General features: G+C 31.9%; 6 protein-coding genes across 8 annotated transcripts in view; 2 read left to right on the top strand and 4 right to left on the bottom strand.

The window, feature by feature from the left end:
• Window positions 1-7,208: 7,208 nt before the first annotated feature.
• LOC123201260 (CBL-interacting serine/threonine-protein kinase 14-like) lies at window positions 7,209-8,874 on the bottom strand. The gene has a single exon (XM_044616675.1). The coding sequence runs from the start codon at window positions 8,632-8,634 to the stop codon at window positions 7,342-7,344; it is 1,293 nt and encodes a 430-aa protein (XP_044472610.1). The 5' UTR covers window positions 8,635-8,874; the 3' UTR covers window positions 7,209-7,341.
• A 10,662-nt stretch (window positions 8,875-19,536) lies between these two features.
• LOC123202309 (U-box domain-containing protein 16-like) lies at window positions 19,537-22,077 on the top strand. The gene has a single exon (XM_044618169.1). It carries the CDS (start codon window positions 19,890-19,892, stop codon window positions 21,936-21,938), a length of 2,049 nt encoding a protein of 682 aa, XP_044474104.1. The 5' UTR covers window positions 19,537-19,889; the 3' UTR covers window positions 21,939-22,077.
• Window positions 22,078-27,272: 5,195 nt separating this feature from the next.
• LOC123202271 (transcription repressor OFP1-like) lies at window positions 27,273-28,792 on the top strand. The gene has a single exon (XM_044618096.1). It carries the CDS (start codon window positions 27,456-27,458, stop codon window positions 28,629-28,631), a length of 1,176 nt encoding a protein of 391 aa, XP_044474031.1. The 5' UTR covers window positions 27,273-27,455; the 3' UTR covers window positions 28,632-28,792.
• An 8,467-nt stretch (window positions 28,793-37,259) lies between these two features.
• On the bottom strand, window positions 37,260-39,679 carry LOC123201493. 2 transcript variants are annotated; one of them, XM_044617027.1, is made up of 4 exons: window positions 39,084-39,679; window positions 38,013-38,334; window positions 37,677-37,890; window positions 37,260-37,543 (listed from the first exon to the last, which is right to left on the bottom strand). In XM_044617027.1, the coding sequence occupies exons 1-3, from the start codon at window positions 39,581-39,583 to the stop codon at window positions 37,687-37,689; spliced, it is 1,026 nt and encodes a 341-aa protein (XP_044472962.1). In that variant the 5' UTR covers window positions 39,584-39,679; the 3' UTR covers window positions 37,260-37,543; window positions 37,677-37,686. The 2 variants fall into 2 exon arrangements, with proteins under 2 accessions (XP_044472962.1, XP_044472961.1); XM_044617026.1 differs by having other exon boundaries at window positions 37,260-37,890.
• Window positions 39,680-42,691: 3,012 nt separating this feature from the next.
• On the bottom strand, window positions 42,692-47,505 carry LOC123201492 (probable serine/threonine-protein kinase WNK5). Its single transcript, XM_044617025.1, has 5 exons — window positions 46,820-47,505; window positions 44,596-44,861; window positions 44,127-44,508; window positions 43,778-44,042; window positions 42,692-43,704 (listed from the first exon to the last, which is right to left on the bottom strand). The coding sequence occupies exons 1-5, from the start codon at window positions 46,907-46,909 to the stop codon at window positions 42,953-42,955; spliced, it is 1,755 nt and encodes a 584-aa protein (XP_044472960.1). The 5' UTR covers window positions 46,910-47,505; the 3' UTR covers window positions 42,692-42,952.
• A 6,494-nt stretch (window positions 47,506-53,999) lies between these two features.
• LOC123201491 overlaps window positions 54,000-60,948 on the bottom strand; it is a 7,549-nt gene continuing 600 nt past the window's right edge. The window contains exons 1-9 of one of the 2 annotated variants that reach the window (XM_044617023.1): window positions 60,867-60,948; window positions 59,073-59,255; window positions 57,744-57,836; window positions 57,273-57,455; window positions 57,090-57,192; window positions 56,810-56,992; window positions 55,112-56,271; window positions 54,551-54,951; window positions 54,000-54,465 (exon numbers count right to left, since the gene is read on the bottom strand). The exon at window positions 60,867-60,948 is cut by the window's right edge and continues 600 nt beyond it. In XM_044617023.1, the coding sequence (XP_044472958.1) occupies window positions 54,408-54,465; window positions 54,551-54,951; window positions 55,112-56,271; window positions 56,810-56,992; window positions 57,090-57,192; window positions 57,273-57,455; window positions 57,744-57,836; window positions 59,073-59,255; window positions 60,867-60,948 (2,446 nt within the window). In that variant the 3' untranslated portion in view covers window positions 54,000-54,407. The remainder of the gene's footprint in view (window positions 54,466-54,550; window positions 54,952-55,111; window positions 56,272-56,809; window positions 56,993-57,089; window positions 57,193-57,272; window positions 57,456-57,743; window positions 57,837-59,072; window positions 59,256-60,866) is intronic. The other variant, XM_044617024.1, reaches the window with a different exon arrangement.

Genomic DNA, 60,948 nt, shown 5'->3' with positions numbered 1-60,948 from the left:
CGAATTGAGATGAGAGACCTAATATCCACCCAAGTTGGTAGGGGGAAAAGGAAGAATCCACAAATGTGTTCATGAAGATGTTGTCCATTGCTCAGCCTCGGCAAAACTTTACGTAACTTCAAGAATTTTGAGGTGGGCCCAAATTTGATAATATGAACGTTTCAAGCCCAATTATTAAGGCCTAGTCTGATCATACCCGATCGGGTTGAGTTTAAAAGATCAGTCTCCGTTTCTATGTTACGCCTAGGCCCAAAATTAAACCAAGACCAGCCCGTCTACCATTATAACTTTAGGGATTTGAATCTAAAACAATTAATTTGAGATTGAATTTGGTTAACTCAATTGGTGATTAATTCATCAAAGAAACTGTCAAAAAGCCATTTGAGAAAATAAAAAGGCTGTTAAAGATGAAAAAAAAAAGATTTGTCAAAAACCGAAGAAAATGAATCTATCGTCAAATTTTGGGTGACTCAATTGAGTCGAGCTAAGGCTGCCTTTGCTTAAAATCAAATCGTTCAAGTTGAACATTAATCCCATTTCCGATCAAATCCCCTTTAACCTGACTTTCCACATCTTTACCTCAGATTTTGCCATGGACCAAGGTGGAAAAAAGGACACATAAAAGTCTACCGTGGAAAAGTATAAGCCACAATAAATTTCTTCTTAAGTTTCAATAAAGTTCCTATGGAAAATAACTTGAAGTTGATTTGAAAACTAGTCAAAGAGAAATTTTGAAATGATATCGGAACATTATATATTTAAAATTTTTCAAATGAAGTCGACAATATTATCGAATTTAAAATACTATAAGTTTAGTCTCATTTATAAAAAATAAAATTAAAAATTTAATTAATTTAATAAAAAAATATGAGTGTTTAGTCTTTTTTTATTAGTTATCAGTATTTTATAATACATGATATATATCTCACAACATAATATGATATAAATATAAGACGATATATACTATAAGATGTATCAAATTAATATAATACAATAAATATATTGGATGATATGATTTCTATTATTGATATAAATTAATAAATTTTTTAGAAAAAATGATGATGTAATAGAATATATATAAAAAAATTTAAAATTTTTAAAGGTATTTGCGATATTTTTCAAAATGATGATTTGTGAATTACATTATTTTATTTTTTAAAAGTCGTATCGTATAATACACTATGATATGTAATACACGATATGAAAAATTAGATTTTTGATAAACAATATGACACATTATTCAACTATCATGTCTTTAATCATAGAAAAAAAATTGTTTCTTTTAATTAAAAAAATAATAATTTGATATCTTCAATTCTTGTTAACCCTTTTAAAAAGGTCAAAAGATTATTCCCACCTAAGGTTTAGTGCAAACCCAAACTCTCATTTGTTAATTTTCAATAATCTAAATATTCATTCGTCTATTAAATTTTGTTGTTACTGTCATGGGAAAAATTGTCATTTATCAAAAAATTTAACAAACTAATATTTTATCTCATTTTTACCCGTTAATTTTAAAAAATAATAATCTCCCCTAATACCTAAGTTTTGAAAAATTACCATTTCCCCCTTGAAACCCTAAACTCAAAAACTAACCTATTTTCCAATGACAAAATCCACTTTAGCTAAGTGCTAGTTAACCTATGTCACTCCCTACAGTAGAAGAATCGGTGAAGTTGATCGAATCTCAACAAATCCATAAATCAGCTCCATATTCTCCTCTGTAAATTTGCTCCAGATTTCATTGATCGTCAGCTTCTCCTCTTTGAATCTACTCTAGATTTCAAAGGCTCCAGATTTCGTCTTCTATCAGCTTCTCTCGACGCCAATCTTCAACTAGCTAGAGACGAAGACACGTCTTCATCTTCAACGAACATGTCGGCTGGGAGACAAATGGGTTGACATCGAAGGGGATAGGAGGCACAATCTCGAGTAAAGGAGTCGACTACAAAAGGTCATTGGAATGTGTAAAAAGTTGCAAATGAAACGGTGCTAAAACTAAGATTTTTCATAAGGTTAGGGGGTACCTGTGAATGGGAAAAATATGAAGGTTGCAAACCCTAGGCTTAGGGAAAAAATGTTAGTTTTTAAATCTAGAAAATATGTAATTAAGAGAGAATTGTGAATTTTTTAAACTAAGGTTAAAACAAAGAGATAATTTTTTTTAAATAAACTCTCTAAATAATAATTTTATTTTTAATAATAATAATAAAATTTAACAAATAAATAAGTATTTAAAATTTCAAAAATTAATAGATGAGAATTGAATTCACACTAAACGTTGGGTGGGAATATCAGTCAGCCCTTTTAAAAATTAAAATCAATTATAGTCATTTTTAGATCCTCGAGCGCCAATCAAGAGTCTACCAATATTTAGGCCCAAGCCAACTAGTTTAGAGCACCCAACATTTGTTCAGCACCATAGGAACAGGTTCAACTTGAATTTTTTGAGATTTTTTTTCCCCAAAATTATATAATATTAGACAAGAAGTTGAATTTGAATCAGTCACAGTTTATCGGCCATCAAGAGGGTGGATTTGATCTAGCTCGAGCTGATTTTTAAATCGATTTAAATTTATTTGAGTTAATATATAATATTATCAGAATATTTGTTTTTATACAATATCATGAAAATATTTTGAAATCATGGCTTGATCGAGTAAAAAAAATTGATCTAGAATTGGATTTTAAATTCGATTCGAGCTTGTGAATTGGAACCACCGTTAATGGTCGCATCTAAGGGCATGTATTATTCATTTTAAACGGTAAACCCATACCAAATTATTAAAAAATTATAGTTTAATTTAGTTTGAAAATTTTTTAAATTATTATTTTTAGTTTAAGTGGTTTTCAAACCAAATCAAACCATAAATTATATTTTTGAATACATATATAATTATATTTGATAAAATTTTCTAATAAGTAATTAGATTTACAACTTATTTTGTCATCTTCTTTTTATGTATATTATATATATATATATTTCATATTTTTATTTTACATATTTATATTATATTATAAAAATTTATAATTTAATTAATTTTATTAACTAATATATATTTATAAATAAATAATTTTAATAAAATTAAAATTATAATTTAAATCAGATTAAATTATATTTTTTTGGTTTAATTTAAAATTTTTTTTTTAATTATATCAAATCGGACTGTGTACAGTTCTAACGCTTCCATACTTATAGGCATATTTGTCACTGTAGAATTTAGCCACCTGTAAATTTTACCGTGAAAGCAGCAGTTAGAAAGCGTGACACTTTGCTTCAATTCCAAAGCAAAACGTGCACGAATCATTCATGAGAAAGGCAGTCATATGCCTTTCACGCCACGTTTATGGCCTTATCCATATTTCTAAATCACATCACATTACACGTTTGAGAATTTCTTCTCTTTAATCATATGCCTCCTTCTGGGTTTCACGCCAACCCCACAATCCAAAGGCAAAAAGATGAGGTATTGATTGAGTTAATTATTGGCTCATTGACACTCATTTCATTCATGTCACTCGTTTTAGCAATAATGTCACCTTTTACACTTTATCTTATTTTATAGGCCAAATGACTATTTTCCACCTAAACTATATTGAACTCTCAAAGTTTTTTTATTAATTATAAAAATACCGTTTACCTACTTATGGTTGGTTAAATTTAACGAAACCCTAACCCCTAAAAATTTAATCTCATTTTCCTCCTAAAAGTTTAAAAACTAACATTTTTTTCCTAAGCTAAGTTTGAAAAGATCGCATTCCCCCCCTAGGGTTTAGTTTCAAAACCCTTTCACATTCTCTTGTGCCATCACCTGTTGTCTCTCCCTCCCAAAGGTTTCTCTTTCATCGATGACTCTCCTCAACTCCACCCTAACCCATCCGACGTCGAGAGATATCATCTGGGAAGAGAAATCTTCTTCCCAGATGAAGATAACTTATCTGCCCAGAGGACAACGAGTCGTCTCGTCTTCGTCTGAGAAGACTATTTCTCTCTCCAGATGACGTCTCTCAGCGTCGGATGGGTTGGGGTGGAGTTGAGGCGAGCCGTCGGTGAAAGAGAAATCTTCGGGAGGGAGAAACAGCTGGCGATGGCGTCGGAGAAAGTGAAGGGGTTTGGAAATTAAACCCTAGGGGGGAAAATGTGATATTTTCAAACTTGGCTTAGGGGAGAAAAGTTAGTTTTTTAAATTTAGGGGGGGAAATGAAATCATATTTAAGTTTATTTTTAATATTAAATATAAAATAACGATTTTATCCTTACTACTATTAATTTTAACTGTTTATGAGTAGGTAAATGATATTTCCATAGTTAATGGGAAAAACTTTGAGAATTCAACATAGTTTGGGTGGGAAAGAGTCCTTTGGCCTATTTTATATAGGTAACATAATAACAGGTTAATGGAAGAAGGACAAAAGGAAGGAGACAACCTTATTTATGTAAACTAATATGATAATATATAATTAGATGATATAATTATTTATTTTTTTATTTTAAAATATTTAATTATATATAATTATATCAATTTGTATAAATAATTTAATTAATGTGTATACATATAATATTATTTGAGGAAATAAAATTGAATAACAGATCATATGTATATGTTTATATAGATATATTAATTTTAGTTTAGACCTTAGTAATATTTGTGGATGACTTATGTTAGGGGACGAGAGTGTCAAGTTATGACTACATTTATTTTCACAAATAGAACATTAGGTTTATCAGTTTTATAGGTTATTTAAAGTGTCGAGAAGTCACCAACTTACTAATGTTTTCACTCATATGTTTCTTTTATGTTGTTTTATAAGTAGAGGTAAATAACGAGATATGTAGGAAGCCAACAGTCCAATTAAGCAGCTACATAAAGGCGAGGGGCAAGACTATCATATTGGATTTTTCATGATATTCACATATTTATTTCCATTTGTGCACGAAAGAGATTTCTAGTTATTTTTAGGCATTTATTTTGTAATAATGAAGAGTTTCATTGCATTTAAATTATTTATTCAATTTACATTTTTTTGCATGCATTTAAGTTTGAGTATTTATTATCATACTATTTTCTGCTTTAAATTAAGAATTCAAGTCGTATACGTTTCTTTGAGTCATTTTCGAGTAGAAATATACATCTGAATAGGGTTTTTACAAGTATTAAACATATTGAGTACAAACAATTATATGTTATCATGTGATTGTATATTATTTTATCTCTAATTCAAAATCATCAAATCACATGGTAACTATAATTGTTTGTAGTTAAGTTTGTGCTCATTATTTGTATATATAGTTTTATAATAAAATTATATGTACATACTTTGGGTATAAAAAATATATCATCATGTGATTGAATAATTTTGAATTAAAGATAAAATAACACTCAGTCACATGATGACACATCATTTATATATTTAAATTGTATACTAAAAATGTGTATGCATGATATTGCTCATAGTTTATTGTTTTGTAATCTATATTCACTCACTTTCTTAGTTACTAATGATATAAATGTGAACATAGATTTGTTGGTAACGAATAGACACGATTGTAACCAATGTCCGACCGTATACAACGCACTCTGTTATACCCATGGGCAATGTCAATCATGTATATGCCTTCATGGGCTTTTAGTAGACATACCTATCGTATAATATGTATGTATTTTTACGTACAATACTTGACATAACTTGCAAAAATACAGACAATTCCTTGGTGGGTCGTGCTCACCAAACAAAATAACATGCTCTTGAACTTCTCTTGCATTTTCTCTCCAATTTAAAATGAGTAATATTATATACACCCATTTTGTATATATAAACAAGTATACATTTATATGTGTCATCACGTGATTAGATATTAATTTATCTTTGATTCAAAATCATCTAATAATATGATGACATCTAACAAATATGTATCTAGTTGTGTATTCAATGTGAATGTGTATAGTTTTATTAATTTAATTTATAATTTTTTTCTCCAATTTAATATATCATCATTCAACAGAGATGAGGATTTTGATAGGAAATTTAGGTCTTCAGCCCTAACGAGGAGGAGATTCCTCGATAGAAATGACAAAGAGAAAAAAAACTAGGATGGGGACAAAGATAAGGATTGAAATGAAAAATATATTCATAATTGAGGTTAGGAAAACATGTGTTCCCTCTTTGCCCTACCCTTCCCCTATTCTTGTCTCTGTCTCTTTATGTAGTTAATATATGTTATTTATGATATTTAAAATAATAAATTAGTTTTATTTTTAGTTAATTTTGCTGTTTAATATATTTATATTATATATATAGGATTTTAAAAAAAAATTTCTATAAGTACAAAAACAGAGAGAGAATTTTTCCCTATGGAAAAACATAAATATAGAAATTTTCTTTTATAAAAAAGAGATAAAGAATTATTTTTATAAATAGATCAAAAACAAAATGTTGGTATCCCATATCTATGGATAAGGATGAAGAATAAAGTGTATAGCCCCTCCCCTCCCATCCCTATCATTCACTCTCCAAATCATAAAGTAAATTTTGACTAATTGAACCTTTCAAATGTATTTAGTGAGATGACGTAATATTGCCTTTTCATTTATGATTAAATTCCCAAGGAAATAAAGTAATTAAGTTTTCTTCTTTGCTTCAAAACGATAATTATTTTGGAAAAAAAACTGAAAACCACTTTTATTTTGAAACGTTGGGAGTAGATCATACAGTTTTACTTCTTATACGGATAAATTTTATAAATTTTTATGTATAAATTGATATTATATTATTTAATTAAATAATTTTAAAATAAAAAATAATTATATTATTTAAATTAATCGAATTCAATTAATTCAATTTGAATTAAAATTTTTGTTGATCATTTGAATTGAATATAGTTTGAATCTCCTTTTGCCAAGACTATTCATCATCCTGTGGAAATGTTATCCATTTTTTAATAATATTTTTAAACTAATTTAAATTCAATTTAAACAAACTATAATATGTTCCAGTTCAACTCAAATCAATCAATTTTCGCCCTGGACTTCGCGAGAATCCAGCTTTTATTGTGGATATACGATAAGGACGTGGACGAACTTGTCAATCCATTTTATAATTTAATGGGCACCACCATTATCGGGCTCAATGAGTCTACCAGGATAAATTCCAAACTCTCACTTCACTTTGAGATGAGGAAAGTGAGGACTTGTGTCTTTCATGAATAATATTTAAAAATTAGAATTAAAAAGATTTTTCTTTTTAATTTAAATTTCAAAAACATAATTTACACATATCAATTGCTAATTTATCGAATACAATGATTTACAGAGCCACGCCACGGACACGAGCTGCATGCATCTAGGCATCATCGGCAACTGTCTCTCCCGGTTGATAAATCATTGCCAACAGCTCCGGTCTCACCTTCTCTCTCCAGATTTCACGGCTAGGCCCAACCTCTCTTTCCGTCGTTTTGGTATCCACAACCACTAACTCATCCGTTAACCGGTAAATCTCTATAACCAAAACGAAATTACCATTCTGTCCCACAAACTTTGCCCCCCATTTTTTCTTCACAATCACCATTTTCTCATCCTTCCTCTTAGCCACCTCCTCAATTCTCTCTATTATTTTATCGGGTTTTTCCGCCGATAAAAACCTCTCATCACTGGCCGAAATATCGTAGTAATCAGAGAAAAGACCGCTCAGGTTGAAGCCGGAGGAGAAGGAGATAATGTCAAAAGCATTTAAACCTTTTTCGTTCTGATTATTTCCCAAGTCTTTAACATCAAAATCCGGAGATATTTTCTCCTTGTAACCTTGTTTGAACCACGGATCTTGGACAATTTCATCAATTGAGATTCTAGTATCGGGGTTCGTATCGAGAAGCCGGTGTAAGAAACGTTTCAGATCAGGAGACGTCCACTTTGGGCACCGAAACTCGCCTTTGTAAATCTTTCGATACATAGCCATTAGATTAGAATCATTGAACGGTAGATAGCCCGCGTTGAGAACAAATAATATGACGCCGCATGACCAGATATCTACCTTCGCACCATCGTAACCTTTCTTCGCTAAAATCTCTGGTGCCACGTAAGCAGGAGTGCCGCACAGAGTGTGAAGTAAACCGTCGGGTCGGATCTGATCCTTAACGGCGCTGAGTCCGAAATCCGAAACTTTTAAATCGCAGTTTTCGTCGAGCAGGAGATTCTCGGGTTTCAAATCGCGGTGAAATACTCCTTGTGAGTGACAATAACCGACGGCCGAGATTAGTTGGTGAAAATATCGACGGCTGAGTTCTTCGCTAAACCTTCCTTTGGAAATCTTAGTGAAGAGCTCTCCACCCTTGGCGAACTCCATCACGAAATAGATCTTGGCTTTCGTCGCCATGACTTCAACCAATTTCACGATGTGAGTGTGGCGCAACCGGTGCATGATAGAGATCTCCCTCTTAATGTGCGCCGTCAACCCTCCCTTAACGATCTTCTGTTTACTAACGGCCTTAATGGCCACACTTTGTCCCGTTCGCATATTCCGGGCGTGATAAACTTTCGCAAATGCTCCGATTCCGATCAACTTCCCCAGCTCGTACTTCCCGAACAACTCAATATCTGGTGAAACCTCGTCGTAGGTATCCGTCGTTATCTCGTCCATGACTGAAACTGGGGCTGATCTTTACGCTTAAAAGGATATTTACCTCACAGATTCCTCGATCATCCTATTGAAATTAACTAAAATTTGCATGCTCCCGGCTCGAACTGATTCAAAAAGACAAATTGGCATCTGGGTTTGAAGAAGGAGCTGTGATTATCGACTCTGGAGAGGTAGAAGGGGAGACCGAGTGGAAATTTACATTGGGAAGGGATGCCGGTTGGGTTGGGAACTTGGGGGGAACTACGTATTTAAGTAGGACAAAATGAGACGGGCCGAGTGACTTAGAAGGGGCAATTTCGTCAATATGAAAAGGAAGATTTAACTATAAGGGTAATTAACATTTTTTAATCTGATAAATGAGTGAATGAGTAAAATTATTAAATTATCTCATACTACATTATTTATTATGAAGAATAATATTATATGTATATATTTTAAGTACATAAATATATATATTTATATATGTTATTATATAATTTGATATTATTATACTTTTAATTTAAAATATTTTTAATCACATAATAATACATATAAATATATATCTATTTATGCATTTAATATATATATATATATATATAATTTTATTATTTCTCATTTTCGTCAACACTTTTGCGTTTTCCCCAACAACAATTATCAACTTGGTCTAGGCTTTGAATTTCTCGATTATACTATTAACAATCTATATAATTTTGTATTCTTTTATGTCTTCAGTAAATTCTAAGAAACCTCGCTTATATTAGTTAGATTGATAAATCTTGGATATAATAATTAAACTCACAAAAACTATATCAAATAAGTTAAAATTTTATAAATATGATAAAAATTTAAACCCAAATTATAGAACTTCTCTCCATCATTCTTTTCATAAGCTTAACTACGATCATTCTTTGTCGATCGCTTGCCCAATAGACTTAAGGAACTCTTCACAATGGGAGCACCAATGAAGTGGGAAGGTCCTTGGTAGCGTGTGAGGCCACATTTTGGATTCGGACTTTTTTTTTTTTAAAAAAAAAAATTTTGATTTATATAATAACTTTTTAAAATTTTTACGATAATTCTCTATCTCTATCTTATTTGTTATTTCATTTATATATATTTATTTTTTATTTTGAATACTTAACATTACACTAAAAGAAAATTAATATTTTACCTTGGTATCCTTAATTATCCGAGTCATGCTTTAGATAGAAATATGATCTGTTGCTGTGCTCCATTCAAAGAGCGAACAAAATATTTGGCAAAATGTTAATGACACTAAATTATAAATGGAAAGTGACATCAGAGCCAGGTGTGTCCATCAATTTTAATTACAGTATTATTATATAATTTAATAATTAAAAATTAAAAATAAATTAATATTTCATTATAAAAAAGATAAATTATAATTTGTTTATAAAATTATATAGAAAATTTCAACGCATTACTTTGTTGTTAAGTAAGTATATTTTTTAATTCCTCGGGAATTGCCGTATCACATCATTAGTCGACATGAAAGATTCTGAAAAATTTAGTGCCAACATTTAAAAAGTACAAACGCATTCTAATCATTTAATTACAAGGGACAGTTTATAATGGTCAAAAAGATTAGGCCCAATTAATTTTCCCACCCAAGGTTTTATGTACTCATATTCATACCCATAAACTTTTAAAAATTCAAAATCTTATCTATGATTTAATTTTTATTAAAATTTTTAGTTCAGGTTAGAGGTAAAATTGTTATTTTAATAATTATTAAATATATATATAATTCATTAATTTTTGCTTAAGTTTTAAAAACTAAAAATTATACTTCTAACTAAAATTTTTAAATTTAGTTAGAAGATTTTCTGATAACAATTGTATTTCTAACTAAAGTTTTTTAGTTTTAAATCTTATCTATGAGTTCTTGTTAAGACATTTTCTGATACTGATGTTTAGATCTTTTTTCACGAAGATGTTTGTCGCCCTTTGCTTTTGTCTAGGCATTTTTAAATACCGGCATCCAAATCTTCGTTCATGTATAAAAATGAAGCAATGGTTTATGGGTCAAGGCAATCGTTAACTCAGGCAAAAGAGGACATTAGAGACAGATGAAGAGGACAATAAAAATTGAAGTTCAAGAGGGAGTGAAACTAAAGTTTTTAAAAGTTTTGGGGCACTGAAATAGTAAAAAGATGGAAACCCTAGATGGAAAAAATATGACTTTTCAAAACTGAAAAATTTTAGACAAAGGTAAAGATGTTAGTTTTTAAAATCTAAGAAAAAAATAATAAATTATATATATTTTTAATAATATTATTAACATAACGATTTTACTCTTAACATACTTAAAAATTTTAACAAAAATGAAGGCATCGGTGAGACTTTAAGTTTTTGAAAATTAGTGGGTATGACTTTAAGATTCCATCAAACCTTGGGTGGGAAAAAGTCTTTTGGCTAAAAGATTATTAAGATAATTTATTTTTTATTATTTATAATTATTTTATTTGTTTGATAAATGATAAATATGATACATCAAAAAAGAGATAATTTGTTTTTTAATTCCACTTTAAACATTAAAAAGAGTATAACAAATAATATTAATTTATTATATTTTTATTTTTACTTATTAATATTTAAAAAAATTCCTTATTTTTAGTTAATATAACAAGTAAAAATATTTTAATAATAATTATAACCAAAGATATTTAAATGAAATAATATAAGAGTAATTTTTTATTACATCTAATTAAATACAATAATTATTTATACATATATATTTTTATCAAATATAGTAATAATTTATATCAATAATTTTCTAGATAACTTATTTTTGTGAGAATATTTCATTCTTTATAATAAAATAATAACTAAACACATTCTAAGAGGGTATGGTTTTGGATACTCTAGATTATCTTGATAATCTAAATTTTATTATTAAAATTATTTTGATCAATAATAAAATATTTTGATAACTATCAAAGTAATCTTAATTTTATTATTAATTATCAAAATTTTAAACATAAAAATACACATATTTTTTAATTAAAATATCAATTAACACCATGAATACTTAAAATAATATACTGCCAAAAAGGTAACAAAAAAAATATTGACATTAAGATTACAATTTTAAAAAATAATTTATATAATTTGACAACATAAAAAATGTCCTAATAAATTATTAAGATAAAAAATATTTAAAAAATAAGCAAAACAAATGTAAGTTTAACCAAATACAATAATCATTTATAATTTTATCAAAATTTGGCAACTATTTATATTTTGTAATTTTCTAAGTAATCAATTTTTTTATAATTTTTTATTTTTGATAATAAAAATTTACTGAAACCAAACTCAACATAAGAGTAAATAACAGTTCCAACCCAAGCTTTGACCTAAAAACACTATTCTACTTTTAATTGGGATAAATAATAATATCTTGCTCAAAATCTAATTTTGTTAATGAAAGAAGTTAGGAGTTGAATTACCATTTTATTTTGACTATTCTATTTTTGAATTTTCAAAATCATCATATAACCCCAAATTGATAAAAATTAAGAAGAAGCCTTTCAAATATGTAAATTACATAATAACCCATTATTTTCCTTTCCTTTACCCTCATCCCCTTCTTTCTATCATTCCAATTTTAGACCAATAATGATAATAAGTGATAATAGTAACTGTATTAATAAAAGTATAAATAGAAGTGCCAATGATACATGGTTATATGTTTAGGGCAAACATAATTTTTGAAAATTTTAAAGTTTTAATATGTCATTCAATAGTTTTAAAAATAATAATTCACTAATAAATTGAATAAAACATTACAAATTAAGGGTATAAATATCATATTACAAATTATTTGGGTCATATTAAAATTTTCAAAATAGATGGGTTAATATGATAATTTTAAGGGGTTTTGGTAATTCAAAAGAAAGTTTATAAGTGTTTTTGAAAGTTTCTAAATTTTTAAGTTGTCCCTCGATAGTTTAAAAATTAATAATTACATTCGTAAAGAACTTAACATAACTAAACAATTAGAGGTATAAAAGTTGTATTACAAACTATTGGGGTCATAATAGTATTTTCACAATATAGGGGTGAATAAGATAATTTTTGAAGGATGGTGCCTTGATAGGGTTTTCGAAAGATTTTAGAGATTGATTTATTAATTTTCAAATATTTTTAAATATTAAATTGTCAAATTTAAAATATTTGGGCCTAATCATACAAATGTCATTTAAAAAAATTTTTTTTCCAAATTATTAGATAATAAAATTGTTATTTTACCCTTAAACCGATTTAAATCAATATTGAAATAACATTTAAACACTTTTTATATAAATAATCATCAAATTTATAATCAAAGTTACTTTAACACAAAAGCAAACTCTATAAGATCGCATACATATATCTTAAATTTTCCTCATGAAATAAAGAAGGGTAAATTAAAAAAAGGTCAAATGACTATTTCCTACCCAAGGTTGGATGAAATGATATATTCTCACTCTTTAACTTAAAAATTGTAATTTTGCCATCATATATTAAATTTGTAAAAGAATTTATTATACTTTTTTAAAAATTGTTGAAAAGACCCCCAAAAAAAAACTCAAACTACGTAACACTTATCCCAAATTTTCATTAAATTATTTTTGTATCCATAATTTATTTTGATTTTAATTAAAAATAATAAAAAAATTATTAGTTAAACGTAAATATAGATTTCAATGATCTATAATTGTATGTTTGAGAGCAAACTATAAATTTTAAAAATTTTAAGGGTGTTAATAAAAATTTTCAGAGGGTGGTAAATTAAAAAATGTTTGGATGTTTCTAAAATTTTTAGAATTTTATGTCTCTTAATGATTTCAAAAACACAATTAAACCCCCAAAGTATTGAGTGACACACACTAAATTATATTTTCAAAATATATGAGATGAATATGATTTTTTCGAAACAAAATAGAGTAAATACCGATTTACCCCACTAAGTTAAAAAAAGTATTTACACTCCTATAATACTTTTGCAATTACATTCGACAGAAGTGTTATTGTAATATTTTATATCTCAGAGACAAAGTGGTAGATAATTACACTCCTACTATATTATTTAGACAAAATTACGCAAATACCTTTTGTCTATTAAAACTAATGAATGACTTTGATATTTAAGTGAGAAAATACTATTTTCAAATTTAAATGATGTAAATATTTCGTTTTATCAACCTTTAGGTGAAAAATAATCGTTTTGTCTAAAAAAATTCAACCTTTATATATATATATATGGAAAATTTGCCCTCACATTAAAAACTAGGCAGGCTTGGCCTTGAGTCTTGGTTGGAGCGGCCGAATCGTCCCATCTGTTTTTTCGATTTTAAACCATTTCTAACGGTGTTGCATATCCTTAAATTTATTTTTCTAAACAAAATATTAGTGTATGTATCTCAAATTTTGTGACACAAATTTGGGACAAACAAGATTAATCATAATCAATAAAACTAAATGTGTACACTTTTAAGTACACAATTGAATGTATAAATAATATGTCATCATGTGAGTATGTGATTTTAAATTAATAATAAAGTAAAATTTAATAATATGATGATACATCATCTGTATACCTAAATGTCATAAACACCTTTAATACAAATTAAACCTTGGGTGAAGGTTGTCGTCAATTATAACTTTTACTCGATCAACACTTTGAGTGATGGGTATTATTAATGACAACTTATATTATAATGAGTCAAGGGTGGTGGGGACTAACAATAGTGAGATCATCGATTGTTAAGATTTCCAAGAAAAGTGTGTGAGTGAAAGAAAATTGCACAATATTCTATCGTAATTTTAATTTTGAAGGATTTTTTAATATTTTTATTAATTTTAAGTTATTTGATAATTTTAAAAAATAAAATAAAAATATATTTTTTTTTCATTAGTAGAGTTTGCTCTATTTAAGATAGTTGAATTAGTGATGAATGGTTAAAACAGTCTTCAAAAAACTATAAAAAAAAAATGAATAAAAGAGTGTAAAAGATCAAGAAAAAGAATTTCAAAAAAAAAAAAAAGAAAAGTTGAAGTAGAGTCGAGGTTCTCAAGCTTAAGTTCAGACTTGTTTGAGTCAAACACTAAACCAAGTTTGAGTTGGCTCAATTTGGATCCAACTAAGAGTGAAATCAACCCCTTTTAGAGTTGGTTTAGGCCTTTCCTTAGATTTTTTTTTTTTTTTAAAAAGAAAGTTATTAGTTTAGGCTCATCTTTGTCCCAAAATGTGTAGGCTGCAACTCATTGGTCATTTCCTCTTTTAGCATGTTTCCTTTCAGAATATATAATCTAAACTCATTCATAAAAAGATGATCTTTGCAATTTGAGAATTACCCAATTGTCCTCCAAGTGTGATTTGTGAACTTTAGTGTTGCTTTTTGTCTACAACCTAAGATTCTATCAAGCTAACAGTAGAGTCTCTAATTTGTAAGGTTGCAGTTTTTACATTAATGTATTTTATGTTGAAGAAATCATCGAGATTGTTAAAAAAATTGTTGAATTAAATAAGGATGTTTCACATAACAAAGTTTTATTAAGTTAACATTAGTTTCGTCTGTTACTAACTGATTATTGTAATAGTTTAAAGGGTATTATTTGCAACGAATCTTGTAAAAACTAGTTTGTCCAATTAAGTAGATAAAAATTGGATATACGAATGTTTGGTTATTTATATTGATAGGAAAGTTTTTGCTGTAATTAATAATGAAGATATCATTAAATACTTTTAATAATGAAAAAGAAAATTGTGTTATATGCAAATATACCTCTAATTTAAACACTTGTATTTTTAAACTTTACGTGTTTTATTTCAATTTTGTGGCCAAATGTTTGCTTTAAATAAGTTAAATCGGTTATATAATGCTCGATTGAGAACAAATTGTTTGGGAATAACCTATTAATAAAATTAAAGTGTATATCTTTCTATTCCTTTTTATGTGAGCTTACATGATGTTTTGCATATAAGTTTGAGCTCATTCGAGCAAATGCATAATGTCATTGAAGGATTTTCGATGAAATGAATAGTATTATTGATAGAATGAACAATATTGCCGAAGGGATGATTAATATTGTAACTAATTGAACAATGTTTTTAGAGGAGCAAATGAGCTAAACTTAAGCTAAGTTGAGGTTTCAATTTAAATTCGATTTATTTGAATCGAATATAGATTTAAGGTTACGTTAGCTCGACTCAAATCCATCCTTATAGAAAGATTCTTTTTTGACAAAAATCTTTGTTCCGTCATTGGATCCGACCTTACTTTATACAAAACAAATTAAATTTCCAAATTCAAACCGTAATAAAAAAATTTGTAGAATCACGTGTAAGATCAATTGAAACAACCTAAAACGTAGAAATCTTCAACTGATATAATAAAGAGCAAACGCTTCATTTTTTTCAATATTTTATTTACATTACAATTGAGAAACCACCAAGATCCTAAAATGGTTTTGCTTATATTATTGTGAAAAAAATCTTCGACTTATATTCTCACAAGCCATTGTTTGAACAGTATCAATTGGAATCTGGACTCCAAAGCTATCATTTTTTTTTATGGCCAAAGGATTATTTCCCACCCAAGCTTTAAAGCAAATATAAAGACACGAATGCAGAGTTTAAAAACTTAAACACTCATCCATGAACCAATTTTTGTTAAAATTTTTTGTTATAGTTAAGAGCAAAATCATCATTTTAATAATAACATTTAAAAATATATAATTGTATTTAATCTCCCCTTCAAGATTTTAGAAACTAACAACTTCACTTATGCCTAAACATTTCCAATTTTGACAAGTGTCAATTTCCCCTCACACTTGGTTCTTTTCTCTCCTTTCTCCGGCCACCACCCGTCTTCAGTGACTACGTTTTTCCTTTGTTCAACCATTCATCTCTCACTATCAAAATGGTTGGTCGACGCATCGGGTGCAACAAAGACACACCTTTGGATCTCTTCGTTCAACGGTGTATCTCTAGGACATCGCATTGCGTTGTCGTTGGAACATAGATTGAGCATTGGAAAGAAGCAAAGGTTGACGGAGGGAGAGGTAGCTAGAGCAATCTGAAGTTGAAGAGGGGGTAAAAGTGAAGTTTTCAAAAGTTTGGGAGGTGACTAAAATAAGAAAAACATAGAAACCCTAAGTTTGGGAGAGAGGGGAATGTAACTTTTTAAAGTTAAAAAACTTTAGATAGAGATAAAATTAGCTTTTAAAATCTAAGGAAGAAAATATAATAAATTATATATATTTTTAATATTATTATTTAAATAATGATTTTATTTTTTTTTATAACTGAAAATTTTTACAAAAATTGACTTATAAATAAATATTTAAATTTTTAAAATTTTATAAATGTATATTTATTTTTACAATAAAATTTGGGTAAAAAATAGTCCTTTATCCTTTTTTTTATCCGAAAAAACATCCGCCAACCATCTTCTGATGGCAGACGGAGAAAGAGAGTTCTTCATGTTCAGGGCATTAAAATGTACTTCCTGCAACACTATCATATGTTGGAAATTGATCTAGCACTACTAAGAAAAGGACAAATCTTGAAGATTTGTTCATGTGAGTGGTCCCTTTTTCTGCTGCTTAAGAACCACGTATAGAGAGTATAGAGAATTTGAGAAAGTAACATCAAGAGAGAGACCCATGTGGACGAAATCCATAGTTACAGAAAGAGAGAGAGAGAGAGAGAGAGAGATGAAGGGAATGGATTACAATAATCGGATTAATTTTCTCAATTTATAACGATGAAAAAGGTTTCTGCAGAATTGTTGCAGAGAAAGTCTCAAAAATTTCATGGCCACACAACGCAAATCAAGAAAAATCAGATCATGCAAGACTTCTCGTTAGAGCCAGTGTTGATGGTGTCATAACTAGGGTTTGTGTGGTTGATAAAAAAGAAAATGAAACAGGAACATGTGATAGACATTCATCGACTTAACATATGAATCAGGTGATAATTTACAATTTTTGGCGCCCTCTAAATGTTTTTTTTTTACAATATTTTTAAAATCGGATTAGCGATCAAACTGATTATCTTATTGGTTTATAGTTTAATCGGTTTAATCAAGAATCGATCGATTTAACTTATTATCTAATTATAATGAATAGATTTTGTTTAAAATTTTATAAAAAATAAAATTAATCAAAATACCCATACTTATAGAGATTAGAATATATCATTTTTAAAGAGTAATAATTATTTATTTGATTTTAGTAAAACAATTAAAATAAAAAAAAAGTCTTAATCTCATGATACAGAAAAAAATATAATTCTATAAATTATTATCTATATAAAACATTGGGACAAATAGGGAGTTTATGTCTATTGGATCATCTAAAAGGTTCTTCTTATAAGAGAAGAGTTATGATAAATTTTTGTAACACATCTCAAAAAATTATTAGGTAAAAATTGGATTCTATAACAACGGTTATTACCGTATATAAATATACTAATTTATTAAATAATTTATTATTTACTTTAATTTTAATTTAAAATTATTTAATCATTTTATAATATATCAGTTAATTTATATATGTTAATATCTAATTTTTGTATATGAAATATTATTTATTTATTATGCAATTTTGGTTTTCTAATATGGGCTCATTCATATTTATTAAATAAATAAATTTAAAATATAATAATTAAACTTATAAACACCATATCAAAATTTAAGAGAAAAATACTCCCTTATATATTACCATTGTAAGGGAAAAATGTACGAGAAAACAAGGGGCGCATCACAAATTATGTCTATCCACTGAAGAAATATCCACATCAGCAGCAGCAGCAGCCGCCAATTCTTATGTGGAGACTCTATCCGTTCAAGCAAATGTCTAGAGACGATGAGACGCATTCGTCAGAGAAACTTCTTCTTCGTCTACAGGACACAACCAATTCTTGTCTTGTCTTGTCTTGTCTTGTCAGGTGTGCTTGCATGCATCAGCAACCCATTCCAAGTTCCAACTCCAATTATTGCCCGTGGATTATAATTTTATCAAATAAATTAAAATAAGAAAGCAGAAATAATGCATGAATATTTAAATTGGCATGACGACCAGAACAATTCCCTCCGCTCAACAAGTTTTACCCAGTGTTTACATATGAACTAAATCAACATGACTAAGCCTCTGTTTTGTTTTGTCTTTTTTTTTAATGATAAAGAGCTTGGGTGGAGTCCATTTAAACTGAATCAAAGCGTACCTCAAGCTTAAATTATTATATAATATTATTAAAATATTATTAATTAGATAAATAATATTATCAAAAAATAAATAATATCACGAAAAAATAAATTTGAATTTAATTTATTTATCCTGATTTAATTCGAATTCACTCTTATTCACTATTTATCGATTCATTTTTTTTTAATTTTTTGTTAGCCTTTAATTAGGAGAGAACAATTTTCATTGGAATTATACTCAAATGATGAATCATCACATTTGATGCCGATTAATGACATTTTTCATATTTTATCAAAAATTAAATGTTATTTTTTATTATGAAATATATTTCTTTTAATTTTTTATTAAAAAAATATATATTTTATATATAAAAAATATAATTTACACTTGTAAATATAATGAAATTTTATATCCTTCCACCAATTTCAAAAATTATCACTTAAATCTTTGTATTAAATTGAAAATAAAAATCTAACCTTAATATTAACTTAGATTGGTTTCAAATTCATAATCATATTGATCATGCTTGAGATAAGAGACAAGAGATAAGAGATAAGAGATTTAGTCAAAAAATTATTAATTATTAATTATTATTCTTTAAAATAAATAATATTATTAAATAATAAATAGTATTATTAGAAAGAAAAGCAAATTTAACTCGTGCTTTGGTGCACCCTGCCCGAGACCTCTTACCGGCTTCTTTTTTTTTTTTTTTTCAATCTTTATTTTTACTTGCTAATAAACGTTGTACCAGCTGCCGCCTGGTAAATGCTACTTCACCTTCCGTTTGGTGGAATGCATCCAACGGTTGACGTTTTCCTATCAGAACAAAACTTGAACTTTTCCTACTTCGTGAACCGCCTGCCATTTCGCCTGTTTAAATGTCCTGCTGAATGTTTTATTTTTTTCTGGAAACGAAAACAACCTCTTCACAGTCAAAAACCATCAATTCTATCTAATCTTTTCCTTCTTTTTCCAATTTTATTATATATTCCTTATTTTCTCAACTCTTTAACTTATACAAATTCCTGCGTATCCCAATTGCTGTTTCTTTTTCAGTCATGGGTGTTTCTCCGAGGGTTTTCCCACCGAGAAAACGACGGCCGTCGGCCGGAGCATTCATATCTCCGAAATTGTCAGGGCGTAAACTCGTTCAATCTCTTTATGTTTTATCTCAAGAAATCTCATCTCTCAAACCTCCCGAGTTTCTTCTAAAAAGGAACTCTGTTTTTATCATACGCAAGGCAAAGCTGTTGGCTGTCTTATTCGAAGAGCTTCTGGGAAATCGGGTTTCTGCGTTTTCGTCTTCTTCTCTTCTCTGCTTTGAAGAAATGTACATAGTTTTGCAACGAATGAAGATGTTGATTGAAGATTGTTGGAACGGGAGCAGGATGTGGCTGCTTCTGCAAATCGAAATGGTGGCTAATAGTTTTCGCGAGGTGACCATGAATTTATCGACTCTGTTGGATATTTTGCGTTTGAAAGAGCTGGAGTTGAGCCAAGATGTTGAAGACGTCGCCGTTTTGATTAGAAAGCAATGTTCTTCTCGTAGCAAATCCTTTTCTCTAGATCCGAGAGATGGTGATCTACGGCTAAAGGTTTTAACGATGCTCGACGAAATCAAGAGAGAGATCGTTCCAGATCATTCAAAACTCAATCTAATTTTCCAAAGCTTAGGTTTACGCGACGCGTTGAGTTGCAGAGAAGAAATTGAGAGTCTTGAAGCCGAAATTCAGAATCAAAACGATCAAAAATCAAAACATCTTATTGTTGCATTAATCGGACTCGTTCGCTACTCGAAATGCGTTCTTTTCGGCGAGTCAAGTCAAAAATCGGATGCAATTCGGCTTCGGAGAAAAAAATCGGCGTCGGAGGCGAATGTTCCGGCGGATTTTCGTTGTCCGATAAGTCTTGAGCTGATGAAGGACCCGGTTGTCGTGGCAACTGGACAGACGTATGATCGCGAGTCGATTAATGTTTGGATTGAATCAGGACACAACACGTGTCCAAAGACAGGTCAGACCCTGGCCCACACGAATTTGATACCCAACAGTTCTTTGAAGAATTTGATAGCTATGTGGTGTCGCGAGCAGAGAATCCCTTTCGAATACGAGTCGAGTAACGAGAAAGTTAACGGAGTTATCACAAACAAGGCGGCTTTAGAAGCTACCAAGATGACGGCGTCCTTTTTGGTTAATAAATTGTCAACTTCTCAGTCAGTTCAGGCAGCAAATGATATAGTTTATGAACTCCGTGTGCTTGCCAAATCCGACTCCGACAGCCGCGCCTGCATAGCCGAAGCGGGGGCCATTCCTTTACTTGGGAGGTACCTAGGTTCGGATGTAGGTTCGGATCTTCCAAACCTCCAAATCAATGCCGTTACAACGATCCTTAACTTGTCCATTCTTGAAGCAAACAAAACAAGAATCATGGAAACGGACGACACATTAAATGGAGTAATCGAGGTGTTGAGATCAGGCGCCACATGGGAAGCGAAAGGCAATGCAGCGGCTACTATATTCAGCTTATCAGGCGTACACGCGCACAGAAAGAGACTTGGGAGAAAGACACGTGTCATAATGGGTTTGATGGACTTGGCAAAGAATGGACCCACGAGTTCCAAGAGGGATGCTTTGGTGGCAATATTGAATTTGGCGGGAGACAGAGAGACGGTCGCGAGGTTAGTTGAAGGCGGAATTGTAGAGATGATAAGTGAAGTGGTTAACGTGTTGCCGGAAGTGTCGGTAACAATACTAGAAGCGGTGGTGAGGAGAGGTGGGTTGGCGGCGACTGCTCAAGCTTACAATTTGATTAAGAAATTGGGGTTTTTGTTAAGGGAAGGATCTGATACAACAAGGGAGAGTGCAGCGGCTACACTTGTGACAATTTGTAGAAGAGGAGGATCAGCAATGGTGTCGGAGCTTGCAGTAATGCCCGGAATCGAGAGAATTATTTGGGAATTGCTGGAAACAGGAACTTCAAGAGCTCGAAGAAAGGCGGCGACGATCTTGAGAGTACTCAGAAGATGGGCTGCAGGGTTGGATGTATGTACTTCTTCTGTAATCAGTACCACAACAATGAGTTCTTCAACAGTTCTATTGCCTAGCTAACAGAGTAGTGGGCTAGAATGAGTTGATAAATTTGTTTGTTGATTGGGAATGCTTGGAAAAATCAATTTAGTTGGTTCGTTTGCCAGTGTAACAATATCATTCTTTCATATGTCAAATACATTCTTTGTTCGGATTGAAATTTGTACATATTTCTTAAGATTTTTAGAGCTTTGGTTTATTTGATTTATTCATGGCGTTTGCATTATGACCTAACATTGATCCAGTGATCGGGGTAGTCGAGTCAATCAAGGGTTGGACTGGTAAACGGTTTAGAGTTGATATAGAATCTTTTGTTTTTTCCAAGGGTTTAGGAGAGCTGTGTATGAAAAGGAGGGTCGAAAAACCTAAGCACACACTAGTTTTTATGGTTTTCTGTTTGTCGACAATCTCCTTTTGGTTCATTTTGGTGACAAAGTTGTCTTTTTTATCTCTTTTGTGGTGTCAGTCTCATTATTTCTTATATCTGATTCATCATTTCATTTGCTTCTAGCATAGACTGTAACTTTTCCGATTACAAATTTCCTATCCTAAACTAACGATTTATTTGCAAACCAACACAAGTTTCCTAATTGAACCGCGGTTTGATATGGCCCTTGGACTGTTAGCTAAAGTAGTCGCCTCCCCAGTCGGACCGGACCAGATCACCTAAAGCTGTTGCCACCCCAGTCTGACCGATTTAACCAACCGCTCTGATGCTGGCTTCTAAATGAAGTCGTTGTGAAATGTTTCCCGAAATTGTGGAGTTTAGACTTGGAGCGTGTATAATTCTTTTTGGTTAAGATTTGTCTGAGTGGGATGTTAACGCACAAATCAGCACATTCACATGACGAATGAATACTTCACCTCCACGCACCCGCTGGCCGACACGTGAACGTGTTTTAAGTAGTCAAAACACGGATTGTTTCAAAGTAAACATCTCTAACATGGCTCCAACCCAGAAACTTCAAAGGCTGACTTTTCCCAAAAGCGGCTTTCTCAAAGTCTCCATATGATTTTCTTATAAACTGCTTTGATCATCTCAAATTCTTTCTTCCTGACTCAGCAATTAAATTATTTTAAGTAAAAGCTTGTTTCTATGCTCTAATGGCGGAATTAAATATACTAGACTTATTTTAAAGGTTAGGTTACTTAAAGTTATTTGACGGCAGAATTAAATATACTAGACTTATTTTAAAGGTTAAGTTGTTGTTGCATTTGATTCGTACATAGAAGGTTACTTAAAGTTGTGAGATATTGTCGACTTTGTTGGGTTTATGGTTTCGCCTATAAAAGATTTTTCACGACAGAAAGAGACACTACTGATTTATATTGTCTAAAATTTATGGTTTTATCTTAAAAAAGTATCGTGAAAAAGATAATGATTTTATACTGGTTCAAGAATCTCTACCCTCAATTGAGTGACTTGAGGAGAGCATTTGACATCATTCTCACATATGAAACCACTATTGACATTGTCTCGACACATGATAGACCACTCAAAGTGACATTATATTATAAGTTTTAGTCTTCTTTGGCCACATGATTTTGTTCTTAAAAGATGTTAGTAACGGAGAGGGAAACAATGGATTTCTATTGTAAAAGCCCGTCTGACTCTTGGACATTTTTGACATTAACAAGTCACATGTGTTATTGCCAAGTCCCAAGCTTCCCATGCCAGAGTCTAAATGGTTTTCTTAAAAAAACTGAGGTTCCATCAGGATTCCAGTCTCCAGATTTTAATTATCTAGGCGACCTAGATCACGAGCCAACCAATGCCAGACAAAGTGATTGAAAATTATAGGCCCTTGTTGCTCATTCTCGTCCCAAAAGTAGTGTGCTATGATCTGGTCCCAGCAAATGAACCAAAAAACTTTGTTGGTTGGTCTGTTTTCATTCCTAGCATTTCATCTCTGCACGCTAACCCATAAACTCAAACTGAGCTGGTGAGCTAGATCTTCAGTTTAAATTCGATTTATTCGAGTTACATATAGAGTGATACAAGTCTGAATTAACTTCATACGAATCTATAGAACAAGTAATTAGAAAATTATATTAAATTATATGGGTCATGGTTCATGGTGGACAACATTCTAAAGCCTTGATGGGCTTAAATATTTCTTGACTATTCATTCATTCGCCCACTTTCTTTGAAAAATATTCTTCACCAACCGGATGCATTGGCTGGTTTCTGCTACGGTCTGCCTGCCTGCCATTGTTTAATTGTTTGTTCAGCTTCAACATAAAACAAAGTACCTAATAAATGACTACATCATGTAGCATGACAAAGAGATCAATGAACTTGGTCCCCCTTTTAATTTGTTGATTGTAGCTTAAACACGTGAAAGTAGACCAGACCAGACACAGCTCTGATCATTGGATGATTCAGGCAGGTGACCATCTCTCACTTTCAGACTGGACCATCCAAGTTTTAGGAATGATATGAGTGGACCCTCCTCCAGTCCAGGGCTCATGTTTACAACACAACAGCCACCAATTAAGAAGAAGAACATGAGCAGCTTCATTTTCACTTGTTTTAAGGCATGATGGTATGAGGGTGTTGCATATATAGGAACTTATTCGTAAAAGATTTGAACTTCGGGGTTGCTTAATTTTACCAATTGATTGACATAATTTGAATTGAGCTACGAGTCATGCTTGGATTGAATTGACTCATTATCTAACTTATGAGCTGGACTAAACCGAATTGTCTCTAACTTTAATTTGATTTGATTTAAAAAACAAGTTGATCCTTACAACTCAAGTTTAAATTGAATTCAATCTAAATAAAGCTAATGCAAACTGCCAGCTTTTGAGACGAAGGTCCAGCCCTAGGCCCATAACCCACAAGTCCCAACATCTACTGACCAAGCTAGCAGCTTTTGTTTAAGCTGTTAAGTCGCAGCTCCGGTCCAGATTTTCCGGAGTTGATTGGATTGAAGAAGGAATTAAAAAAACTAACAAAAGGGGGTTTTATTTTTTAGCAAACCCAACAAGTTTTGGTCATTTATGGTGAACCTGAAGTTGAAAGTTTAAAAATACCATATTCATGAACTTTGTGGCCAGTCGGGTCAAAGATAAACATCTATATCGAAATCAGGATCTTGGCTTCTGCGGGACTCTTTTTTCAATTGCATTAACTCATTGATGATGTTCAGAATTCGGATAAGAAACGGCAAGTATTTGCCATCACACATGCATCAAAGTTTTCTAGTTACTTAAAAAAAATAAATTCCTCTATCATTTTGTGCCTTATCTTTTCCGTCAAACGACAAATTACAAAAAGAACGATTAGACATATCAGTTATCTTTCAGTCATCAAGGAATGAGGATAAACATTTTATCATTTATAGACAATGGAAAAAACTTAATATGAATGAATATCCTCTAACATCTACGTGATTTATTTTCTATACCCTATTTAAAAAAAAAATAATCGTGTCATGTTATCAATATAATTATTTTGTAATTAACACAATTAGAAAATCTATAAATCTCTAGACTCGTATTTGAATTAGACATATTTATATATACTATATGTATATAATTCTATCTTTTTTGTCTTATAAATATGAAGTACATATTTAGAGGTGCGGATTAAACTTGAAAGCAAAATATCTTCGAATTAAACAGTATCCAACCACGCACTCTTAATCACTCTCTTTACAGTGGATAATGAAATCTATATGACTAAATCCAATGAGCACTGTTAATAGGTGATGAAAAACAGTTTCGACATCTCCATTGGCAAAAGTATGGCTCGATAGGCCATGGCAATTTTTATTGTTGGACTGCTATAATGCTTGAGTCCCAGATGAACTTTGCAAATCTAAAGACCACTACTATAACATATTTTACGTAAGAGTTAAAATTATGTATGTTATTTAGTGACAAAAAATAGTTTCAATATCTCCATAAGCAGAAGTATGGAGCGATGGGCCATGGGCAATTTTCATTGTTGGACTGTATAATGCTTGAGTCCCAGTGAACTTTGCAAATCGCAAAAATCCGAAAAGATGCGAAAGACATCTCGTTTGACCTTATGTCCTACTTTTCTTTTTTTTCAGTATGTTCTTCTTAACCCACGATTTCTTAAAAGCATGAATGAAAAAAAAACCAAACAACCAAGCTGCTTGCAATTCATCCAAAAAGCAAGAGCTTATATTTGCCAAAAGCAAAGAGTCAAAGCACCAAAACATAGATTTTCCTCCTTTTAATCACTCTACAGCAACAAAATGCATCTGTTTCTGAAGAAAAAAATTATAAGATACACAGTCCAGGCTAATAAATATGCAGGCTGAACAGTGGACTCGGTGAGACGTAGGAGCTTATTCTCAGAGGTCAAGCATGTAGAGATTCGGCCTCCAGATTAATAAAGGCTTAATGGGTATCAAATTTTTGTTTAAGGACTAAACAAATTTCATAAAAAGGTAACAAAAATTTCCATAAAAAAAGGTAAAAAATTCATCCCTTAAAGTTAAATATTTTGTCTTTTAATTGAATATTTATTGTAGTAATTATCGGAAAACAAATTTAGTTGATTAATGTAAGATAAATTTACATAATCGAGACCTCTCAGTCAAAATAGTTTCGGTTTATTTGAAAACTTTTTTTAAAATTAAATTTAAGTGAATTGGATTAAATTGATTGAACTATCCGATTAAATTAGATAAAAAATCGGATTTAACCTGACTAGTATAACAAATAAAAAATTTTAAATTCAATATTGGAACTCAAAACTTTATTTATCAGTTTTGAGTATATATACTATTAAACTAAGTTTATTTTGATGCTAAAATAATTTATATTATATATTTAATGATTAATCACACAAAATTATTTTGAATATTATTTTTAAATAGTTAACCAATCTCATCACTAGTTGGATTAAACCATCATTTCTATCAGATTGACGTCCAATCTGATTGTGGAAATATTGATGTACATAACTTTATTCAATCTACTCTACAACATCTCGCATATAAGTTTTCAAATACTAAATTAAATTAGCTTAAAGAGTTAAAGTTATTAGAGTAACTGATTGAGTACCTAAAAACATATAGAGCTAATAAAATTCATTTGTATTGTAATGATAGATTTTTCTCTATTCAAACCTTAACTTTCAATGTATAAAGTTGTTTGTGTTAGATTTTCAGAGAAATAAATTATCATTAGATCCTATTAAAGATATAATAAATTTATTTTTATTGATCACGTTAAACTCATTTATGAATTTTAATTAAACTATTTAATTATCTAATTTTATTAATCTAAATTATAATTATTGTTAGCACAGGAAATTTCCTAAGAATTAAGTGTCCTTACCGGGAAAAGCAAAGTCATTTCCACCTGGGCCATTTTCTTTTCCTTTGTGTAACTTTTTCTTGCATTGTGGGCCACAAACCTGAAACCCCAGTCCCTCTCTCTCCCTCTTTACGTCTTCCACACTTGAGTCCAATAGTAAGGAGTCTTCTATATATTCAACATCTCATCATTCCAAGTCTTTTAACACATTTGAGAGTCTCTAAAGGGTGCTTTGAGATGGGCAATTACAAGTTCAGGTTTTCAGATATGATGCCCAATGCCTGGTTTTACAAGCTCAAAGGTCTGGGCAGAGACAAAAACCTGAACTTTTCACAATTCTTGAAGCAAAAACAGCCAACTTCAGCTTCAACAACAACAACTCAACTATCAAAACCAAAGCCAAAACCAAAACCAAAACAACCCCACCACCATTATCAGTATTCGAGGAAGTCTCATCATTTCACTAGGGAGATTATCCCAGCTGATAGATTCCACAATTCTCCCACAAAAACAAAATCCTCGGACATCCATTTCCCTGACCCACCAAGGAAATCAACAAAACAAACAAGACTCAAAAGAAGAACCACCAGGTGTGGTCCTAAGATTATCAGTTCATCCGTTTCTGCTGGCTGTAGCTGCCGTGCCACAATCTGGACCAAGTCTGATTCTCCGGCGGACTTTTCTTCTTCATCGCTTGATAGCAGTTCTACTGAGCCACAACTTCTTGAAGATTGTGTTCCTGATTACAGCTATGACAAAGTTGTTGCTGCCGGTGACTCTTTTGATAGCATGGTGGCCTGGTCAAAGGCTTGTGGCTGCAAAGCCGATTCTGATAGTAATGCGAAAGATATCGTTATTGATATGGATAAGAATTCTTTTGAGCCTAAAAATCTTGATGGGTTTGATAGTTTATCTGAACTTGAACTCCCTCCCATCATAACCAAGCCTTCCAAGGTCGTCAACCAGACCTCTGAGCCATCCGAGTATAAAAGAAGTTCAGCTAAATTTCAACAATCAAACCCCCATGGCTCACTGTCAGTTAAGGTTGTGAAAGAACAAAAGATGAGTCCAGTGAGAAAATCTTTTGCAAATTCTCCAGGTGTACGCTTGAGAACAAATTCTCCGAGAATCGCAAGTAGGAAGATTCAGGCTCACGGGAGAAGGAGCTCTACTTCATCGAGTTTGTCAGAGAGCTTTGCTGTTGTGAAATCATCATTAGATCCACAAAAAGACTTCAGAGAATCAATGGTGGAGATGATTGTGGAGAATAACATCAGAGCTTCAAAGGATTTAGAAGACTTATTGGTTTGTTATCTTTCATTGAATTCTGATGAATATCATGAACTCATTATCAAGGTCTTCAAGCAAATCTGGTTTGATTTGACAGACAATCGGATTAAGCAGAAACAATAATAATTGCTTCCATATCTCCAGATGTATATAACTTTCTGTAATTTCCATAAAGAGTAAAAACGTAGTTGAGCATAATTTCAAGGTCTTCATTTCTTCTCTCTCAGGTCAGTTAAGCTCGTTCTGTATCAAATTGCTGAAAATAGAAATTAAATTTCTTAAGATCCGTAATTGCAGGCTTTGAGACCAACTTGAGAATAATACGCATGACAATACAAGTAGATATATGAAGGGGACACTTACGTACAAAGTCTGACAGTTTCTTCCATCAACTTCAGATTTTTCCTCCTAAAGAAATCACTCTTTCAAGGACAAAGTTTCAGTTTTTTTATCTTTCTTCACATATCGAAAGAAAGCCCTCTGCCCTGTCTGGGCAGTTTGTCCACCAACAAAATAAAGTTGAAATTTCAAAATTTTCAAGGCAAAAAAGCACTTCCTCGCCCTCATAGTAGCTAAAGTGGCATAGATGGGGTAGGCAAAGAAGAGAGTATGGTTTTGAAACCGTGCAAGGGTTATGATCCCGATACTTAAGATTTTATCTACTTAGTATGAGTGACTTATCTTAAGCTGGCTGAAAATATAGCTCCTAATTAAACAAATTTGGTTTTTATTCCAAGGTTTCCATACTAAGACTCAATCTAACCAAGTTCATAATGTTCAATCGACTTCACCATATCCTCTTTTGTGTTTTGAGGTTCAAATCTCAATCTCATCCAATTTTTTTTTGTCGTATTTGTGTGGAATTCAAAATTATTGAATTTAATATAAAGATAATTTGACTCAAATGAGGTTTTATATATATATATATATATATATATATATATATATATATATATATATATATATATATGTAAAAACACTTCTTCGGTTATTATAATATCAAAAGGTAAATTCAAATTTTTCTTTACAGTGTGAACCCACAAAAGCTCCCTCTTTCAAGATTTCATAGCTTTGGCTAAAGTTGAATTTGCTCTCTCAAAAAGTTAAAGTTACTTCGATAATTTCAAAAGCATGATACACTTTGAAATTAATCTTACCACGTGTATGAATGAACAGTAGAGCAGGTGATGAACGGTTTGGAATTTTTCAATAAAAAGCAAGAAGGTTTCGTAATATTTTCTTGGAAAACAAACAAGGGTTTTGTCAATATAATATTAAATATTGTATCTTTGTTGCAACACTAGCAGTGTCGACACATTCTGTTAAGAAAGCACCGAAATAAAGTTTTGTCTTTTATCGGGACTGGCAGCGTCAAACTTGACATACGAAACCATCCAATTTTCATAAAATTATATTTATATATTTTAAATATAAAATTATACACATATTTATATATAGCATCATATAATTTAATAATTTTATTTTAAAAATAAAATAATAATTAATTATATAATAATATAAAAAAATATGTATATGATTATATATCTAAAATAGATACATAAAATATTATTAACAATTTATTTATGAAAATCATTTTGTCTTTGCGGGAGTTGTTCTCAATCAACCCTAAGTTTGCGGTTTCTGATTATTTTAATAAGACTTTTGAAACTTCACTCTTCTATGTAACACACCCATGATGATTTTAATAATTAATATTTTAATATACAAACCATATACTAAATCTCAGTCATTTATTTAATGGCCGAAGGCCTTATTCCCAACCAAGTTTTAGTCTATATTCAAACTTACATCCGAGAGATTTTAAAATTTAAATATTCATTGATCATTCAAACTCTGTTAAATTTTTTTATTATATATTAGAGTAAAATTATTATTTGAATAAAATTATTAAAAAATATTTAATTTTATCTCATCTCTTTCTCCCCAATTTTGAAAACTAATCCCTTTATCCCTGCCTAAACTTTTCTAGTTTTAAAAAGTGACTATTTTCTCTCATACTTAGGTTTTTTTTTTTCTCCCCTCTCTTGCAGTTGCTTCGTTGCTTCGTCTTTGGTGACCTCTTTCCACCCAAATCATTGGTCGACTCTCCCTTGTTGTTGGGAGATGAAAGGCGTTGACAAACAGATGAAAGCGAATCTTCATCCTTCATATACCAACAGAGAGAGACAAATGATGAAGATTTTGCAAACTAATCCCTTCACCTTTGCCTAAATTTTTCTAGTTTTGAAAAGTGACTATTTTTCTCTCTCACCTAGGTTTTTTTTTTCTCCTCTCTCTAGCAACTGCTTCATCTCAAGTGACCTCTTCCCACCCAAATTGTTAGCCAACTCTCCCTTGTTGTTGGGAGACAAAAAGGCATCAACAAACAGATGAAGACAAATCTTCATCCTTCATCTGCAGACGGAGAAAGACGAATAGTCCTCATCTCTCTCTATTTGTTGACAAAGAGAGAGGAGGATGAAGATTCATCTTTGTCCATTCATCAACTTTGTCGATGCCTCTTCATCTCTCAACAGCAAGGGAAAACCGACTAATAGTTTGGGTGGGAAGAGGAGGTCACTAGATAGGGAAGAGAAAAAAAACCTAGGGGGGAGGAAATAATTATTTTTTAAAATTAGAAAAGTTTAGGCAGAAGTGAAGGTGTTAGCTTTCAAAATCTGAGAGAATGAATGAGATAAAATTAAATATTTTTATAATATTATTGAAATGCCGATTTTACCTTTATATATAATAAAAATTTTTAACAGAGTTTGGATAGTGGTGAGTATTTGGATTTTTGAACTTCCACAAGTGTGAGTTTTTGAAATGGACTAAAACTTGGGTGGGAATAAGTCCTTTGGTCTTTATTTAATATTTAAGATTCAATTATGATCCTCCAATTTGCAACTAACGACGTAATTCAAAGCAAACAACAACGAAAATAGTAATGTCTTTAAAATAGTTTGGTTTACTTTTTGAAACTCTATATGTCTCTATGGTGTAAATTAGGTATAGTAGCAATATCAATTACAAAAGGAGTTGTCCCCTTTGCATTCTTCTATATAATCTTGTATTTATGAGGATAGATGAAAAGATAATAATGTAAAAACATAATAAAATATGCATAAATCCTAATACATTAAATATAAACATCTGAATGACAATAATATTAGGATACTCGACTGACACATTGAAGAGATCGTGATAATAGTTAAAACTGTCAAAAGTCTTTCTTCTTATTGTTTTTTGATAAAAGGTTTTTTAATCACACTTTAAATCGGTTTGTATGATACGAACAATCTCTTATCACATAATTAGCCGCTTCATTGCCTCCTCGATCTCATATATTTGGCTAAGATGAAGTCTGATTACACAACATGTAGATATAAGAAGTATAAATTCTTGTCAGTAAAAATGTTCGTGTTAGAACTTGTGATTGATCAAAGTAAAAAATAAAACGTCCGACAATATGTATATTTAAATTTGAAATTACAACATTATTATTGAACAATTATTGAAGAGATTTGTTCTCTGTCCCCCCTACTGCTTGTACGAGTATTATATTAACAGCTGAATGCAAACTGAGTGATGTGACTGAAGCTTATAAAATTGTAGGAGGGAAAATGCTTGTTATTTAAAGGCCAATGGACTATTTAACACCCAAGTTTTAGTTCAATATCAAAATACATCCATAACATTTTAAAAATTTAAATGCCTATATATGACTCATCTGCTATTAAACTTTTTTGTTAAATATAAAGATAAAATCATTATTTTATCATTAATATTAAAAATATAAATTTATTTTTTTCTCTCTAAATTTTAAAAATCAACAATTTCATCCATACCTAAAGTTTTCTAACTTTAAAAAGGAAAATCCCCCCCCCCCCCCCCCCCCCCCCCCCTCCCCCTTCCCCTGAACCTAGGGTTTAATTTCAACAGCTCTTTAGTGACCATCTCTGACCACTAGCAATTTCGATTTAAACCCAAAGTCATCACCATCTCTCCCAAGAGCATTTTGTCATCTAGATTAGACGAATCCAAATGATTCATTTGGATTAGATGAATCTAAACGATTCATCTAGATGCCTTTGTCACATCATCCAAATGAAGCGTTTTGGACCAACGGAGGTCTGTGTTGTTGCGTCATCCTGTCGTACCATGCCTGTTCGTTGCAAATAGAGGTTGGATTTCATTGGCTCGACTCAGGATGGTGGTCGGAGTTTCGTCTATGACTTAGGGGTGATAGCATTGTCGTCAATGATCGGAGATGTTGGCCAGAGAGGGAAGAAAATAAACCTTATATTTGGGGGGGGGGGGAATGTTACTTTTCAAAGTTAGAAAACTTTAAACATAGGTGAAATTGTTAGTTTTAAAACCTAGGGGGGAAAATATAATGCATTTTATATTTTTTAATATTAATGATAAAATAACGATTTTACTCTTACCTCTAATACAAAAATTTTAAAAATCAACAATTTTATCCCTACCTAAAGTTTTCTAACTTTAAAAAGGAAAATTCCCACCCCCCCCCCCCCTCCCCTTCCCCGAACCTAGGGTTTAATTTCAACAGCTTTTCAGTGACCATCTCTGACCACTGGCAATTTTCCTTTAAACCCAAAGTCATCACCATCTCTCCCAAGAGCATTTTGTCATCTAGATCAGACGAATCCAAATGATTCATTTGGATCAGATGAATCTAAACGATTCATCTAGATGCCTTTGTCACATCATCCAAATGAAGCGTTCTGGACAAACAGAGGTCTGTGTTATTGTGTCATCCTGTCGTACCATGCTTGTTCATTGCAAATGGAGGTTGGATTTCATTGGCTCGACTCAGGATGGTGGCTGAAGTTTCGTCTATGACTTAGGGGTGATAGCATTGTCGTCAATGATAGAAGATGTTGGCCAGAGAGGGAAGAAAATAAACCTTATATTTGGGGGGGGGGGGGGGGGGAATATTACTTTTCAAAGTTAGAAAACTTTAAACATAGGTGAAATTGTTAGTTTTAAAACCTAGGGGGGAAATATAATGCATTTTATATTTTTTAATATTAATGATAAAATAACGATTTTACCTTTACCTATAATAGAAAAATTTAACAATAATTAGGCTATAGGTGGGTGTTTGAGTTTTTAAACTGTCTCAGATATACTTTTGTGATTAGACTAAAACTTGGGTGGAAAATAGTCCTTTGGCCTAATTTAAATATCATAGCCTACCATTTGGTAGGGAAGACCTTGAGACATAAAATTCTTGTACCCAAAATTATGTCCATCTAGTATAATTTGATATTACTTTCAGATTAGAGTTGTTATCAAGTGCGTTTGATTCGAACAAACTGAGCTTGAGTTGGAGAAGGATCGACACATCGAGTTTGGTTTGAAATCAATACTTTGTTCGTGTCATCGTATCGGAACTCATCTTGTCAACAATTTTTTTCTTCACTCTTCTTCTTTTTGTTTAATATTTTTTTTTCTGACAATTCTTCTTTTCTTATGTTATTGTTTACCAAGTCAACTGAATCAAACTTAAATTGACTATGTTCTAAATTCAAACTAATTTTGAGCTAATCTTTGCTTAGGCTTGATTCTTTTCAATTCGAATCCATCGTAGTGTCATTGTTAGCATCATATTTAAGAAATCTTTTGGATTCAATGAATTTCACAGAAAATTAACAGGAAACTTTTATTTTAGTCAACGTAGGTAACACTTCAGACTGGATCCAGAATTGGGGTGTGATAGAAGCTGCTGTGGCGAGATCTTAGAGGTGTTATTGCTAAAATCAGACGGAAATGAAGAAAGGGTTCTAAGTAAATTTGTACTGTTGGCGAGTCAACGGAAGATTTTATAATGAATCCTGAAGATGCCATGCAAAGAAAATAAATGAAATAAAGACAAGACGAGTAACAAAAATCCGGAGATTCTGGGTATTGTTTCCCGGTTTTGTTTTGGCAATACTCACTTAATGTCTGGCATACTTATTTCTCTCTTCCACTCACATATTTGAATTCACTTAATTAAACAAATTTTGCTTAGGACAAGATATGAACCTAGGTGAATTCGAGCAAATCGAGCTAAAACAATGTTCAGTTCGAGCTTAACTCAAATTTAGAATATATTAAATTACAATTACTAATTATATTATGAATGTAGATATTTTAATCATCGATCAAACCTCTTTATTTTACCTCTATTTTACTTATTTTATGGAGTTGTAGAAACTATAATGTAGCTTGAGCTAATATTTATTGCTATCTTAACCCCATTTGCATAAAATTCATAATTGAATACGTCACTTAATGACAAGAAATCTCATCTAAATCTTCATTTCTCCTTTGTATTTCCCCATTCATTTCTTTTCCGATCTTTACCATTTTCTCAGTATTGAATCACAGATATAGGTTTTGATGAATGGAGTCTTTGAATTCAATGGGATTCGGCGGGAATTCATTAAGAGTTAGGGGAGAGGACAGAAGCAAAAAAAGTAAACTAGTGCACGAGGGGTAGACAAAAATCTTTGGAAATCTAAGCTTATTGGGATTGTGTAATGTACATGGGCGCTATGCAATGCAGTACAATACAAACTATTAATTTCATTTTCATTCTCTCACTCTCATGCATGTGCTGCTGTCTGTCTCTTCTCTTCTTTTGTTTGCACCAAAATGCCATTGCAAAAAATGACCCATTTATGTTTTTTCTGTCCTCTCCTCTCAATTTCGTCGGTATGATCTTACACCACATAATACTTTATCTCAAACTGTTCTTCATTATTTGAATGCAATTTCTCCCACTATCTCAGGATTATAAACGAGTAGTTCAACTTATCTCAAATCAAACTGAAGTTTGAGTTGTTCAAGTTTAAAATGATTTTTGAAAATTAAGCGGCTTAAAATAATTTTTTCGAGTAAACTTGAGTAAGACGTTCCTCTCATGAGTTGAGCTCGTTTAAAGAATTTTCCAACTCTACGAGCTCAAGCTAAACATTACTCGGTTTGACTCAACTCGATTACACCCCTCTTATCTAAGGTTGAACTTGTATCGAACTAGCTCAAACTTGAAAGCTAGTTAGCTCGATTAGGTTTGACTCAAATTTGTTGAACTCGAATTCAATTCAAATTCAAACTAGAAGGTTTGACTTGTTTTTGAAATCAAACTCGAATTAGAGAGAGTTCAACTCAATCCAACTAACTTATCAAGTATATAATTTAATTCGATTTGAACTTAGCTCATGACTCGATTCTAGTTATATTAACCAATTATCAAAACAACATTGTTTTTTTCTCATTATAGATAAAAAGATGTCATTTTGTCAATAAGTTTAGATATCAAACCCTAAATTTGAGTCACGAATTTAAACTATAAATTCAAATCAAATTTAAACCAAACTCAAACTAAGTCATTTTTATTCAAACCGAACTCAAAACACTCTTAATTTTGACATAACAAACTCAAATTGAATTTAAATCGAGTTATTTTTCATTCGATCGAAACTCATAGTTATTTGTGCAAATTGTTTATTCTTAAAAATAATAAAACATTTAATTATATAGTAGCGTATTATTGTAAGTACATAAATTAGTACTTATTGATAATATATATATTTTTATTCAAATTCAAAATCACATAATTATATAATGATATATAAATATTTTACCTTATATACACTTTTTAATGCAAGAAGTAGGGTGAGACCTAACACCTATCGCTACTTCATTGTCAATTAAATATGAAAGACTTGTTGCAAACTTACTATCTGTAGCAACTGCTAGGTTGTGGGGAAGGGAAGCCTAGATATGACTGAAGTGAAATGTGACCATCTTAAGGAAGGTTCACTGCAATCAAACAATTCCAACAAAGGAACACCAACTAAATAATTGACACTTTTTGTTGGCATTCATTACCCCCTTTCAATAACAAGCTTTAGATTCAATTATACATATGAACTCTCTAAAACAAACAATGAAACATCATATTGGTATGAAATAATATGAATAATAATAAGTTAATGTGTATTTGTAATCAGATTCTAGTTGCCAACCCTAAAATCAAGGTGGATATGGGCTAAACCAATCTCGAACAAAGACTAATTCGATTTTGATTGAGTAGATTGATGAATAATATCATTAAAAAAAAAGTTGTCAAACAAGAAGAAGAATCGCACAACCTCTAGTGCAACAACAGCAGTGAGGCATTGATCTCGAATAGAACAATAATCCAAGCCTAAATCGGCTCGTATCACGGCCACCCTAGCCCAAAAGAACTGTTTCACATTCAAGATGGGTCTAACTCTTATCCTCATAAAGGAAGTCCAGGGCCACAATCAAGTAGGTGATATCGGGTTTAATTAAGACAATTATGAACTACATTTAGAAAGGCCCAATTCATTTACATCCTTAACCAGTGATAGACTGGCCCTCAAAAGTGGATAAATTCAAGCAAAATTTTGCGGAATTTAGTTGTGGTATTCAAAGCCAAGTAGAAAAGAATAATACCAATTTTACAGGAATAATATTTTTTTTATACATATATAATTATAATTAGATATTATTTTATTATTAATTCAAAATCACTCAATTATATAATAATACGTTATGTATATGCCTCTTTGTGCATTCAAAAGTGGGTAAATATAGTTATATAGTTTTACAAGTAACAATAAAATTATGATACTTATAATGAATACCAATTAGATTATCAATAATGATGTATCATCATGTGAATGAATGATTTCAAATTACGAAAAAAAGTAATATTCAATCATATAGTAACACATCGTTATTGATATTCAAATTAGTAGTTATTATAAGCGCACATATTATTGCTCCTATAAGTGCTCTTATAAGTAAATACAAGACTATAATAGATGTATAATGTTGCTCATACCATTCAGCAATACAGGAGAGCAAACATTTTATTCCCATCAAGGAGCATTGTATGTTTTTCTAGCTATATTTACATGCAAATCTTTGTAAAACGAACCCTTTTCAACAAAATTCAATTCTCTTCAAAGTTCAAACCATGAGTCCCAAAACTGTACATCAAACCAATAGTGTAAAAGAACTTAACAAAAAAAGTGACAAGATTTTAATCTCCAATTAAGTAAACTAAATCAAGAGCATTATTAAATGATAAGGCAAGAAATTGCGAATGTATGGATTGTGTACCTATAAATTATTAAAATAGAAACTTGAAAATGTTGTATAGTATGAGGGCAATCAGTATCTGATCTGCTAATGAGATTGTCTTGCGAGTTCTGCAAAAATGTTGCTTTATATTTAGAGATGAACATTTGAGCTCTATGGAGAAAGAAGTTTGGGGATCTGTAGGCTGAAAGATATATTCCCCAAGAACACATCTGAATTCCCCTAAGCTGCATTGCTGTCATCAAAAGTGGTAACTTTTTGTATGAAAACACATTGACTAAACTGCAATAATTAATCAGGCAAAAGAGATACACAAAAACCACACTGTGTAGGAGGGAAACAAGACCAATTTCTTACCTCAAGCTGTTTTCCCACAGAGACAACAATAGTGTCTGGACCTGCATTGAAAGATAAGCGAGTTGGCCCTGATTGCATCCAGTATTTACATGTTTTGCTGGGTAGGTGGAGGCTTAAAACATAATCACACAACTTGTTCATCTCATTTGCTGAAGGTGAGCTTTGTGCACTGATGATATCTTGGTTGTACTTGTAAATGCTAAGAGTAGACTGTCTCTCCTGGGATCTTCGACCAGATTGCTTACTCAAGTGTTCTGCAAAAACTTGAGCCAATTGTTCCGCAATGGCATCAAGTCTACTGGCAACATTCTCCATCCTCTCACTGTCAAAGTTTTAGTACATAAATTGTCCAAAATTCAAGAAATATTTCGGCTAACAATGTGATTACGGTATTCTCCCAAAGAACTACAAGCAAACATTACATCCCTATAAAAAGAGCATTGCACTAACAAATTTTATTAATTCATCCATAAAAACCGAATTCATAATGTAAGATTGAATATAACCGTACGTGTATACAAATTTTATTAATTTATTAGTACAGATTAAAATAACAACATATAAACTAGTAACATTATTATTTATTTATTTTTTTTATAATTCAAAATTACTCAATCATATATTGATATATTATATTGTATAAATAAATTATTAAATTAGTAAAATTTATTTGTGCAAACTCTAAGGATAAATGAGTAAAATTTGTTTGTGTATGTATCCTTTCTCGCCGGAGAGCTTTCTTATTATACAGGTAGGAAAAACTAATGCCGCTCGCCTAGGAGCACCTTGTTTCGAGCTGGATCGGCAGAGCTCGCAAGAATGTTTTATGGTGGAATTAGAAATAGACTGATAGGACTTATTACATTATTCTATGATATCGAAATAAGAATTGAAAAAAAACAAGAAAATTCCATCTTAATTCCATACTTCACAAGTGTAAAGACAGACATTGATGAGATGAAGGCCATCCCAGTTAATGCATTTAGAAGCTTTGGAGGATGGCCAAAGGTGCGTGTAATCTCAACAAAGTTAAAGCAAAGCTTAAACGATTGCAGTATTAAGGGAATTTACCTGAAACTCTGAAATAATTCAGCGCCAATATATTCACGTGCCCATTCCATTCTTTCCTTTCCCGAACGAGCCCAGAGAATTTCCTCTTTATTACGATTATGCCGTCGACTACCTTGCTGCCGATTTCCTGTATCTCTTCCCTCCAAAATTCCAAAAATTCGCTCCGCTTCTCTCGCTAATGGCTGTACCTCTTCCTCGGAAATCCCGTGAAATTTGATCCTAAACGCGCCGAGTTCGCGAGCCGATTCCAAGAGCCGATCCATAGAATCGGAATGTCCAGCTACGAGTGATCGCAGATCGATTTCATCTAGAATTTGAAGACGGCTTGTCGTCGAGAGAAAATGCGGCAGATGCGAGTCGAGGTCGGGCATGTGCAAGGAGTTGTCTAGATATTGCGACAGAATCTGATTGGCTGCTGAACGTGATCCTGCGGCCGGCGGAATGGGAGAAGGAGGTGGCGCCTCAACGTTTAAATGACTGTCGCTGCGCATGATAGCCATGAAGGGCGTAGGTTAAGAGAAGTACAGAAAGTTAGTTATAGAGAAGGTAGGGCGTAGTGGGCACGTCTTCTTCGTCGCTAGCTGAATGTTGAAGTCTTCTTCATTGTGCTTTAATGGCCAGAGGAGGTGGAGGCCATGTCAGCTCAAATTTAGATTTTGCCACGTCAGATGATTCTAAATGGGCCTTCAACAGCTGGCCCGATGGACCCCATCTTCAGTCTGTCCGTTTGTTTTCACTGTTACGTGGTTGAATCTCTTACTAATGCCCCATGAAGGGGAATTGGTGTGCATGTATTCTAATTAAGTCTAAACATAGGTTATATCTATAATCTCTAGTTTGAGTTTGCTTTAGTTGATAATAAGTTTGTTCAAGAGATTGTTAAAAACCATTTAATAAAAAAGGAAGGAGTATTGATGAAAATGAAGTAGAAGAATAATTGTCGGAGAGGTCGAAGAACAAGAAACGTCACCAAAGAATTTGTGACAACTCATAAAGCCAAATTGGCTTGAATATACATGGAAAAAGGGTTGGGCCAGCCTACAACCCAACCTTAGCCTCCTATTTTTGACACAATCAATTAAAGTATGACTTGTTATTATAATAGGTCATGTCAGTTTTATGGATTGCCCAAGTTTTGCCGTTGGCCTAAACTTCAGGCCCACTGGTCCACCCACAACTATTTAATTGTTCTAAAAATAAAAAAATAATAATTATTTTTGTTTTACCTGTTATTTCCACTATTTCCTTAATATCTAATAACTTAGTTTTTATTTTGTTTTTCTAATTTTATTAATTATTATTTTTCTCTAAAATACTTTACTAATTAAAAAAATCTATTATGTTCTAAATAAAAAAAAGGTTTAAATGATTTGGACGAGTTCACTTTTGTATGCTTAAACGATAAGAAATGAGTTTGGTGCAAACATTGCATGAAAGATCTTGCGAGAACAAGTAAGAGCTCTTATTTGTTTTTACAAGATCTTTCTTATAGTGTTTATATTGTATCAATTCTCAGTCAATTAAGTTTATAAAAGTAAAGTTGTCCTAATTATTTGAATATCTTTTTGGTTTAGAACATATTAGAGTTTTTTATTACCAAAATATTCTAAAGAAAAATAATAATGAGCAAAATTGAAAAAAACAAAATAAAAACTAAAATTGTTAGACATTAAGGAAATGGTGAAAGTAGTGGATAAAACAAAAATATGATAAGTGACATTGTTTAATGATCACACATGCGAGTTTCTCAGTTTTTTTATTGGCAAAACATATGAGTAATAGTTATCTCAACTCAAGTGTCGAATAAGCCAAGAAGATATAGTTAGAAAAAAAGTCCCAATGTGGCATCATTGATAAAATGAAGAGTTTTCTTAAATTACAATACAATAATAAGTAATAGAAAATGATTTTATATTATTTAAAAATATATATAAAATGTGATTTAGAAGATAGATCTGTCATTTAAAATCCTCGATTATATTAATTTGAAAATAAATAAAATAAGTAAAATTTAATAATTAATTTTAAAAAATAATTTGTTAATAAAAAACCAGGCTGACCCGCTACAAGACCTGTGGGCTAGCTCGTTAAGTCCTAACACAACATGATCCTCTAAAGAGAGGGTTGTGCCGTGGGCCTTAGTGTTTACATGGGTTGGCTTGCTATTATGTGGGCCTAGGCCTGACATGACACATAGGTATGATACAGGGGGAGATTTTTCTCCATAGGGACGAGGAAGAGATAGAAAGAGGGTTTTTCTTTGTGAGGAGGGGACGGAGAATTATTTTCATCCCCATAGCGGGAATAGATCAGGGACAGAAATGAATATCCTATATGGGGACAGGGACGAGGATCGAGATCCTCTCCCTGCCCTTCCTCGTTGCCATCCCTAATTGAACTCAAGCTGAAGTGATCCACCCCTAGATGAAAGAATTGAAATGGTTCTTCATTTAAGCCACGGTTGATGGATTTTGACCAAAGTTTTTCTTTTGCAATATTATTATGTTAACCCAAAGAAATTTGAGGACTCAATACACATATTATGGGGTTTAGGAAGGTGTGTAGGAAGGGAAATGATACAATGATTGTTACGATATCAAATATAAGGTATAAAACTTGACCTTTATATCAAAAAGCATGGACTTCTAGTATAGATAGATCAGGGACAGAAATGAATATCCTATATGGGGACAGGGACGAGGATCGAGATCCTCTCCCTGCCCTTCCTCGTTGCCATCCCTAATTGAACTCAAGCTGAAGTGATCCACCCCTAGATGAAAGAATTGAAATGGTTCTTCATTTAAGCCACGGTTGATGGATTTTGACCAAAGTTTTTCTTTTGCAATATTATTATGTTAACCCAAAGAAATTTGAGGACTCAATACACATATTATGGGGTTTAGGAAGGTGTGTAGGAAGGGAAATGATACAATGATTGTTACGATATCAAATATAAGGTATAAAACTTGACCTTTATATAAAAAAGCATGGACTTCTAGTATAGGGTTTATAGGATTTTCAACTTTACAATTTCAATCATTAGTGTTTGGATTGTGCTTCACTCGTTGTATTATTTGGTACAGCTACAAAGTATGATGGTATGTTGTAATTGATTTTTTATACCAAAACGAGAGTCCAAAAAAAAAAAAGGCAGATATAGGAGGCTGGCATGGAACATCCTTCTAAGCTTTTGAGTAGTCGGATGTTGGTAGATAGAATGACAATGCTGTAGCTCATGCCCAATTTTTTGTTTTTCACTTTCCACTGAGGTCTCAGTTTATAAAAGAACCCTACTCTCTTATTTCTCACAAAATAATTTAATTTTTTTCCCACTACATTACTACTCTCATTTTAACAGTGACAATGTGTGCAAACATACGTGATATCAAATTAAAAATGAAATACCATTCAGTTATATAATAAGTTACCCATATTTATATCTAAGGTTAATTCTTATAGCCTTACTAGATTTACTCCCGAATGTGTTGATGTGACTATTTATTCCACTGTAGAATTGCATACTTTGCTATTTGTTCAATCAATAATGCCTTGGTTTTAGAACTGAAGAAATATAAATGGAAGAAGAAACAAATTCCGGTCTATCCATATTCACAGAAGGAGACGCCACTTTATTACAAGTTTACAAACTTTTCACAGTAGGAGACATGGACATGTCTCTGCATATTCAAGTCTCACAAGGTTCACACATACTTATACGAAGTTTACACAAGACAATGCTTAATAAACACACCAGAAAGCACTGAAAAATTAACATTATTAAACAAGAGATTAGGGGGGTAATTAACTTTAATCCCACTCCCAAATCTCAGCTTTTTCATTGTAATTATCATTCTTCTTGCACTGGAAGATCATCTCCCATACAACCCATCTCCATTATTGCCACTATTTCCAGGCTCATGATAACCGATGTTCTCAATGGCTCCAACAGTCTTAAACAAGCGCCTCTTGTTAATCACCTCCACCAGTGAGCGGTGCAAAAGTTGGCTGCGTATATCCACCATTGAACCAATCCTCGACAGCTTCCTTTGATGGATACTGGAGCTACAAGCTCTCCACGAATTTACTTTTTCATAGCACTGTTTATGGCTTGATGTGGGGCAAAATCTTGTTGACTTGTTGGTCCTTGCAATGCGGAGAGGCTCACTTGAATCAAAATCATCTTCATTGCTCGAGCAGTAATCCAAGTTTGAGCACTTTAAGGAGTTAATGGAGCCATTAGAACTTGCATCATCGTTATTCAGTAAGTCTTCACATTGTTGAAGCCATTTGTAAGCAGAAGATATGAAATCCGGTAGAGAAGCATGTGAGGAGGAATAAGAAGAGTTGGAATAGAAAGGATGTTGGCCATGAATTACTGCATCATCATCATCATCATCCTCTTCTTCTTCTTCATAGTTGAAGCTATGCTGATGATGGAATTTAGGTGAGCCACAATACTCCTTCCAATTTGGAACCAAAGAAGATATCTCTTCCTCAATCATTTCAGCAATTTCAAGTGGTTCCCAATCAATTATCTCCAATTCTTTAACCATCTCCAATGCAACATCAGTTGCTGTGTCATTGAATATATCAAAGTGAAAGTATATGTTCCTCCTATGACCTGTAAACATTGAAATTATTAGCTTACTGCAGTTTCAAGTCCAATTTGAAGATAGGGTGAGTTAATGTAGTACCATTTTCGTCTGAAATTTTTACTTTGAGAAAAATGGTGTCATCTTCAGGATTCATGGTGCCAGTGATGGTCATATTTGTAGTCCTAGTTGAATCTGGAGCCACAAAAGATGACATTGGCTCCACAAGTCCATCACAAGATGCTAGAAATGGGTCAAGCAAGAGCTCTTTAGCTGGCAATCTCTTTGAAACATTCTCCAAACATTTCCCCACAAAGTGCCGGGCCTCTTCATCTTCAATTCTGTAAAATGCTTCCGGCAGCTTTCCCTGGAGATTAATTGAGCAATTAATGAACAGATTCATCGTCAGGTTTCCATAATAATAATGCTGTGAAACATTAAGTTCAATTACCGAAGTCACTTTCTTGTAAATTTGTGCTGGGTTGGAGCACTCGCTATAAGGAAACTCAGATGTAAGCATCTCCAGCATACACATGCCAAAGGAGTAAATATCTACCAACTCGTTATAATCTTCTTCGTACAATTCTGGCGCCATAAATTCCGGTGTACCTATAACACTGTGGGCGTTTTGAGAGCCACGGAGAATAGCTGCCAAGCCAAGATCACCAATTTTAACCTGCCCCAGATGGCCATTGACAAAGATGTTATCACACTTGAGGTCTCTATGTATCACAGGCGGGTCAAGGCCATGCAGATAAGCAAGAGCACCAAGAATTTGACGAGCCCAGTTTTTGACAGCTCGAATGTCGACTTTCCGGTACTTGTTTCTGTACCTGTATATATCAACCACACAGAGCTCAGAGAAATGTTATATCTTTGAATGAAGTTTGATGTTGTGTAGGTTGAGGAGGAGTTATTACTCTCTAAGGGTGCCGGACGTGAGCATTTCAGTGATGAAATTGAAGGTTCTTCGATCCACGTCGATCCAGGATGTGTAAAAGCGGATGATTGAGTGGTGATTGAGGTTCTTGAGGAGGTGAACTTCACAATAGAGGCGCTGTAATTCCTCTGGTGAACGGAATACTTCATTGAGTTTCACTTGATTCCAAGCTACTTCCATTCCCAAGACTTTATCAAAGGCTTTGTACACTGTCTTCATCGCTCCTTTCCCAAGAACTTCCCTAAGCTGTGAATCACGAAGATCACCTTCATTACATTACATCTCTAACTTCTAACTTGCATTATTCGTAATCAGGCATGAATATTTTCAAGCTACTTTATTTAATTAATTAGCCTGTTTATACGCGAATTGGACACACCTAAGGGTGGTTAAGAGGAATGGATTGAATTTACAGCTGAGCTCAAACAAGTCAATTTCAATGCGGAGTTTAAATTTTAACTCAAATGAGTTCAAATGTAATGTTATACCTTCAGTACAAGTTGGAACCAATTCCAGACTTAAATCAAATCAAATCCACCTACAGATATGCTTTTTCTCGGTATTAGCAAGACATTAGTTGGTAGACAGATGTGGCCAATAAAACTGGGCTAATAGGGCCTGGACCGAAACCATCTTGGGTCTCCAGGGCCCAGTCTAAAGAATGTTCTGAGCTCTCAGGAACCGGGTCCTTGGAGGTAGAAGCTAGGATCGAACCAACTTAGACCTATCCCCATTGAAACCTGTCTAGGCTTCTGGGCCCGAACTTTTTGCCCACCTTTAGGCTCAGGCCCCAGGACCCGAATTTTAGCCCACCACTAGTGGCTAACGTGTAAAGGCAAAAATCGTTTCAACTTTTAGGTGAAGAAACATTTAAAAAAAAAGAAAAGAAGAAAACAGTATTATCATGGCAGTCCATAAAAACAGCTCAAGTGTAGTCATGTCAGCTAAGAATTTATGGCTATTTTAAAGAACTTGTATATGAGCTATCAGCTTGAATATTCGTTTTCTGCAAAATACTCAATTCACTATCAAAGAAAAAGTTGCATTATTTAGACGTCGAAATAGTGTGGAAAATACCAAGAAAGTGTCTTCAAGAACAGCTAGGCGGCGCCATCCTAGATTATTCTCAATTTACTACCAACTTTTGTATAAAGTAAAGAAACATGGACCATAATTTATAGTTTTTTCCACTACTTATTGCAAAAAAAAAAAAAAAAATTACAGGTGTTAGTACTGAAAAATTTTCTAAGGTGAGCTAACATAATTATGTTTTTTGTTTAATAAAATCTGTTAAATGATATTCTAATGAGAATTTATGAATATGTTTATGTGATGAATAAGGATAGTTTAATACATGGGTTCTGATCTTGTTGGATAGTTTAGTGTGATTTTCAAAGTTATTGGACCTCTGATTAGAGTTAGATTCAAATCGAATTGAGTTTGAATTCACTTCAATAGAGTCAAGTTCGAGCTTATCGAACTCATTTCAAAGGTGTTTGAATTCAATTTGTTTAAAATGAGTCAAATTTGCATATAAACTTAAATTAAACTTTGAGTTTGACTTAATAATAAAACGATACCATTTTAATGTGTATTGATCCAAACGACATCATTTTAATTAATTCGTATTGAATTTTTTAAACTCACAAGCTTTATAAACTGAGCACCCTTAAAACTCGAGCTTGACCTCGCTTCAGTCCAACCAAAATTTACAAACGAGGTTACTGTGATAACCTAGCATATTTCACAAATTATGATTTGGGTGGACGATTGATTGTGAATTTTAAAGTTATTGAATTTTTTATGAGGGGGTCCAAGAATCTTGTATATTTGGCTATTTTTTCTCTTCAAAATCTAACACAACAGTTAACCCTTAAGAAGAAGAAGAAGAAGACCGGTGTCACTACATTCAGACAAATTTCAAGAGTTTTATAGATTCAAAGATATGATTTAATCATATAAAATATATGAAGCTTAATTTTAATTTAGTATTTATAATATATGTGATGATATTGCTTCTCAGATTTCATGTACCCATTAATATAACAACTAAAACTAGAATCAGTGAGCTAAAACTAGCATGCATTAATAAAAGTTTGTACTGGATGCAATGAAGAACCCTAAATAAGAAACAGAAATGAAACTAAAAGTTATTTTAAAAAAAAAACCAGATTCATATAAGAAAAAAAGAAAAAGAAACTTACACGTCCATAGCGACCAGATGGGTCTGTTTCAACGTATGGAAGAATCTGAGGCGTCTTGGCTCCATCAATGCAAACCAAACGTGGACTCATGTTAATGACTGAGAAATCAAAGACCCTTCACCGGAAAATTTTCAGAGCTTATTTTTATGTAAAAATATGTAGCACTATAATTTCTAATATTATTTAATTCAACAGTAAGTAAAAAGAAAGAGAAGAGAATTATAAAAGCAATGGCTTGATGATCCGCGGCTTTCCTTCATGGTTTTCATAAGAAAAGACTCCGAATAACAGCCAAAACATCCTTGAATAATCGACACAAAGCATCATCCAAGCCATTTCCGCAACTGCTCGTGAATAATACTTGTAGTCTTCGACAACCATCTGGCTTAAAAGACCAAAAACTAAAAAAGATTCTTGAAAAAGCTAGCAGAAAAAAGAGTGTGAGTGATAGAGAGAGAGAGAGAGAGAGAGAGTCTTGAGGATTGAAGAAGATGATTCAACTGGGTTGCTGCGAAACTTGAAGAATCTATGGCTACGCTTGGACAGCACCATTTGTGGAGAAGCTTTTGATGGAGAATTAATGTAAGGAGAAAATCAGAAGGGTTGGCTTAGATTTTGAGTAGCTTGGAGAGATTGAGAGAAGAGAGACAATAAAGCAGTGGAGAACTTATGATAAAGCAAGAAGAGGTGGAGGTTGTTGATAAACAATAATAAATTGTGAAAAGAAATCAGATACATGCGGCCCTCGTTACAAAATTATGGTGACGCAGTTTGATGAGGTCGATAAAGAATTAATTAGATTAGGGTTGTTAATTGGGTTTAAGTTTTATTAATATGAAATTATTTGGTATATTGGGAAGGGTGTATCTGATTGTGATGTATCATGTACAGGTGTACGTGGGTGTGGTTGGGTGAGCATTGGCGGTCATGACAGACTTCAATTCCGCTCTTCATTCCAATGAATCATGAAATTTACAAACTATTTGGTTCCAATGAATTCATGTTAAACTTGTCTTATCAGGGTCTGTTTGGTTTCAAGAATGAGAGACATGATTCATTTTATATTAGCCACAGGATTTATTCTTATCCAAAGTAGGTTGTTTTTAAAATTTTTTTTTTTTATATTTAAAAATCTCAAATATTTATTTATAGATGGTTAAAATTAACAAAATTTTATCCCTTTAAAATTTTATCTTTTTTTATCCTCTTAAATTCTAAAAAATAACAATCTCCCATTTTAGACCAAAATTTAAAAAGTAATAATTCCTCCCAAGGTATTTTTTCATTATTTGATGACATCTCTTTTCTCTTCCTCCGACAGTGGCTCCCTCACCATCTCTCCCTCCTCCCGATAGTTCTAAATCCAACAGGAAAGACGAAACATCATCTTTCTCAACAAAAATTAGATCTCTCGTTAGATCTCATCTTCATCTTCCTGACAAAGTTAGAAGTGTTTTCCAATGTCAATAGACGTCATCCAAGCTTTTAAATGAGAGAAGCTTAGCCGCCAGAGCAAGAGAAGGCGTTGGGAGATATTCGTGGCTGGCGATGACGTTGGAGATTTGAAAACTAAACCCTAGGGGGAAAATGTAATTTTTTCAAACTTGGCTTAGGGGGAAACTTTTAATTTTAAGGTTTAAGAAAAAAAAGGAGATTACATTTTAATTTATTTTTAATATTACAGATAAAATGATAATTTTACCCTTAAAACTGTTAACTTTAACAATTTATGAGTCGGTGTTTGAGATTTTAAAAAATAAGAAGAGGAAACTTGAGAAAACAACATACTTTGGGTGAGAATAAGTCCTTTGGCCTTTATATTATTTTGTTTAATTTGTTTATAATAATATTTTATTATCAATATAAGACCCAAATCATATGCGAGTAATTTGATTATTATATATAAAATTATCAAAAAAATATTAATTTAGATAGGATTATATTTTTATTTAATAAATTTTGTTTAATATATTAAAATGTTTAAATAAAATAATATTTTAATATTTTTTATTATTACTAATCAAATACAATAATTATTTATACATATTAATTTATTTTGTACGTATTATTAATATAACTCATTGATATATGAGAAAATATATTTTTTTAATAATCTTTAAGTTTAGTAATAAAAGATTCTAGAAACCAATTTTTGTGTTAATCTTATAGTTTTGATGATAAAAAATTTTTCAAACCAAATGAATGCTTTAAATCCACACACAAAGACAATTTATAAATATTAATTTTGTATTGTTATCTTTTAAATTTCATAATATGTGTTATATGGTAAAATTTTCACTTGATTAAGCTTACGAAACGACATCAATAAAATAACAAATTAGAGAAAAATTGACCAGCTCATCTTTAACACAATTAAGCACGCAGATAAAACACTTTTTCAAAGTCAGCAACCTTCTAAATTATATTTTCCCTTATTTTGTATCTATTATAATTTTTTATCAAAACGAGATTAAACAATTATCCTATCTCCATATGATACAAAATAGGAAAATAATGTAACAGATAATCCTATAACTTTATCTCTTTATCTTATAAATATAAATAAATATTTATATGAAAGGGAGATGAGTATAACACAAAACTCTCACTAGATATCATCAATCTTTTAGTTTTGATGATAAAAAATTTCTCCGAACCAAAATGTACTCTTTATATTCACGTATAAAGATAATTTACAAATAAATATTAATTTTCTGTTATTATCTTTTAAACTTCATAATAGGTGTTATAAGGTGAAATCCTCATTTGATTAAACTCAAGAAATGATACCAACAAAATAACAAACTAGAGGAAAAAAAGATCAACACATCTTCAATACAGCTAAGCATGTAGATAAAACACTTTGTTGGAGACAATGATCTTCTAAATTATATTTTGCCTTATTTTGTGTCTATATAAGTAAACAATAACTTAAATCTGGATCAAATAATTATTTTATCTCCTCATGATACGAAATAAGAAAAGGCCAAAGAACTTATTCCCACCCAAAGTTTATTGCATTCCTAAATTAGTAACTATTAACTGTTGAAAATCAAAACATTCATTTGTAGATTGTTAAAATTAATGGAGTAAGTTAATATTATCTCTTTCCTTCATAGGTTTAGAAAACTAATAATTTTCCTTTAAGATAAAATTTTGAAATATTACATTTTTCCCTAAGGTCTCTTTTTTTTTTTCTCCCTCCCTTTCTAGTGATGTCACTAGCCAACTTCTCTCTCCTTCCCTTTTTTCGATGTCGAAAATTGGACAAAGAATGTTTTCATCATTGGATGAAGAGGATGTCTTCAATCAAAGATGAAGACGATGTCTTCTTCCAATTTTCAACACTGGAAAAGGGAAGGGAAAGAGAAGTTGGCCGGTGATGGCGCAAAAAAAGGGAGTAAGAAAAATAAAGAAACCAGGGGGGGGGGGGGGAATTTAACATTTCAAAGCTTAATCCTAAGGGAAAATTGTTAGTTTTCTAAATTTAGGAGTGAAATGGATATTGTTTTCTTATTTTTAATATATTACTAGTTAAATGACGATTTTATTCTTGAAATTTAATCGGTTCTATTAATTTTAATCGTCTATGAGTAAATGTTTAAGTTTTCCATAATTAACAAGTACCAATTTAAAAATGCAAGAAACTTTGGGTGGGCATAAGTCCTTTGGCAATAGGAAAATAAAGAAAAGGATAATACTATGACCCTTCCTCTTCATCTTATAAATAAAAAGAAAAATTTAGATGAATAGGAGATGAGAGTAACACAAAACTCTCACTAGATATCTCTAGATAACTACATCCCCATCAAAATATTTATTTTGTAAACATTATTAACACTTTGTCGAAACATTTTCATAGAGATAAATACAATAATCATCGACATAGGCTCACAAACAATGGGTTGAAATATGTTAAAAACTTGTTTGTATCTCATTCATTTATAATCAGTATAAAGAATTGAAATATTACCGCATAATTCCAATTATTTTTATCATAACTTATTCTACGCAAGACTCTACATTATGTATTTCTTGTTGGTAACGAAAATACGCATTAAACATAAGTTAATAAGAAATAATTGGTTGTCCAAACTTAAACGTTAATCTTTTAAATTCAAATATAAAACAATTTTCCAAAAATTTATACTTGAACCAATTTTGACAATAATGAGTATACACCCAAGTAAAAAAATATTCAAGAAAGACTGCTTCAATCCTTTAAATCAAACTAAATTTGAGCTAGGAGGTGTTCAACTTAATTTGATTGAAATAAATCGCTCGAATCCTTAATTTAAATTCGTGGCTGGAGTTCAATTTGAATCCGTGGTTCAAATTCGTAGTTTGAGTTTGTGATTTATTTACAAAATAATATTGTTTTGCCTATTTTGGGTAAAAAGACATTATTTTAGTCAATGAGTTATGAACTCAAATCATAAATTCGAGTTACAAATTTAACCTATGAATTTAAACTAAACTCAAACTAAATTGAACCTGACCATTATTTATTCAAATTGAACTATTACTACTCTTAATTTTGGCTCAATGAACTCAAACTAAATATTTTTTTATTTGAGCTAAAGTCAAAAAGGTGTTTAAACTCAATTCGGTTTGTTTTCACCTCAAATGGTAATATTTTATTATTAAAATGACATCGCATGTAATATACATGTAGTTTGACTACCAAATTCTCTTTAGATATTTAAAAATTACTAAAGTAAAATTAATTTTGCTACAATTTGACATCTACTTAATAAATTTAGTTTAACATATTAAAAATATTTAAATAAAATAATATTTTTTTATTTTTTTATTAATATCAATAAAATATAATAATTATTTATATATACCAATTTATCTAATGCATTATTAATTTATATTTATTAATCTATAAAGTAATTTATTTTTAAGATAATTTTTAAGTTTAATCAAACATATAATGCAATCTTTGTAATAATATTTTAGTTTTGATAATAAAATATTTTTCCAACCAAACACACTTAAAAGATTTTTGTTTATTAATTTTCTATCGTTATCTTTCAAACTTCGTTATAGTTGTTATATGGTAAAACTTTTATTTGATTAAATTTACGAAATGATACCTGATAAAATAACAACTACAGGAAAAATGACCAACACATCTTCAGTACAGCTTAGGATGTGGATAAAAAAACTTTGCCAAAGACAACAACCTTCTAAATTATATTTTGTGTTATTTTGTGCCTACATAGAAAAACAATAATTCTTTACTACATCTGAGTAAGATAATTATTCTATCTCCATATAAAATATGAATTTAAGATAACTGATAATACTATAACTCTATCTCTTCATCGGATAAATATAAAGAATCGTTTAAAGGAAATAGAGATGTAAGGAACACAAAACTATCACTAGAGATCTCTAAATAACTATATTTTCGACATAATATTTCTTTTGTAAATACTGTTAATACTCCGCTGAAACACTTTTCTAGAGTTAAATGCAATAACCTTTGACATAGACTCCTGAATAGCAAGTCGAAATATATTAAAAACTCTCTTGTATCTCAATTGTCTTATTCTTATTTGTAATCAATATAATGAATTAAAATATTATCTGTAGTTCCAATCGTTATTATCATAACCTATTTTATGCAAGACTCCACGTTACATATATCTAGTTTGTGATGTAAAAACGCATCAAACATTAAATAATAAGAAATAATTACTTGTCCAAACTTAAAAGTTAATCTTTTAAAATCGAATATAAAACAATATTTTGAAAAATCATAGTCAAACAAATATCGACAACAATGTGCACATATAGGTTACATCTATTAATACTACGAACTTTACCTGAATATAAAATATTCAAGAAAGGTTGCCAAAGTTGGAAGGTAAGGTAAGGTGACTATAATAAAATAGAAGAGCAAATTATTGATAATGGGAGCTTCTGTAGATGAACAATTTACTTGAATATTAAAATTGGTCACAAAGATAGTGGTCCAGATGCAAACTTTGATTTCATTTTTGACAAATGAAGAATATGAGAAGAGTTTGAGTTCTCCTGCTAACTGAGAAGTTGATTGGAAGCTGAGAAAACTACAACCTTTCCTATTCAATGAGACTGTTTGTTAAAAGAAAGAAAGAAAGAAAGAGAATCCCCACTATCTATTTTATTCTTATCTTCTTTCTTTTGTCGATAGGTGAGGAGAGTGAGGCCTCTCATTGACGTTCTTTATTTTGTCACAATATGAGAATTATAAATAAAAGAGTTGACAATTTAATGTTTTTTATTAAGCTGCCCGATTGATAGGGGAAAGTGATGCCTATTCAAGATTTTCTTTTTTTTTGGTTTATTTCATTATCATCTAAACTAAGAATAAATTCAATTCGAATAGCTCAAATTCAATCATTGTTCAATTTGAATAAATTGAATTTGAATTAAAAACAATTTTAATTCGTGAAACTCAAACTTAGTTTGTTTTTAACTATGGTGTTAGAACTTTTCTCGTTAATGATTCTTTTTTTTTTTGTATTGAATTTTTTTTTTATTGATGAAAGTATTCACCAACTTAACTAAGTAACTAGAGCTTGAACTAACCATTCTAGATTTGTCATTTAAGTTAAACTCAAATTAATACTTATTTGAGTTTAATTTAAATTGAATTCATCCCTATTAATTTAAATAGGACCGAGGGCAAATTTCTATTTCTACATCAATGCAACGACCCTATAAATAATACCCAATAAATATGGGTACAAAGCTTACATAGCTTTACCCAGACCTAAGCTGCCTGTGCCGAGAGCCTGCAGAGAAGGCCTAGAAGCCAGCATGAAATCAAAAAATTATAGAGTATTTAAAAAAAAAACTAAAAAATATATAAAATTTTAAATTTTGACATATTGACCCACCAATTAACCCACGGAAGCACGACCAATGACCCATGACATGACAAGTCACACCGAACCACCTATAAGACTATAAGCAAATAAGACTTTAACGTGATTGGTTTATCGCCAAGGCCCTACTTTTGCATACCCACAATGCAAATGCTTTAGAGGGTCAACTATAATGCTTTTTCATTGCCATTCCTCTGACAAAACATGGCAAATGGAATCGAACCAGTTGCCAGATGCGTTGAATTGAGGCTAACAGCACACTCCACAGAACCAAAGAAAGAGGAGAGGTGAAAACATGAATCAATTTCTAGAAATACATTCATTGTGAGCTTCAAGCAGAAAAGCCAAAAATGTTAATGCTATTACAACTGCAAAAGAACAGCATTTCTAGAAATGTATCAGCTACATCATACATCAACGACAACACTGTTTGAGTCTCTATAATTTGACATAAGATGGGTGACATGGTGAAAAAGAAACCTGGTTAAAACCATCCTATTCATGAACAACTCAAACCAATGCACAGCTATCAAGATTTTGTGTTAAAAATAATTAGCAGCTGTAGAATGTACAAAAATGCCTTTCAACTACACAGAATAATCAACTCCAATTTTAGGAATGGCCATAGGAAAAGCCATAGAAAGCTTGGGCACAGGCTGGTCTGTTAGCATTTACTCACCTATTAACTTAACCATAATCCTTTCTCACTGACTGCCATAGGTAGATAAAGGGGGAAAATCTTCGTCTTTCAAAAGGTTTGATCTACACGTACAAAATAGACATGTTAAACAGAATCCATACGTGTAGCATTGTTGATGAGTTAATTATTTCCATTGGATTTTCATACCTATCTTGATCATTGTCAATTAAAGGTTTGGAATTTTTGTCTGTTGGTGAAGAGTGACTTAAGCTTGAGTTTGGTTGTCTACTGCTCTCGAGGGGGGTTGCCCTAACAGAAAGATGTACTACTTCAACTGATCCAAATTCCACAGTCCCCTCTGTTGGATGACTAGAGCCATTGGAATTAGGTTGTGGCCTTTTCTCAGGGGAACTAGAGCGGCAGATATCTAAAAGTTCATTTTTTCCACCACCTTGATGAGCATTAAGATGTTCTGTTGCCAACTCCTGGCTGCTTCCCTCGGGAAAATTTGTTTCATGGTGCATCGTAGCACGGCCAGTGCTACGATGAGACCTAATTGGTGCTTGAATCCTTCCCCTTGAAGTCAAGGATCTATTCCTATAATGGCTCTGCAAATTTTAAGAATAAAACCACTTTGAGATAGCAAGGCCCTGCCACTTGAACAATTTAACAAAAGAAAGAGACGACGATCTAAGACCAAAATTGGCTCAGTTGGCCACACATATTAAATTTAACATAAAAGTATCCAAAGGCTTAGAATAAGTATACCATGTTAGGAAAATATGTCCCAGTTCCTCGAGGCTTTGACATCTCTTCCATACCAAAGTTTTGACCAAGCAGAATCAGTCGATTCATGGGATAAAAAAGGGGTCTTGGAACAATGCCATTGGCATGGGGGATACTATTTCTCGTGACAGGTAGTGACTGTTGCATTACATCCCAAGAATTCTTGTTCTGGATCTGAGAAAGCAACTGTGGAGGCACTGAAGAGTAGGATGCATTCAAGGTATGCTCATGCCACAACCAGCCATGATGCAAACTAATAAGATGACTGTTATAGTTCCCACTGAGATCAGATAATGCTTTCGGTGTTCCAGAAGTCATAGATGATGCCTGATAACCACTGTAACCATAATTAAAATCTTCTGAGGAGCAACCAACTGTACTCATTATTGGATAGTATTTTGATCCAGCTGGAGATAGAACATCATGCATAGCACCATCATCCTGATAACGAGGTACAATTAAGCTGTTTTCCTTGCATGGTGCATGAAGAACCCCAGCAGTCGAGTGCTTCTCAGCACAACCAAAATTTGCTGGCTGTTTCCACTCTATATTTCCATTTCCCACTTCTCCATTTTCGGTAGGTGAAGAAGTAAAATATAGATATGGTGCATGATGTGCTTTACCCACAAGGGAAGTGTTCTCTTCAATAATTGGAGAGGAAGACCTAGAGGCACCATTAGTAATTTTAAGATCCTGAATTCTGGAGGTAGCTAGGTCTTTTGCATCGCCACAAAGACGGACTTCTGAAACAGCTGTTCTATCCACAGAGCCATGTGATTCATTCATGGTTCTGCATTCACTCGGTTCAGTCTCACACATCTTAATGTTAATGAGACCACCGCACAACTGTGCTTTGTGATCTAACCTACCATTGTCAGTTATGCCACTTGAATTGCTGGATTCTGATTCATAAATAGTCTGGTCTTCACATGACTCTGTGCCTGAAAAAGTTGATGTGGCACCAAATCTAGTTAATGGGACAAGGTCTTGAACATCAGGTCTCTGTCCACTTCCATGCCTATCCAGAGTATTAAAGAAAAACTTGTGGAGTTCATCAGCTAAGCTTTCCTCTGGTTGGGAAAGTATGCGCCCAAGTTTTCTAGCCCCATATGTGAATGCACTCCTTATACGATAAAAGTTCCCTGCATGGTGAAATGCTGGTTAATTGACTATTCTTTATTTATATTCCCACTTCATGTTATCATTAGCTACTAATCAACATTACAGTACAACAATCAATTTTATCAAAATTATAGCAATAAGTCATGTACCATTTGTATAAAAAATCCTCTGATATTAACCAGATTCAATATATTATTTCGAAAGAAAAGGAATTCCTTCATTAACAATATGCTATTTTCACATAATCTATTTTTTTATTAAAGCAACATGTGTTAGTTAATTCTGTTTAGCATATTATTTCTTCACTTTAGCACTACATATACCAGAATATATAATTACTTACTACGGAAAGTTTTAAACATAAAGAAGACAATGTTAATGCCAACTTGTCTGCTAAAGAAGCAAGATCAAGATTAAGAAAATCATGTAGAAAGCACGATGAACCACAACGGACTAATAATGAGGATGGTAATAATAATAACCTTGATTCTTTTAGTACTGCATAAAAATGAAGAGACCCTAGGCCTCCCCAACTGACTAATGACAAATGGTTTCTACCTTTGCTCACACTGCGGCCAAGGTTATTATTCTCTTTCAGTGGATCAACTATGTTGAGATGCTTTGGAGAGAATGTTCGTGAATTTGTTTCAAAGCCCCTTGAAGGAGCAGAGAACTGTTTTAGACAGACCTTTAGGTCAGTAGAGAGCAAAAGATCCTGTCCACCATTTTCAGGTGTCTCAACTGGGAAAAAAAAAAGACTAAATTAATAAGATAATAAATCAATTGACATTAAACAAGGAAATGCAGCACCAAAAATTTAAAAAAACAAGTTGCACACCTACGACGTCTGGTAGGGAGGAAACACGAACAGGTCCACTTAAACTGATGCAGTAGTTGTCCCAGTCAAATTTACTGAAGTAGTCCAAAAATTTATACAGAACCTAGAAACCATTCATACTCAAAAAGTAAATACTTGAAACATATTTGAAGCATACCAATGCATATTCTTGCAAGGACTCACCGCTAAAGGACCATTTAATGATGAATGGAATAGACGGAAAATATACAAAACCAATGTCTCCAAGGCATATGTAGAAATCAAGCCATGATGAGCACCAAGAATTCGACTCTCATAATAGCACCAAGCTTTGATTAGTATAATACTGCGCTTAAAGAGATGATCTTTACCAATGAGACGATCAACCTACAAAATAAACCAAATGTTGATTACAAAGGCACAAGCATAGTTCACCATACATCAAACAACATTCATGATGCTAATCAGTACACATCCCAAATGTTCCAATCTGTTGATCAAGCTCAAGCATGCATAGTTACATAATTACTGGACTAGACACTTAGAAAGGTCAGGAATTACTGAGAGGAACTTCCACTGGAATTATCCACTAAAAGAAACCATAAGGTTAAATTTTCTATTAAGTAATAAATACACTACTTTTCCCCTTGTAAAAAAAATTACACAAAAGGCTACCTGCTCAAGAAAGCATAGTGTACACAATCCTCCTAACTGATTAAAGGAGATATCTACCACAATGTTCTGCACCAGACATTTTACAAGTTTAACCTGCCATGAAAAAAAGCCCCATATTTAAGATGCCAAACCTACTACATATATGTAAAGGGACTTCCATCCCGTAGATAATATGTGAAATCGACACTATATCAAATCATACATGTGTGTTATTTCATCCCAAAAGAACATATCACATACATACAAAGAGGTGTACATGTGAATTCACATTTAATCTCATGTGGCCAAGTGCTATTAAAAGCAGATTGATTGGTTGTATCAGAGAGTAGATCACAAGAACAATTAACTAACAGACATTAAATTAAGAAATTGGTTAAATCATGAGAAGCAACTTTCGCAGTTGCTTAAGAAGAGACCAAAAAGAGAAAATAATTACAGTAAGATAAGTTAATGAAATATAAAGCATGAAACATTATTTTACATAAAATCTAGACATTATATTTCAAGACTTGCCAAAGAAACAAGTAAGGCTAAAAACATTAACTTATGACATCTGCTAAGAAAGAAAAGCTTCAGACTTTTCAAAGTAGTCAATGGGAAAGGGTACTGAATATATCAAAGCATGCATTGGGAAATAATTAAGATTGAATATTTCATTAAGGAGTGGAAAAGTTTTTTTTTTTTTTTTTCAAGGCAAAGAAAAAGATAAATAAAAATAATAATTCACACAACATTTTTTCTCAATAATTCCACATTTCCTTTTATTAATTTTAAAACTCTGACAGATCCAAAATCCTCATAAGCACATTTATTCTTCTAGTCACCTCAATTATGTGCCATGCAAAGTACGCTAGCTTACCACAGCAAAAGTTTTCACCATGTAAATCCTTCACAAGCAGTGACTTTTCTAAAGGGGAGAAACACGTCATCATATGGACAAAGATACTTATATCAAGAATATTCCCAATGCTATTTAAAATGAATTTGATCAATAATTTAAGAAAGGGGACAGAGTAGCTCAAAAAGACGAATATACTATTATGTTCTTTTGCCTTCACAGGCGGACAAAACGATAACAATACTGATAAGAAGGAATCCACGTGAAAAAAGTAAAACAAATAAATGAGGAACAATTATTTTTATACTATGAAATACTAACTAAATATGGAAATAAGGCTAAAGTGACACAGGTTGCAACTTGAACTAAAATAACAATATGGTACTGAATTAAAAGAACAATCACTTGATGGTTGATATCTTCAAAAAATAAACATATGTGAGTTGAGTATGAGATTCAGAAAATATAACATTAAGATTTAAGTTAAAAACCTCAGCACGGATTAGTTGGGTGTCCTTCACTACAAACTCTGCAGCCCTGTTTTGACCTTCTCTATCAAGAACAGAACACACGTCACTGGCCAAAGCCTCCACATTTGGACCACCAAAGATGGTCAGATCAATATCTCCATCAGGGAGATAAGTCTTCAATGGCACTGAACCAAATGGAAATACCTATGATGAATTCATGTTAGCAAATAATTCAGATGTATCTAAACTCTCCCCATTGCAGGAGCATCAAGATTCAAATACAACATTTTACGTATCATCACTGCATAAAATTAGCAATCTAAAAATCTCACAAATCACATATTGCAAACAACCAATACAGAGGTCACTGCACCAACGAATTGGGAATCCACAAAGACAATCATGGTGATATGTATTAGGGGTTTCCCTTGCAACACATGATTTTATTTCGAAACCCGCCAAACAAAAACATCAACAAGCATTAATAACATTGCGCCAGCAAATTGGGAGTCCAGTCATGGCGAAACGCATTAGGGATTTCTCTTACAACACATGTTTTAATTTCAAAACCCGCCAAACGAAAACATTGACGAGCATTAATAACATAGAGCTACCGACCAATCAGTTCAGTAACCTAATTATTTCTCCTACCTCTAAAACAGAGAAGATAATAGCTACCCCACATAGGCATGTGAAAGGGCAGAAAGTATAACTAATTATCAAAATTATTTAATACATAATTACAATTGAACTTATGATTACTACTGTTTCATCAAAGAGATAAAAAAAAAAGAAGAGAATTTCAACGTCCAATCCAGGCAATAAGTATTAGAGTTTTCCCATAGAACTCATGATTTTATTTTGAAAGCCGCTAAACAAAAACATCAACAAGCTTAATAACATTGTGCCAATAAATTGGGAATCCAAATAGACAATCATAGCAATATGTATTTGAGTTTTCCCTTACGACACATGATTTTATTTCGAAACCCGCCAAACAAGAACATCAATGAGCATTAATAATAAAAAGCTAACGACCAATCAGATTAGTAACCTTAATATTTCTCCTAACTCCAAAAAGGAGAAGAAAACAGCAACCTCAAATATGCATGTGATTGGGCAGAAAGTATAACTCATTACCAAAAAAATTTAATACATAATTACAATTGAACTTATGATGACTACTCTTTCATCAAAGAGATAAAAAATATGGAAGTTTCAACATCCAATCCAGGTAACAAGTATTAGAGTTTTCCCTTAGAAAAAGCGATTTTATTTCAAAACCTGGCAAAAAAACCATCGACTAGCATTCATAACATTGCACCAATGAATTGGGAATCCACATAGACAATCATGACAATACATATTAGGGTTTTCCCTTACAACACATTATTTTATTTCGAAACCTGCCAAACAAAATCAACGATGAGTATTAATAACATAAAGCTAATGACCAATCAGATTAGTAACCTAATTATTCTCCTAACTTCAAAATAGAGAAGAAAAACCCAGACAGGTATGTGATAGGGCAGAAAGTATAACTCATTATGGAAATTATTAGTACAAAATTACAACTGAACTAATGATTACTACTCTTTTGTCAAAGAGATAAAAAAATAAGCGAGTTTCAACATCAATCCAGACAATGAGTTCCAAAACTGTTGTTGCACACAACATATATAGTAAAAATATGAATAATATACCTGAAACAACAATTAAATTTAGTTAAAAAAATGCAAATGCACAGCTCATAAGCACAGTTTCATAATTAAAAAAGTAAACTTAGCATCGTAATAATGATTATTCTGCTCTTACCTCACAACTAAGACGGTTTCTAATCAATCTTTGCACGTAATCAATAACTGCTTTTCTTCTTGCTTCGGAGACAACAGTGGGC

This window comes from Mangifera indica, chromosome 18 (assembly GCF_011075055.1).
Source record: "Mangifera indica cultivar Alphonso chromosome 18, CATAS_Mindica_2.1, whole genome shotgun sequence".
Lineage (NCBI taxonomy): Eukaryota > Viridiplantae > Streptophyta > Magnoliopsida > Sapindales > Anacardiaceae > Mangifera > Mangifera indica.
This window is presented reverse-complemented; position numbering and strand designations above follow the sequence as displayed.

What these genes read in the sequence shown, in the direction of transcription:
- LOC123201260 (XM_044616675.1), bottom strand. Translation starts at nt 8,634, where the DNA reads ATGGACGAGATAACGACGGATACCTACGACGAGGTTTCACCAGATATT.
- LOC123201492 (XM_044617025.1), bottom strand. Translation starts at nt 46,909, where the DNA reads ATGAGTCCACGTTTGGTTTGCATTGATGGAGCCAAGACGCCTCAGATT. An exon ending in ACGTCCGGCACCCTTAGAGA is followed by an intron (nt 44,509 to 44,595) that starts GTAATAACTCCT and finishes TGATATATACAG; the next exon opens with GTACAGAAACAAGTACCGGA. An exon ending in AAAAATTTCAGACGAAAATG is followed by an intron (nt 43,705 to 43,777) that starts GTACTACATTAA and finishes CAATGTTTACAG; the next exon opens with GTCATAGGAGGAACATATAC.
- LOC123202309 (XM_044618169.1), top strand. Translation starts at nt 19,890, where the DNA reads ATGGGTGTTTCTCCGAGGGTTTTCCCACCGAGAAAACGACGGCCGTCG.
- LOC123201493 (XM_044617026.1), bottom strand. Translation starts at nt 39,583, where the DNA reads ATGGCTATCATGCGCAGCGACAGTCATTTAAACGTTGAGGCGCCACCT. An exon ending in GAATTATTTCAGAGTTTCAG is followed by an intron (nt 38,335 to 39,083) that starts GTAAATTCCCTT and finishes AAACTTTGACAG; the next exon opens with TGAGAGGATGGAGAATGTTG. An exon ending in CTGTGGGAAAACAGCTTGAG is followed by an intron (nt 37,891 to 38,012) that starts GTAAGAAATTGG and finishes TTTTGATGACAG; the next exon opens with CAATGCAGCTTAGGGGAATT.
- LOC123202271 (XM_044618096.1), top strand. Translation starts at nt 27,456, where the DNA reads ATGGGCAATTACAAGTTCAGGTTTTCAGATATGATGCCCAATGCCTGG.